Below are 72,089 nucleotides of genomic sequence, written 5' to 3'. Positions count from 1 at the left end.
GCACTAAACCTGATACTGGTGTAATAAAAATGTCTTAACCAGGTCTGCCTTCAGCCACTCGTTTTCGCTTGTTCATAAGTATTAGGCATTGCCAGGCACTGCTATTCGATGCCCCGGTACTCTGTACCATTTTGCAATTGTTATCTTCAGTGGCCAGTTGAAAAAACTACGGCAGTGCCTGGCAAGTTCCTTTATCATGCCTACACAAAAGCCCAAACTGTTGGCATTGCTAATGCTTGTTTTAGAATGGCCTTGGTTACTTCCTGATTGCTTGCCCACAGAAGCTTGGCATTGGGTGCTGTTTGTGGCCATAGATTGATTAGTAGGTATTTACTCTACTTTCTCATTGCCATGCCAGAGCGCAGTAGTTCACTTTTCCCACACCTGAGCTGGTGTGAGTTGTATGTGAAAATTCATTGAGGTTAGAAGCGGCCCAGCATTGTCTCAAACTACTTGGAATGGTACACCAGGGCCTGCCTTGGCAGCCGGGGCACCCTGGGCGGCAAAACAAAAATTGTTCAATAGGCGCTGATCATCTCCCTATTCTTATTAAATACGCTCAGCTCCTGAGAGTGGAGCACATTTGATTTCAATTTTGCGCCTGCCAATCCTTCTACCACCATGTCAGCTCGGGAGAGACCTTGAAAAACTCCCCGAATTGGCATGATGGGGGCTAATAGCAAGATACCCCGGGCGGTTGCCCGGGCGGCCCATCCCTAAGGCCGGCGCTGTGGCATACTTCCTATATATCTACCTGCCCTGAGCTATTGCAGGAACAGTGAACACAGCTTTGCCCCATAGCAGAGCATGCAGAAACAAGCCCACTCTCCGCCCTTCTGCTGAGGGTCTGTGCCACACCAATCAGAACACACTCCACGGGTCATTTTCTTCAAAATCTGGACATAAAACTGCGAGTTTAATTGACAATGGGCCTCATTACACGGATGGCAGTAAGGATTTACCGGTACCGGTAAAATATCGGTACCGGTAAATCCTTACCACCTTACTACGAGGTCCCTTTGCGGGTTGGGGGAATTAACGCCTGCTTTTTGCAGGCGTTAAAAACCAACTCGCAAAGGGACCCAGGGAGCTAATTACGGTACCGCAATTTGCGGTACCGCAATTAGCGCCTTCCCCATTCCCATTATGCCCTATGGGGCAAAAATGGGAATGGGGAAGGGCAATGGTGGATGGGGGAATTACCGCCCCGCCAACCTTGGAATGGGGCGGTAATTCCCCTTTCTGCCAAGGCGGTGCCGGTATTTTACCGGCATGAACCATGGCGCTAATAGCGCCATGGTTCTCCGCCATCCGTGTAATGAGGCCCAATGTCTCAAATTACCACCTCGACTACATCAACAAAGATGACAAGCGCTCTAATGTGGCAACTAGTTGACATGTCATACATATTGTTGAGTGTACATTGACGTCCCCCTGTTCATAACTATTCCATGTTTCAAGCATTGTGCGAAAAAAACATATTTTGAATCTGAATGCCTCATGCTTTGGGGAAATCTCCCTCTTTTAATAAGAATACCAGGGGCCAGATTATAGAAACTTTGCACTGGTGCAAGTGCAAAGTGTGCCCTATATTGGCACTAGGGCAGCGCGTTGCCCTATTGTTAAAAACACTGGGACACATTAAAAAATCATTGCACTTCGAAAATTGCAGTTTGGCATATTGAAAGCACCAGGGCTAAAATTGCCCTTGAGCTAAAAAGATACATTTTTGATACATTATTGCATCCGGGCAAAGTGCGCCCTAGTGCTAATACCATTGCGTGTTAGCACTAGGGCAAACTGTGACCTGGTGCAAAAATGTAGTGAAAATGCATCTTTTTTGCACTAGGGCAATGTTTGGCCTGGTGCTTTTCATATGCCAAACTGCACCTGTCGAGGTGCAATGGTTTTTTAATGGTGTACCAGTGTTTTTAAAAATAGGGCAAACTTTGCCCTAGTGCTAATACCGTGCAAACTTTGCACTTGCACCAGTGCAAAATGTCTGTAATCTGGCCCCAAATGTTTCCATAGCACTGGAGAAAACGTGCCGCAGTCCTAGGCTTTCTTTTATCCGTCATTTGAAATCGGGGAAATGGAGCCTTAGGTCATTTTTTATCAAATAAAAATAGACAAATGTAAAAGAAAAGTAAAATACACGGAGATCCCAGGCAATCTTGCTTTTTAATTTAGCACCTGTCACATTTTAGTGCTGGCTTGATGTGAACACAGGCGCATAACACATTATTGTGCAAAAGTGATTTCGCTAACTGCACGTTCACATTTTTGCATTTGATCTTGGGCAGAAAAATCCTCTTTCTTTGTTCATTTTATTGACTACAAACACAGCCATTTAGCATTTAAACACCTCAGAGTTCGCCTCCTTCACATCACACACCCACGTCTGTTCTCTGCTGACAATGCATTCCACCGCCCAAAGGCAAACCTCTTGGACACGTCTTGTATTACAGGAGACACAATGCCGAGCCATGTTCATTCATACACTACATTTCGTCTTTGTAAGGTTTTGCGGCAGCTGACGTGTCTCACACTCCGATTAACTAGTGCTTTAGAGAATCACTTCCGTCCTGGGGGACTAATGGGCATTGCAGAGCTGGACCCTAGTTAGGCATTGCCTCCACTAATTGTCCTCTTTAGGCTTCCACTCGAAGAAGAACACGGACGCGGAAGCGTTTGCTTAGCAGCGCTTGTCTGTTGGACGGCTAGGCCACATGATGTAGCACCGGGCTCTGACAGCCCTGGGTCCCTCTGAATGTGCGTGGCGGACATCCATCAGAAAGGAAGGAGCTGGGAGACTTACAACTTTCCGCCATTGTCTGCCTCCGCAGGTCCCTGCGGTGGACACATCCTGCTGACGGTTAACCGTTAACAAGTTCGAGTTAAATTTCCAACCCCTCTCTGAAAGCTGGCTGTGTTGGCTTGCTTGGTGGCGGAGGCCAGTCCACCCCATGAGAGCCACCTAGGCAGAGGGCGATTCCTCTTCCCCCTGTCTCTGGAGGCAGTGGTGCCCTGATGAATAGCCCCCACGCCCTGAATTGAAAGCCATGCCAACAGTTGTGGTTTGTTGGCGTCCTCCGTAGTTGAGATGAATTGGACAAGCTAATGAGACTGATTGGGTTCGAGCTGCGACCCCTAACCCCTCGATTGTGCCACCAGTTACTAGAGAATGAGGACTGCGAGGTGTGATAATGTGCGTGTGTCAGGCTTTTAAAGGAAACATGTTTATGACTTATTCGAGGGAAATTAAGCTAATTGTTTCGTCATTATTTATACGGATGTCACATGCAATTTTGTTCATATTGGGTGTGCCTAGTTCCACCTGTTTAAAGTGAGAGAGCGATTTTGGAGGAGTCTCACCTTAATTTGAAACCCCAATGGACTCCACTAAAAGCAACTTTGGAAGATTTTACAATTTATGAGATTTGAGAGAAGGGATACACTGCTCCTGTTACGTTTTTGAGGGTGGCAAGGAGAGGGAAACACACATAGATGGTGATGAAATGATCTTTTGACAGATGACACCCTCATTCCATAGGGTGGAGAATCAGAACATACCCCTGCAAAACAGCTCTGCTCGGATATGTTCCGTACCTCATAGTCTCGTGAGTGCCACATTACAGCAAACAGAATTACCACACATGCGTACACAAAAACATGACGTTCTGAGTGGATCTGAATTTGTAAAATTATTCAGATTGTGATTGGACGATTTGCCCCATCTCAGATCACACAGAATTCTATAATTTACATTTGGGAGTGGAAGGATGCAGTGCGTGTAACCGAGGCTTGGCTCCTGCAGTGCAACTATGGGAAATTGCAGCTCATGTGCAGTAAACCATGAGAGTAGGCCGCAAACCTGGGTGTAATGAATGCACGCAGTACATCTCTAATATGTCACAGTGATGCTGGGGATGTTCGAAAATGCCTCAGCAAAAGCACAACCATCATATTCTGCAACTGTTAGGCGTATTGTGTGGTGAGAAAATACACATTTGTTAACAAGATGAACTATGGGCCTGATTTACAAAAGGACTTTTGAATGGGAAATCAACATTGAAAAAGACGTTTGTAAATCCTGCCCTATGTCTTAACTAAGCCTTCCACTATTGTACACATTAAAGACGCATAAAACAAGCCGACTATTTCGTCGAGAATGACTGCTCCTCATAACAGCTCAAGCCATCTCAAAGATTAGCAAATGTTGACGTCTCCTTGCTGATATTTCTAACGTCAGCTGCTCTGCTGAGCTCTGCCTTAGGTTTTAATGTTTTGTGGTATTTTCCCAACATGCAGATTCATTTCGCCATTTTCCAATATCTCATTGTCCCTTTCTGAGCTTGGATTATGGAGCAGAGTTGGAGAAGATAGGCGCTAGCCGTCCACCTATTATGATTCTGGGAAGGTGGGATGAGCAAAAGTATCAACAAGTTGGAGTGATATCAAAGAATATCAGGACAAACATCAGTAATAATTTAAAATTGAGCACGCTCCTTTGCCACACCATTTCAGTGTGGACAAACCTGTGACTGAGGGTTCAAACCTCATGGGGCACACAAGTATGCCGGATACATTTTGGTGCAGTCCCTGCAGTTGGTTGGCAAGTTGTTTGCTGAGCCTCAGGAAGACGACATTTGAATGTGATATGAGCATGACACAAACTACTTTACCTTTTGCCTGAATGAGATTGAATTTTCCCACCTGTGAATGAAAAAAGCGTGCTCAGCACAGGAATTGATTGAGTTCGAGGGTCACAGTGGTCTGACAAAACACACACATATTTTACATGACGACATGGATGCCATCTTGCCCCATGTCATTACTTAGTCAACTGCGCATTGCATGCTGGGGTTTGTATGCTCATTTTCATAATGAAAAAGACAGACATCACACTGCTGTTGGATGAAAATTCAGGGCTTCATGTTGGTGACCCCTGAAGGCAAGTCCCTGTTTGTGCACACTCCAGAATGAATGCAACCCTCTAGGGTAATAGGCCAAGAGATAGCATGCAAGGAAAACAAGGTTTAATCGTACAGAATACAACAAATCAGCAAAGGAGTCTGCTGCTGGAGAACATTCTGCCTTCAGAATGAATATCGGTAACTTTTAAGAGACCACAGCATCATAGATGATGTCACACATAGGGTCTAAACCCGCACAGCTGATTGGTAAAAAACGAATACCTGGTACTGCTCCATAGGGGATGCCAAGCTACAATTAGTTGGTCTCGTCGCCATCTGTCAGGTTCCACGTGGTTCAGCTGGCTCCTCTCTCTTTCGGAGTGAAGGTCAGATCTTCATATTTACATTGTTAGACCTATGCTAGCCTGCTAAGCCTGCTACTACATCACTTTGGCATGCACCTGGGAGGCTTCGGGATTGGTGCCCGGTGGAAGGGAGGAAGAAATACAATCATACTGACCCACACATTCTAGGCTTTGTGAATACCGCTCCTCTCACACCCGAGGCCCGCACCATTGCTTGATCTATAATGTATTCCTCCCTGTACCTCATGTTACAAAGGATGTGTTTATGCTGAGGGGTGAAACAGTCCTGCATGCTTAGATCTTTTATGGTTACTTTGGTTTATGCTAGGGGTTGGGGGGCCGCTCGCTATTATGGAATGCAGAGGTGTGGGGGTCAGGTCGGTGCTGTGGGCTCTGGGGTGGCTGGGTGGGGGTTAGAGGCCTGCTAGTAGCTTGATTGTGATGAATGGGCCCTGTAAGTTATCGCATGGCCTTGCAGGGTGCATTCCTCCTACTGATATTAAATGTTTGCAACAGTGAAGGGACAAGGGGGAAGTGAGCTTCCATGAGAACTGGTAGTGCGGTCTCATCCTGCCTTAATGATCTGGCCCTAGTAAAATACTTCCATGATGCTCAACCGATGCACACGGCCATGCAAGCCTGTGCCTCTGCCATTATTACAAAATGGCATTCTTTTCTATGTGTCTTCAAATGTTATGCATCTGCTGTTCGCGCTATATTATATCTGCAGCTGGTTTCATAGTGCGGTTCTCTCCCCCTTGTACACCACACTATTTCATAGGGGATTCGCCTCACCTGAAAGCGCCTAGGGGGGTGGGATATACTAATTTCCATCCCAACATTCCGCCCTTTCGTTACTTCTACAGTAACAAATTCTCTTCCCCCATATTTACGCTCATGTTCTAGCCTTAACGCTTCCTCATATGCGGAGGTCCCCTTTATTGGCATCCAGGCCCTGTGCATATGCCTCCGGTTTTCTCCTGATCACGCATACTCCTCAGCTGTACATGTTATGTAAAAGCAACCCCCATCCCCAGCCAGATCAACCCATACTTTGTTGTAATTTTTCGGGGTCAGGGGTCGGAACAATGGTTGTGTGGTATAGGCGGTCAACTGTATCTCCAACAGGCATTGGGACCATGTGGTGAACATGACGGTCAGTTTGAATTTCTATTTCTTTTCTATCACAAGGTACTTGAGGGCTGCCAAAAGAAACCATTATCATTGCGCTATTAGGCACAGCTTTGGCACAACATTGGAGACCCAATTGGCACATGCAAAAGATCACCAAGAGGAACACGATGATGGGCACCAGCATTTTCACCAATGTTCTGAGCCGCGATGGGGCCCAGCTTAAAACCAGGGAAAACCAATCTTCTTCTTGAACGCCCACTTCTATTTTCTACTCCACCCCCAGTTCATGCACTGCCGCAATAACATGTGATGATGTCCCGTTTTCAGCATCTTCGGAAGGTACAATGTGGATCATGAACTCTCGATCTTTTTTGCAAACACCTCCTTCCATGGCTGTCAGTAGATCCAGCACATACCTCTTCTGCATTGTCATTACTCTAAGGGCTCTCAGCTCTACTTTTAGAATGCTGAACCCTTGTTTGGTGTCGGTAACCAACTGGATCAGCTCCCACCTCACATTTTGGAGCCATTTTGCACTGGCTCGTGACTGGATGCTGGGTATTAGTGAGGCAAAACATTTCTCTGCGGAATTATAGAGCTTGTATTCATTAGGTATTTGCATAAGCAGTTGAGATGAGTCTGGTGATATGTAATTTGATGATCTTCTTCGTAGTTGATCATACAGTTCTTTTTCAGGAAGGATGCAAGCGTTTGGTGGCAGCATCGTGGGCTCTGCTTCAATTTCTGGCGGCACTGTGGGTGCCTCGTCATGCTGGGGCCCCCCTTTCAGGTGTTCTTCTGGGACAACTAAAAGGGTAGAGTGCAGTGTAGCTAGTGAATAAGAGCCCCTCCAAGAAGGCGGGAGGTGCAAGTACGCTTGTTGGCCGCACACCCAGTAGTAGTCCATCAGTGCTCCGGTACCTTTCTTGAGCTCTGGAATTATCACAGTTCTGTTACACTGTTCGTTTGACCTGACAGGAACAGTTCCTTCACTGTAAAAACATAGTTCATGAGTCTTTTCTTGATGCACTTCTACTGGCTTTTCTATGGCTGCAATCCAGATCAATTTGGTGATGTGCTCTCTCCATGCTTGTCCGCAAGTCTGTTCTACAAGTGCTGCAAATTTTTCAGGCAATCCTAAAAGTCCTTCAGCTTTACATGTGAGGGTCATTTATTTGTTGGTGTATTTCGCCACTTCGATCATCAGGTAGCATTCTTTCAGACAGTTGGCGTTTGTTGGACCCCTTTTTCATTTCTGGACGTCTGGATTAATCAGTTCTAAGTGGGCGCTGCGTGCCTGCAACATGCCTTTGATCCTACATAGCACAAGATTAATTAGGCATTGCGCATCTATCATTGGTACTTCCTGCAATACTAAAACCTTGGGTGTCCCAGATGCGTGTGGTATTAAGCAGCAGACATAGCAATGCCCATTTGTGGTTCGTCTTCCCACTGTACTCATGTCAGAATACCAACTGTTGGAGTATTCGGGATGACAAATATCTTCAACTGCATCCAGGTCCAAGCCATGGTATGCATCATATTTGAATTTACGTGCTTGTCTTTTTATTCTTTCATGGCGCTGTACGTGCCTTTCTCCTACCCTGCTTCTGCTGTTTGTAATATTTACACTACTGCTGGTATTACACAAACCATTTTTGACATTAGGAAGTAAGATTTCAAACATTTAACTTGTACATACAGTTCTATGGGAGTTGCTAATATTTGTAGGGGTCACGTTATACGTGGTTCTGGTTATGTTGTTTGATTCTGTTAAATTGAATTGTAAACTCTCATTCATTCAGCCAGACTGAGATATTCCTCATCTGCACATCTTCACCCTCCTTTCCTGTCTCCCTGTGGCCAGCCTCCCATGGCCCTCCGCCTACTCCCACCTGCGAGGCTAAGAACCTCGGGATCATCTTTGACTCCATGCTTTTCTTTTCTGCCCAAATCTCTGATATCTCAAAAAAGTCACATTTCCAACTGCACCTCCTCAGAGGTATTCTGCCTTTCCTCTCCTTCTCCCAGAAGCTCACTGTCTCTCGAGCACTGGTTCTCTCTAGGTTGGATTACTGCAACAGCCTTTTTCTAAATCTTCCTGCTTCTACTCTCCGCCCTTTGCAACTCATCCAGAACAAGACGGCAAGACTTGTCCTTGGCTTCAAGCCCTGGGTTCGTATCTCTCCAGCCCTGAAATCTCTTCATTGGCTCCCAGTAGCTGCAAGGATTACATTCAAGACTCTTTGCATTGTCCACAAGGCTTTCTGGGGTCTGGGTCCAAAATACCTTAAACTTTCCCTCTGTAAACATCTTCCCTCTAGAGCTCTTCGCTCCTCCACATCCAACTCCCTCAGGGTCAGTCGCTTTTCAAACAAACAAGCTCTGGGTAGATCTCTGTCTTTGGCTGGGGTCTTCCTCTTTCAGAGCCTCCCTGCCACTCTCAAACTTGAGGAGAACCATCTCCGGTTCCAGAAGCACATCAAGACCTTTCTCTTTGCTTCTGCCTTCGCTTCTCTTCTCCCCTGTTGATCTGCTCTGCTTTGTGATTGTACACCTGGCTACCCTTTGATTTCGGGCCCAGGTACTTCCTCGGTGAGAAGAATTCTCCCCCAAGTGTAATCAGAAAGGAACTTTTTTGTTTATAATTTTGAACATACCAGGCCCTCAAAAGCAAGAGATCTAACCACTGAAGCTCCTGATATTGCCAAGAACTGTTTGTGGATCTGAATCCAGAAGAGGGGGATCCAAGGGTGAAAAGTCAACACCAAATGTACATATTGAAAGGAATTTTTAATTTGTTATTTTGAACAAATCAAGTCCTCGGAGGCAAGAGACTTTTTGTAGAAAAGAGACTTAACCACTGAAGGTCCTGATAGCTGACACCAGAATTGTCATCTCGTGTTGGGAAAGCTTGAGCGTGTGCGGTGCTCGATAGTCCTGCCTTGTCCCTGTGCTCAAAACGTGGGCAAGGGAGACCCCCGGCTACCACATCCTGACTTCTCATTTGTGAACACTTCTTTCTTTCTTTCTTTCTTGGGAACACTATCCCACACTCTTTTTGTATTAGTTGTAAGGATTGGCAGTAGGGTTTTCTTAGTATAGGCCCTTTTATTTGACAAGACGCCACTAGGACTGCCTTATTATTATTTGATGGTCGTAGCTTGCTCCATCTTAGATTTAGGTTTAGAGTGGCATTTTTTGAAGCTACTTATACAGTTTAATAAACACCCTTGAACTGTGATCACTTGCGTCTGTCTTAACTGTTGCCACCATGAGTTCCTTAGACATGACAGCACTCAGAGTTGAGTGTTGTAAATGTGAAATCTAATGTCCTAAAGACAGATTTTGACTCAGTTCCTAGGAATCAGCTGGGGCAGACTTTGAAAGGACTTAACATACCTGCTTGTCGGTTGTCCATTATACAAGCAACATATTCTAACAACTGGGCCTCGCTGCGACCATGGCTGAGTAGAGAAAATACAGAGAGTTTTGAGGTACAGCGTGGAGTAAGGCCGGGATGCGTTTTGGCACTGCTCTTATTTTGTATTTAAATTAACAGCTTTATTGTACAGCTGGAGGCCAACAATATGGACCCTCCTCCCCCGAAGGGTGAATAATCTGCGCTTCCCCGCCTTATTCTTCGCAGGTGACGCGGTGCTGTTATCTAACACTCTCATAGGTATTAAGCACACCACAGCTGTTATTATGGAGAAGTGTGGCAACCTTTGCCTGGCAATAAATAACATCAAAACTAAAACGTTTGCTTTCAGATGTAGGTCAGCTAAATATACAAAGGTTAACATAGAAATAGAGGTGTTATACTGGAGCAGGTTGACCCATATAATTACCTGGGGTTGTGTTTTGCCGAAAACTGCATCTGGGGTGAGCAAGTTACAAAAGCAACCAAAACTTTAAACAAGCATAGTGAGGGCATTAGGAAGGTCCTCCAAACACACTGCAGAAGAAGATATTTGACCCCAGCTTTACAAGTGTATAGATTACAAGCTACCCCAGCCACATTATACAGCGCAGAGATCTGGGGCCATGCCGAAATTGGGGCCTTGAGCATGGTTAAAATTACATTTTTTTAAATTTCTGTTGATGCCCTAGTAGTGCGCCCAATGCAATACTGCATATTGAATGCGATTTATGTCTCATCGAGAATTCAATTTCTATCAAACCACTAATTTTCTGGGATGGTGTTTGGGCGGTAACAGGGCTATATATGTTTAGAGAACTGTTGACCAGTTTCGTAGCACTGGAAGGCAGTCGGTCAACTCCGTGGCTGAGTATAACATTTTGGTGCATGAGACTGGGTTTAGGATCACTCTGGGAAAGACCATCTAGCATGCCAGTCAACTCCAAGACTCTGGTAAAATCAGCACGTAGACTGGACTGCAGACGAACAATGGAGGTAGCTTGTGCAAGGCTTTCATGTGGCCAATCATTTTTATATGGTCTCATTTTATATAATTCTGATTTTATATGAAATTTTGTATGGAATGTATTTTGCTTTGATGGCACTAATGCTGAATAAAGCTATATTATATAATATATGTAAATGGAGTTGTGGGCTAGAGGAAAGGTTTGCTCCCACAAAACAAAATACCAAATGCAACACAAATGTCTGTGCAGAAACTGCACAGAACCTAGCCACACACTAAGAAATGGGAGACCCACAGGTTCAATATTATAACATGCGTAGTACAATAAATCACAGAGTGTGAACACATTTTGATGCAAAAAACATGAATGTACAGAATTAGAAGTAAACAGTGTCTCATAGAATCAAAATGTGTCATAAAAATCCTTCTAATTCACTATAAGTAGCATAAAGAAATCCCTTAAACCGACCAATCATAAATCCTCATGTGAATGAATACCCCATCATCGAGGACAAACCACCACTTTTCCGGCAAATAATATAAACAAAAAGTTACCATTGACATTTAGTCAGCACTGAAAGTCGTGTCGTGCATTTGAAAGCCAATAAAGAGATTCATAGTAGTAGGAACTCAAGAAAACGGGTAAAAATTAATCCTAAGCACACCCTTTTACAAAAAACACTATAGGTGATTGAGTAAACAGTGTATCTTTATATGAATTATCTTGTGAAAATGGAGCAAAAGATTACGCAATAAAGGCTCGCTGGAAATTGAAATGAAGCAGATTACAATGAAAACAAAGTATCCCCCCTAAACAGATCAGCGGCCTGTGTGAGCGTGTAGAGCAATTCTTGCCAGAAGCTCTAGCGAAAAAACCAAAATGTAAAGCTGTCACAACCAGCCATTGCGCGTGCCCCATGAAACAAGTACTCAGGGCGACCGGAAATTGCATAACCATTTAGTATGTACAACCGGAAATAAAGTATAGATCCACTCCAGAGCCATATTAGAGTGTGCAAAATGTAAAGAAAAGAATATAAAGTGATCATAAAAAACAACACAAATATAACTCAGAAGCAAAAAAATAGTGCTTGTGAATAGCGTGCGTAGAATATTGCAGCAAGCAGTTACACTGAGTGCCCAGTTCTCAAACAAGGGCCAGGAAAGTAGACGTCAATTTTCTGCATTGGATAGTGTGTAAATCATATGAAGCTTCAAAGAACAAGTGAGTATACATTCCACCACCCAATAAAACTACATAAAAGAAAAAAGTGGAAAATGATTTGCTACAGGTATAGCACAGAACCAAAAAGTAATACTAGCAAGTAACCCGTGTCAAGTGTCGCCGCAGGCGATGATGCTGGGTTCTGGTCTGAAGTCAGGTCCAGTCAAGCAGACATTAATCACCTGCACAGTGAAGTGCTTAATACAAAGAATAAAAAGAAGCACCATTTAAGTGTGGCACCCAGTAGCTAGATCCTTCAAGGAAACAGATATAAGACCTCATTCCAAGTCTGGTGGTCCAGAATTAATGGTGCCGGTAGTAACGTACCAGCACCCTTTCCAGACTACCAGACTATGAGATTGCCTGCAGGCGCTGGATCTGCCGGCAGGTCAGATGTGCTGGGAGTACCGCCCCCTGCTGGCATGGTTTTCACAGATGCACTGGCACTGATAGCAACGGTGCTTTTGCTTCCGTGTCACCATTCCCGTGGATTTCTATGGGACTCCACGGGAATGGGGACTTACAGTTTCTGCCGCCTGACATCCCGGTCCATCAACACCTGTAACATCTCGGTGGCGCCGGCATAGCAGGCGACGGAAACAGTGTTACGGGTTTGGCGGCAACTCACAGGTAGCCCCAACGGGTTACCGCCGACCTCGTAAGGAGGCCCATAATCCAAAATACAAATAACAAAGGATGGAGGGAGGTGTGTCTCAATCCACCAGATTTCTCATTGATTTAACAGTTTTACCATGTTGCCACCTCTCTAAGGGCATTGGGCCTGCACCAAGATGATTAACTACAAAATGTCTTTTATCTCTAAAATGCATAGCCACTGAAGATCTCGCGTTCTAGATCCGAATCTGTGACTTGTGTTCAGTCCATCTTTGTTTGGCTTTTTGTGTTGTAAGGCCTACGTAAAATAGGTATTACCCAAATTGACCTCTTACAATTGACCTTTTGCACAATTGACCTAATTATAGTGGTCCTAATTGACCTCTGCACAATTGACCTTTATATTATTTTATATATATATTGGGTTGGTTTTGGATTATAAATAATATAAGGGGATTGGGTGGGGGTTGCAGGGGTTTTTGGATTGGTTGGGGGGCTGCAGGGGGTTTCCCCCTGCATCTATGTCCTAATTTAACTTCTAAATTAGGTCAATTCTCCAGAGGTCAATTCTCCCGAAGTCAATTGTGAAAAGGTCAATTAGTATACAACCTTAAAATAGGCTGCAGGGACACTTCAGGGCGTAAATCTCATTGGACGAGAAACACTTCAAACTTCAATTTTATCTTTGTGCCTGAGTAAGGATGATTGATTGTAGGATCTTTTATAACATTGGGGCAATGTTGACAGGCATAGCAGAGAAAGGTGCCAATTTTAGACAATCTTGGCCATTTCAAAGCCTCACACACTGCGTGAACCAAAGATTTTCTCAAGAATTATCGATTTCTATATAGAAAGATTGGTAATGTCGTAAATAGATCAGATGTAACACTATCATATTGCAGACTGTTCCAATGCTTTTAAATAATAATATTTACTTTATTAATTTTCCAATAATTATTTTATACATACACTAAACCAATCTGTTCTGTTTTGGGATGTTCTTGTTGCAGTGTATTTCGTCCCAGTATAGAGACTTTATCTTCAGATGCTGACAGGACCGCTGGATTATATTCTCTAGCTCTGAACTGTTCTAGCATTACATTGCACTGTCTCTCCTATTGCATAGGATCAAAAATTATCTGACGAAGCCTGACAAGTTGACTATAGGGCAAACTCTTAATGGTGGTAGGTGGATGAAAGCTCCTAGCATGCAGGAGACTGTTTCTATTGTGGGTTTCGTAAATAGTGATATTATAAACTTCCCATTGATAAAACATACATTTGTGTCCAAATAATGTATTGCATTTCTGACCAGTACAAATGGTTATTTAATTCGATCATGTAAGACGTTCAAGTTCTCCAAAAAACTCAATAGTTCTGTGTATGTACACTGACATTCACCAAAAATATAGTCAATATAGTGTTTATAGAACACTAACTGTATCACAGCTACAGTTGAAAGTATTTTATGATGTTCAAAATAATACATAATGTGGGATGTTTTCACCCACGCATCTGAGCCCTACAACATCACTGTGCGTTGCTGATAGCATAAAAAGCAATGCTGGCCACCAGAAAAAGCGCAGTGAAAACCTGACAGATAAGCCACCATCCACTTTTGACAATTCCCAGACCCATCCTTTGGTTGCACCCAGAGCTGTTCAAAAATGTGTTTCATTGGTGTCAAAAGTTGCTAAAATCATGGCCCACAAGACCACTATAATGATTCAACCTTCTTGTGGGGTGTTCCACATCACTCTATTGCAAGGATCCCCATCAAAACGATGTCAGCTAAAATCATATGCTGTCAAGCTAAATCCCCTTTTTGAAAGACATTAATTCAAGACAGCTGTCAAAAATGGGTGCAGTACCGGCATTTGACACTAAACGGCGCTGGCGCTCTAAAAATCCTGACAGGAGAGCCGTCTTGCAGAACTGTGCATTGATCAGAAGGTGGTCTTATGTAATTAAAAGTTCAAAATACTTGCCTGTCCATGGGAAACATTCACACCTGCCCTTCCCAGCAACAGCCCAGGATATCACATGACCCTGTTGATTGGGAGGGAGGGGACTTCCCTGCAGCCTGCAGGACACAACACAATAGACTCTTTCAATTGAATATGATATGCTGATTTGGATGTTAACTGTAAACAGTGCTCTGGCAGGATACAGGCCATGTGACCATCTGACTCACCAAGCTTCTGGAGGCGGACCCAGACACTTTTGTGAATTGAATTGAAGGCAAATATTTGTTTTATAAAAATACTGATAACTAATTGTAACCAGATGACAGAAATATACAACTTTGAGATTCTTAAAATGACAATTTTACTCACGGTTCAAGACTCAGCTGGTCGCTCTGTGATGTTCTGAGGCAAAACGCCGGGAATTATGCATATTGTAGACACTGTGTTTATGCTAGAGACATAGTAATTTACTGTAATATGCCCAGAGAGGGGGTGTACCTCTGTGTAAATTTGGGTAAAGTCCAATATGGCAAAACCCACTAAAAATGAAAATAAGTTGTCATTTCTGAACCCAAGCTCTTAGGAAGATCAGAGTTGGGCAAGAATGTACCTTAATTCATCTGCAATGAGTACATGTAATTTCAACAACTTGTGTATCTGGGAAGCATGTGTGGTTATGAAAAAACGTTTTTCTAAGTAAATGCAAAGGGGAGGGACTTCAGCCAGCCATAAAAAATAGCATCACTCTGACTCATCCCGACTCACTACTTAGCTCCCCAGTGATAACACAGAGAATTCTCTAGCCTATCAGGATCATGAGAGGGTGGAGCATAGAAAGTCAGCCTCCCCACCCACTTTCAAAAGACATAAAAAGAGCCACTAAGACCCAGGAAGGGACGTTCACTTTCCACTTCAAACTGATTTCTTGCAAAGCATTTTGCCGGACCAGACAATATCCAGAAGACTCCAGAACCAGAACTTAGAATCCAGACTCCAGAACTTGTAGCAGAGGGGCCTGAACCACCAGCTGAAACCTTTTTCAGCAGGCCTCAAAATCCTTTGCAACCTGACTCTTCAACAGCCGGGCTGTGCTGTTTGATTCTGGCTAGAACCCTATGCCAGTACCCAGAAAGCAGTTCTGTATCCAGAATCCACTTGATCCAGACCAGCAGATCCAGAGATCCAGACCGCTGTGCAGTGCCGAGTGCCAGACCAGACCAGCAGAGCAGAGCTGACCCAGACCGCTGTATTCAGAACCGGTACCAGAAACCGTCCGTGGCAAGTGAAGCCCAAACCGACCAGACCCTGACAGCCTATTTCAAATTTATAGTGTGAGTACTCAGCCAGAACTGTGCAAAACCAATCTCTTAATTTAAAATAATCTAATTCAAACTATTTTAACCTATTTAGAACTGCATCATAGAATTGTGTGTCCATCCTGTTGATCCAAAACCTTCCACAGCGCATCTGTCATTCTGAAACTTTAATTTTACTTCTGAAAATCTACCTCCACTAAATCGTCCCTATCGTTGGAACCTTATAGTTTTTCCGTAATCGTGCCCGACACACTCGGAAAAAGTGCAGCAAATTGTAATTTGACTCATTTCTACACCTATAAAAATATAGCTGCTCTTGCTTGCATTGCTGAAATTCGTTTTCAACCTGATAATCCCTCATGAATCATTGTTCGTGTTGACCTGAACTAATTCAAGTAGCTGTCACCTACCCTGAATCTCCTATAGGGAATTAAAATCATTTTAGCATAGTTTTCAGTTCTTTGCAAATCCCATTCAAAATATTTCTGCATGTTTTCAAAGCATACCGGTTGCTCTAAGCTTGCTAGGGGAGAACTGAAATTTGTATTGCATTGTGTTTGTATTCCTGAAAATTGTGTGCTCCCCTTCCATCTCCTTATATTGCATAGGGGGGGGGGTGAATTGTCAAAAGAAAAAGTGATCATATTATCTCTTGTTGAAACTATCTCAGTTATTTCTGTGCTGCATTCTTTTCCACCATTGCATTTCCTTGAATCCATAAAAGCATTCTCAGCTACCTTATCCTCTCTATACCAACTCCTAAGTAATTAAATAAGCGTACAATTGTAATATTATCCATTGTTGATCACTGTCATATTCTTAAGTGTGATATCAAATATTAATTTATTATAAAAGTGTGATATATATATGTATATATATATATATATATATATATATATATATATATATATATATATCTTGTTTAATTTTTCAATAAATCTGTTAATTTGCAAAACAAACCTACTTCTTGGCTCAGTGAGGTCAGGGGGATTCAAAGAGAGGGGTGTTATATAAGGGTTTATCATCCAGATATACTTCTCATAAAAATATATAAATAAGGGCTTCCCTTGGGCATCCCAGACCAGGCATTGACTTAGTTGGAGTGCTGAATTGAAGTCCCTTAACAATAAACACTTTGAGGAATTCGACCATGTGCATGGTGGGTGTGCACTCACCTGGGCTTTTTGACATTTTTAATTAAGTAGAATGATGGTAGACCAACCTAAGGAAGATGTGTGGGGCTAAACCACCCACATTTTCATATGCTCACACCATTATAAACGCATTAAGTCCCCTTTTCTCTGGGTGGATACAGCCTACAGGCACAGTCACCATGTCATAATTAGTTGGAATGTGACAGCAGGAGTGCACCATGTCATCTGCAGGAAGGGGGAGCGCCAACCTTCCCCTGCCTTGGCCAGCCTGATTAACTAACAAAAGCTCCATAGATCCACCCTGCTCTTTTGTTAGGCTATTCAATTGTATAGTGTTAGATACTGCAGCACTGCTATTTTAGAGCATTTTAGGAATGATTTTTAGAACTTGCATAATTTGAGATTTTTAAACTCCGTTCTTAATTGATTGTACAGTTTGCCCTGTTGCAACAGTGTTTACATATATATTGGGCTGCTATCACGCTCCAAGACTCCAATAACTGTTTTTACCCATTTCACACAATCAAACTACAGTTCCCAGACTTTCTGGAGTTTGTGCACTCTTTTTCTCCGGTGTCGGTTCGTGTATAGGAAGTGTCATTACACGACCTACTGCTACTGTGTGTTTGCTTTTGGTTTGTTATAAGGTTTCACAGCACGTTACTTTTACTTTTTTAACAAACAGACTTGGATTGCTATTTAAAGGTTGGCATCGCTCTGTGAACTCCTTACTGCCATTCAGTGGAATCACTTTGCAAGTTTAGCAAACATATCACGCAACTTATCTCTGGGTGCAATGATACATTTGATTGCTGTCTCTGACACTGACCCTATATTTATAAGCTCAGAACAGCATGTTGGCTGTCCATTAGTCTGTACAATGAGAGGTCAGGGTGTTAGAAGTAAACCACCTGTTAAGAATGAGCCTCCCTCCATATCGCCCAGTGGTCAGTGTTCTACGCTGACTGCACCATAAACATTGAAAATGGTATTGTTAAATACACGCTCTCTAGTGCACCATGCTGCCCAATTGGAAGATGTTATACTTAAGTCAAAAACGGATCGTGTTGCCATTACAAAAACATGGCTCCAGGAAATAGCATTACATGCTACCCAGATTGCCACCCCAATGGTTACAATATGCGACATACTGATCGCATTGGATCAAGAGGAGGAGTGGAACTGATTTTTAAAGAACAACTGAATATTTTTAAATCTGACATTTTAGAATTAGGACATTGCAAATCTATACTATTGAGTTACCTTTTAACCATACTAACACTCTTAGTATGTTATTACTCTACAGATCTCCTATTAAGATACCACACTTTGAGCAACAATTGCTAGCCTCTCTTGGGGGCATTTCTAAACCTTTGTCATCTCTTCTCATAGCTGGAGACTTTAATTTGCAGGCAAATGATCCCTCAGATCAAGCTGCATTTTTTTCGCTATTGAACATCCTTGAGGCTCACGGGGTATCAACAGCATGTTAAAACGGCTACACGTTGTGGGGGTAATACCCTGGAAAGGAATCTTAATCCTAATAACCCTGACAATAATAGGCCCATAATGAATGTGCCTTTTTTGGTGGAAATCCTCAATAAAGTGGCCTGCTGCCAATACCAGGTTTTTGTGGAAAAACAAGGAAATCTTGCTCTTGGACAATCTGGGTTTTGGAAAAAACATGACACATAGGCTGCCCTTTTAGATTTTAAATCCAAAATAGTAAGGATCATCGATAAAGGTGGAACAGCATTACTCCTATTTCTCTACCTCTCTGCCACCTTTGATTTAGTTGATCATGATCTCCTGGTAAACAGATTGGGATTGGGATATGAAAATGCTCCAGTGGTGCAACAAACTGGTTTAAACCCTTTCTTGGTCCACGATTGGCAAAAGTTGTCAAAGATGATGCACAGTCTCAAGCAACCTTTATTACATGTGGTATGCCGCAGAGCTTGTGCCTTTCGCCACTATTGTTCAATGTGTATTCTACGCCTTTATCTGATCTCTTAGATGGTCTGGGTGTGCAATTAGCTATTTGTGCGGATGACACCCAGATCATCCTGTTGTTATCTGGGTCTTAGATTATAGACGTGTAAAGGGTAAATTAAGTCTTTGTAACTATACAATCTTGGATGGCAATAAATGCAATTGCTCTGAATGACAAAAAACAGAGCTGCTCATTCTCGGTACTGGCGGCAAGCTAAAAGATTGGATTCTCCATACAGCAATTTCCTGATTGCAGGTAACACTATCTGAACATGTAAAAACACTGGGAGTCTATTTAGATTCCCAATTAACTTTGAGGAAACATGTATCTCATTTAAGTTCTTCTTACTCCTACATGACACTTTTGCTGTGGCAAATTCGCCCCTATTTTTTGGAAACAAACTGACTTTGATTTCGGCAGCCGCTATGAACACAAAATGCATCAATTGTAATAGCCTCTTTGTGGGCACTATCCAGGCTAACATCAAAAGGCTGCAAGTTACTCGAAATGCAGCAGTCTGCACGGTCTGTGGAGTGGGGCATCGGTCCCATGTGTCTAAGGCCCGTCAGAAGCTGCATTGTCTTCCGGTGAATCAAAGATTACAATTTCAGACATTCCCTTTGGTGTATACATGTTTGGCTGGTGATGCCCCCACATAACTCTGTTCTTGAATTAAGAACCTGCCTATTAGATGTACTTTGCATTCAAACAAAGATGCTTTGTTGTTTTGACCTTGTGTTTCATCAAAGAAAATTAGAGGTTCCGGTGTTAATGAATAGGACCCTGTCTACTGGAATTCCCTCCCTCTCTCGCTTAGAACAATTCCATCAATAGCGCAATTAAATAAGTGCCCAGAAACACTTATTTCCGACAAAGGTGTAGACTGATTCTTCTGATTTTTAGTTGATTGTACCTCTTTTTATGTTTTGTTGTCTTGTCTTTTGAGCGCCCTGAAGCCTTCGAGTGTGTGACACAATATAAAAAAAGAAAATCTATATAATAGAATAGAACATACTAATAGAGGGCACATGGAGCCTGGCTGCAGAGGTTAACAAAGGAGACAGGAAACCCCAATGAACTGTCATGTCTCTGGCTGGTGTTTCCAATAGGCCACCAACGTAGGGGGACCCCATTAATAAGGTACAAGAATGTGGCTTGCAGGAGCCAGGGAGTCTGGTTACTCCACAGCTTCAAGGGAAACCTAACGCTTTAACTGGGACCATATATATATGGCCATTAACCAGGGAGACTCTTTGATTAACAACAGACAGGGCGATTGATGGGACTTAGTATTACAAGGGAGTGTGGCCAGAGATCTTTCTGCTGAGAGAAGGCTTCTGCCATTTTGAATCTGGGACACCCCTGGTTCCCGTTTTCACCCCATTTCCTTTTCCTGTTGCAAAATACTCTGGTTATGACCTCGCACATATAGAAAATTGTTGGTAGGGACCCCATGATTGGTTCACTAAGGTAGGCTTAGCCTACACCAATCACTGCTGCCACTTGGCTTTAAAAGAGGGCTGGAGCCTGTCTTTTGGCAGATCATCAGAAGACTTCCCTTGAAATACAAAGAAGAGCTCAGCCTTGGACCCTGACTGAAGGTACTGCCTTCCACCAGTGAAGGAAGGCCAGGAAATCCAAAGAGGGAAGCAAGATCCCTCCCCTAAACTTCGCCCAGGGAACAGATGGAGAAACAGAACTCAGAGTAGCCTCCAACCACTCTAGAACCAATACTCAGCCAGAACACAGCTTACACTGCTATGCTCTACAGAAAGCTACCTGGATAGGGAGTGCCAGAAGGTCTCTGTACCGACAACCAAGGACAAGGCAGCTGCCGGCAAAACACTCTTCAGCATTGGGCCGTCCACATTAAAGAACAACACATGCCCATTGAAGTAGCTTGGAGAAGTGCCCCGATGAGCTTCTACCGATATGTCCGCCTTAAAGGAAAATCTTTGAGCCAGTTGAGTACCTAGATCTGCAACCAACTGCAATGCTGACCGTTGTCAAGATGCAGTTGCTGAAAGAAACCCAAGATGGATCGACCAATGTTTCAGAGTCACTGATTAACACTGAGACAATGATTCCAGACCTCAAGCCTTTGTGTAGGCCAGTTTGCAGCCTTTCACCCAGCTTCGCTAGCTGAACCACTTTGATGCCTGATACCCGCAGAGACTCCCATTTCAAACTCTGTCACAGAAGCCTGCAAAGCGCTCTGATGCCAACTCAACCCTGTGGCACCAAGAACATCTACAGCACAAAGCAAATCGTGGTTCTGTCCCCTTGGTCCTTCCCTGAAGGCCCCTAGAGACATTGTAAGACCCATTGCTCCCTTTGTGCTAAGTGAAGAAACCATAACAAACGGTTGTGGTTATTAACCATATCGACTACCCTCCTGTCAGTATCCCTTGTCCTTCTTTGAAACTGTCTATCATCTGCATTCCTTTACAGGAGGGGTTGTATTTCGTAGCACTGTTAGATTGTCTGTTTTCATTAATAAAGTAGATATTTTCAATACAACCTTGACTGGCTACTCCTTTTATCATTGGGTAATAATTGCATTTTCACTGTGTTGCAACTAACCAATGACCCACGACCTTTCGGAGATAAGCCTGCTGTTCCATCCACCTTACCAAAATTGGACAAAGAGGTTTATAATTTGTTTGTTTTTAGTGTATTAGAGATGTGGGACTGATTGATGGTTTGGAACCAATATTCATCCGTGGACCAGAAATACCCCGGAAGTTGATTCATGACACTGGTGGCAGACGGTGGGATCTAGTTGGAGCTTTGTACACAGCTTAGTCACCTAATGATTAAATTACTGTTGCAGTCACTGTTCAGACACTGTTAGGTATTTGTTGATAATCATGGATCTTGACATAGAGACTGCGAAAGGCATTAGCAAAGATCTCCTGCACGTCCTATGTCATGAGTGGGGACTTTCCCACCACACCAGGATTAATAAACCTGAGTTGCTGACCAGCTTCCAAGCTTGGTTAGAAGCATGGGTGGCTGGGGAGGAGACCCCAGGGGATGGGCTAGGCCCTGTGTCCCGAATGAAGAAGACCTTCCAAGAGGGGTAGTGGAAGATGACAAGGATGACAGCATGAGTAGTGTTTCTCACCAACCATCCTTCTGGGGGGCAAGTGTGGTTTCTCAATACTCCAGAGAGTTAGGGAGGTCAGGGGCTAGTGCAGCATCCCACAGGTCCCATACCTCGGCACAGCCTCTACGTGGCCCAGTAATTGTTTCGGCTGTTAATGATGTAGTGGCTAGAATGCTCCTGTTGGAGGAGCGAAGACTAGCGCTGAAAGAACGAATACAACGGGAAAAGGTCACCATAGAGTGGGACAAGGCTGCCATTGAGCAGGAGAGCTTCACGGGCTGACACTCGAGAAGAATGAGGCAAACAGATTCACCTCTATCGAGAGCAGCAGCAGTGGCTCATACCAAGAGGCTCGGTATAAACCCTGACGCCACATCCCTAAAGATTTAGTGCAGGCTTATGAAGTGCGGAAGGATTTTTTTGATTGGTTTAAAGTGCTCAAGCTGGCTCTTCAGCTGCAGGAGGCGGAGGAGGTACTGTGTGGTGAAGCCCTGATGAGTGGCTTACCAATCCAGGTGACTGATGCAATCCTTCAGTTAACTCCTGAGGAAAGGCCTGTTTATGAGAGCATGAAGGCAGACTTTCTTAGGAAGTTTTGTAAGACCCTGTAACAGTATCTCAAGAGCTTCAGAGAGCTTGGAAAGAAAGAAGGGCAGACATTTGAAGCGTTCACACATTTGTAATTGAAATATCTGAGTGGGTGGGTGTCTGGTAACCAAGTTAACACAGGGATGTATATTCTGATTTCCTGTGAGCGTGTCCTGAAGAATTATGAGGTTGATCTACACCACTGACTTGTGTAAAAGACTATTACAGACCCTAAAGAGCTTGCAAAGGCTGCCGACAGATTTGTCAGTACTCAAGTCCAGAAAAAGGCTCAGGCGAACACACCCAAACAGAAGAAAAGTCTTTGTACAAGAAAGGAAAAATTGATGGGAAGGACAAAGGTCCAACCTACACCTCTTCACCTCTTCAAAAGTATGACGGGAAATCCCACAATTCTAGTTCAAACGTGCACTCCGAGAAGCAGAGCGCAGGTACCCCTAACACTGGGACACCTACCCTGTCACAAATTAAGGGATGTTTTGTGTGTAAAAAGCTGGGCCATAGGAAAGGGGATCCTGTTTTTAAGGGCTTATCCAAGCAAGCCATAGTGAATGTTGGACTCATTGAGGAGGCCATCATTAGTGTGGGCCACCTAGAGGAGGACTTCCCACCAGGCCAAGGAGTGGCTGAATGTGGATTGGTTACACTGAGTGGTAACAGTTCCGGATCGCCAGAAGAGATCCCAGTTCCCAGTTCCCAACTGTTCTTAGAACATGTGTATATCAATGGACACAAAACTCTTGCGGTCAGAGCCACTGCGGCTAGCCTCACTGTGGTCAAACGGCAGTGGGTGCAGCCAGTAAAGTACATTACTGGTCCTGATTGTACCGTCTGTGGGTTTGGCGGAGCAAGTGCCTCTTGGCGATAATAGAGTTCAGTTGGCAAAGTGAAATGACCCAGCGCCATGTAGCATTTAAGGACTCAATCCCTGACCCATGTCTGTTGGGTAATGATCGTCCTGACCCCGAGATAGTCACAGCGGCTACCAGATCGAAGGCCAAAGAGGATACCAGATTGAAGCCTCTCAGCACCTTGTAGCCTGGAGTGCTTCCAGAGAGCTTGTTGGAGGGACCAGCATGCCTAGTACCCCCTGGTCCAGTTCCACAGACTGCCAAATTGCCAACTCTTGTGGGAGAGGGGCCAGTACCCACTTACAACCCTACTATGATAGCAGGGGACTCCGTGACTTTAGAGATGCCTGGTGCAGGGCAGGTACCTGACGTGTTGGACCAGGTGTGTTCAGATCTGAAAGGCCTGCCCAAGCTGGAGGAGTTTGCATCAGCTGGTGGCCCAGATCAGACTGATTTCATGAAAGCCCAGAAAGAGTGGCCCACTCTGGCGGGCCTGCAGAAGCAGGTGGAGGAGCATGCTAAGGGTGAGGCTCCTGGACTGAAGACTGGGAGGATGGACTCCTGTACAGTGAGCCAAAAGACTCTGAGGGCACCAGAAGGTTGGTGATTCCCCAATGTCACAGAATGTTCCTTTTGAATTTGGCTCACCTAATTTGTTTAGCGGGTCACTTTGGAGTGACTACGACATCAGACCGGTTGTCTGCACACTTTTACTGGCCCCAGTTTGGCATAAAAGATGAAGCACTGGCACAACCAGAAGACCACAATGACAGTTTACTCTCCAGGCCAGTACGTGTGAATTATGGAACCTATCAAACCCAGTGCTCTGCAGAACAAGAGGATGGTGCCTTACTGTGTGCTGGTAAAGACAGTGAGGTAAATTAAACTAATTGACATGAAAGGCCCTAAACAGATGTGCAGAGCCTTTCACGTCAACCGGCTAAAACCCCATTATACCCGGGATGACTTGATCAGGAAATTATTGACAGATGGAGAGACTGAAGAAGAGACCAATCCCCTCCCAGGCCTCCTACACATTGAAGCCACAGATGTGTCAGTTGAAGGTGTTAAATTACCAAGAAAAGCAACTGACAGACTGTCCTGTTTACTGGGACAGTTTGATAGTTTGTTTTCGCTGCCTCTAGGTCGCGCAGATTGTTGCACCCAGGTTGTGGACAGTGGAGACAGTAAGCCAGTAAAGAGCAGGATTCACTGGATGCCTGATAAGGTCAGGGACACCATCAAGGAGGATTTTTCCAAGATGTTGTCCCCAGGTGTGATAGAGCAATCCCACAGCCCCTGGGCTAGCCCAGTGGTTGTGCTTCCTAAAAAGACCATGGGTGGGAAAACTGAATTCTTCTTTTGTGTGTACTACAGGGGGCTCAATTCTGTCAATAAGACAGATGCTCACTCCATCCTCAGACAGATGAGCTCATTGACAAGCTTGGCGCTGCCAAGTTCATGAGTACCTTTTACATCACAGCAGGGTACTGGCAAGTTGGCTTGACAGATAGAGAGAGATCAGCATTCTCCACCCCAAAGGATATTATCAGTTCACTGTGATGCCGTTTGGAGTGAAGGATGCCCCTGCCTCTTTTTAGAGGATGGTTAACCAGTTTTTGTCTGGACTGAAAAATGTCAGTGTCGCCTATTTAGATGACATTGCTGTGTTCAGCCACACCTGGGAGGATCACCTATCCTATCTGAAACAATTGCTTCAGCACTGCAGAACGCAGGCCTGTCAAGGCCATGAAGTGCCAGATAGCGCAGGGCACAGTGCCTTACCTATTCCACCTGGTCGGTGGAAGCTAAAGTACAGGCTGTGAAGGATTGCGACATCCCCACCACACATACAAACGGGAGAGCCTTCCTAAGACTCACTGGTGTGAGACAAGCATGGTATCAAGAGAGATGACACATACAACAGATGTACAGTTCTAAACAAAACTTTATTAATGATCAGGATGGTGTAACGCCTAACTTGACCTATGCTAAGGTGGGATTTTCCCTACCTAAAGATACAAAGGAACGTCTGTGTCTACAAGTCCAAAATAACCATCTGTATGTGTCAAAACCTATCCTTGCCCTCACAAATATAACTAAACATGGTGGGGGAATCTCAGAGGAAATTTTGTGGAACACTCCCCTCCCCTGCACACCTAATTCATTTGTAATCCAATCAATATTTGAAGATAAATAAATAATTACTTATGATTGCACATTAATATATGTTTTCTTTGGAAAGAATTACACTTCAGTGTTGATAAAATGATGATCATCCTGAACCTTTATACATTAAATTTGTTTTTACACACAATACATTTCATGCAACTATTTTCAAACTTTATTATGAACACATGCAGTCACTTTTATGGAAACATTCTTTCACTTGAGGCCGCATTCGGTCGGCTTTCCACGATTCTTAAAACAGCATCACAAACGGTATAAGGCACATCGAATTGTGACATCATCACGTCAGTACGTGATGACACCACACAGTAAATAGCAGCAATTGTCTTATTCAGATCGTAGTACGGTCTGTAGAAGGAGCACAAATATGGAACAGGTGAGATACAAATAATAACAGATCCAGATACTCTGAGACTACACGAGGCAGAGCCATTAGTACAAGGATGGCTCATGCATTACTGCCAGACCATACATCTATTCCAATAAGGTTAGATCAGGCCTCTTTAAATATTGGTAGAATCTGTTAATTTGGTTCCCTTTACAAATAGTATACACACTTCTTATTTTTACTTATTCTATTATCATGTACAACTGGGACATTGGAAGATGATCTAAGATTTCGAATAACTCGGAGAACCGTATACAGCTTGGATTGTGGTAGACAACTTTACACTAGGTGAATATTAGGAAACAGATTATGATAGATAATTACCCTTGATGTGTTCACATTATAAACGCTTTGTATAGATCACCATACTAAACAGGTATACCCTTTTCTCTATAATTTGTTGAACGTAGTGCACTGGAGGCACAAAAAAACATTGAGAATAGCTACTGATGAAGGGAAAGGAATTCCCGAAATGCGTTGAGCAATTGTAAATGACACATTGGCCCTCATTACGACCCTGGCGGAAAGTGACTGACCGGACCGCCACAGCGTAAATAGCGTTTCCGCCATTGCACGACGGAGCAAAGTGCGGCTAATTCCGACCCATCGGGCACAAGCACTACTCCATGGCGGAAGTGCAATGTCCGCGATGGTGGAAATATCCCCAAAACGCCCCCCACCGCCGTCGTACGGCGCCCTAGGTGCAATTCCGCCACCCATCTTAGCGGTCACCGTAATGAGCGGCAATCGGAAAGTACGGTGACCGTAAATATACGGAAATGGAAGTAAAAACATGGTCCCGGAACGGGAAACAGCACGCCGTACACCTATAAAATCAGAATTCCCACACAACCATCAAAAATACTACCCTGAGACACATCACAACCCGTCATCCACCCTAGTGAAAACAATAACAATGGGAAAAGTAGCGAAAAAAGCGTGCGACCGCAAGCGGCAGGTCCACTTCTCCCGTGAGGAACTCACCGTGCTCACAGAGACCCTCCAGGAGAATGCTGCCGTCGTCTTCTCGACGCAAATGACCAGGACGGCACTTGCGAACAAGAAGGCCATATGGGCCCTGGTGGCACAGCGGGTAAGTGCGGTGGGGACCGCACCCCGCAACCCACAGCAATGCAGAAAGCGATGGGACGACCTGCGGATACGCGTCCGGAGCATACTTTCTGCCAACCGAAACATTGCCACAGCCACCGGGGGAGGATCGGAATCACCCATCAAGTTGACCCCCTGGGAAGAAATCTGTGCCTCCACCATTGGAATGGAGAGTATAGAGGGAGTCGGAGGGATGGAGAAAGGAGTGCAGACATCCGAAGAATCAGGTAGGTGGGCCAAATAAAACAATGCTAAAACCACAATGTCCAATCATGTGAAGTACCATGTGTCCACATAGTGCAACAGTAACACATGTCCATGAGAACGTCCACATACATTGGCCTGATAGCGCACTTTAGAACTCACAATAAATACATAAATAATTAAAAACCCTAAAAACACCCTCTACACGTGCAGCATGCACACCCTAACTGCAGGCTGCAAAACAACTGCATCCTCAATCCACACAAAAATGAAACCACCTCCAAGGCCCCGACCCAAATCACCCTCAGGTACCACCCCAATGCATGTGATACATTGCCATTCCAATTTCAACAGACCCATTAATAACGCTCGCCCTCCTTTACTCCACCACAGGGTCCGATTCAAACGACGAGCTCCAGGACACCCCTACCAGCACACCTGCAAAGAGGGCCAAGACCAACGGCCAAAGACCCTCCACCTCAGCTGCACGCATCAAGACACGGCAGCAGCACAAATCAAGTGACAGCACACAGGAGGGAACTTCAACAGGCACCCCAGCAGCCAGCATGCCCACAACAGCACCACCACAGGTCCCCCCAATGGATGCCACAGAAGGCACTGCTTCTGGTGGCAGCAGCACCATAGGTGACACTGCATTAATGGCAGCATGCTCCGACACAGAAAACGGGGATGTTGAAGTAAGATCCATCCATGACCTGTCTCAATCCCCCTGTTTGTTCCATCCCGTACACCATGAGGATACCACGCAGGGGCACCCACAAGACGACGACTGGCCATCCCCCACAAGCCCTGTGGCAAGGCAACATGAGGTGACCAGCCCCTCTGTGACACCACCGCAAATGGCCATGGCCCAGCAGAGGCAACAGTCCCTCGACCAGGTGATCGTGCAACAGCAGCAACTGGCCACGCTCCTCAAGGACCATGCTGATGAATGTGGGGGTACTAAGTCAGCCATAGAAACATCTACTGAGACACTTAGGGCAGAAATGGAGAGAAGTACAGAGACACTAAGGGCACAAATGGAGAGAAGCACCGAGAGCCTGAGAGTACAAATGGAGAGAAGCACCGAGAGCCTGAGGGGGGAACTGCATGCGACGTCCAAAGACGTATGTGCTGAACTTGCCGTTGTGCGCCGTATGCTCACTGAGCTCTCACAAACCCTCAGGGACATGCATGGACGTGAGCAGGCAGAGACATCATCCGTTGCAAGTTCCGTCCAGGGCAGCCCCCAACGTAGATCTGGGAGGAACCTGCGCTCCACAGGCAGGGGTGCCCCTGATACCCGGAGAGGGGGCTTGCAATAGCGTCTGCCCACTGACAATGAGCACCTTTGGACACTGGTGTTCAGGGGGGGGTAGGAGGGTGGAGGGGGTGTGTTGGGCTCACTTGGGTGGCGGGTAGATGGGGTGTGTAACATAATTTCACATATGCGATAAACATTTCACTATCATCCAATGAGATGTGTGGACATTGATCTTTGTGTACTAGGCCATTATAGGCGTACAGTCCATATTGTGCATGTTCCAGACACACACAGTGCCACAAGTCCCGTGTCCATGTATCAGCCACCAGGCGTGAGTGCTAGAAGCATGAATCTATGAGAATCTGACGAATGTCTCGGCCCTCCTGTGCCTCGTGGACTCCTTGAGGTGCTGCCACATCCCCACCCTCATCATGACCATCTACAGGTGCTTGCAGTTCTGCGTCAGGGGGCATGGGCACATTTCTACGTACGCACATGTTGTGTAGCATGACACATGCCATGACCATCTTTGCCACCTTCACATGGCGGTACAGGAGTGCCCCGCCAGACATGCTGAGGCAGCGGAAACGAGTCTTCAGTAGGCCGAATGCCTGCTCTATGACTACACGGGTACGTGAGTGGGCATGGTTGTAGTCCTCCTCAGGCTGGTTCTGTGGGTTCCGGAGTGGTGTAAGGAGCCATCTCTTCAGTGGATACCCGGCATCACCTGTATGTGGACAATAAAGGATGTTTGTGGAATGACATTGCTACGTACGGCCCCCCCCCTTCCTGCCAGGTCATTGCCGCATCACATACCCCACATTATCATGCATGAAATGAGACTCACCGAGTAGCCAGGATCTGTTCCCTGCGTGTCGCTCCATGTAGCGTGGTATTGTAGAGTTCCTCAAAACCATAGAATCATGGGTTGATCCAGGAAATCGGGCACAACAATGGGTAATGATCCTGTTGGAGTCACACACCATTTGTACATTCAGAGAATGAAATTGTTTTCGGTTGCGGTACTGGGCCTCCATGGCATGCGGGACGACCAATTCCACATGGGTGCAGTCGATGGCACCAATGCAACCCGGTATGCCGCCAAGTGCATGGAATCCCACTTTTGTGTTCGTAATTTCCTGCTCCGAGCGTGGTAGAGAGATGTAGTCGTCTGCGTGCTTCAGGAGGGCATCGAGCACTTGCAATAGTGTCAGTGAGAACACTGGCTGTGAAATGCCATGCAACTGTCCGACTGTGTGCTGGTAGGTGCCTGTGGCCAGGAAGTGGAGTACAGACACCACCTTCAGTAGGGGTGGAATGGCGGTTGGGCTATCTATCATGCTGACAAGGTCAGCCTGTGTCATATCCACAATGGCGGTTATGGTGTCCCGGTCCAAACGGTAGAGGGTGTGGATCTGCTCATCCGTGAGGTCGAACGGATGTGCTCGGAGGCGTGGGATTGCGGGCTGCCTGCGTGGTGGTAGTGGCTGTGCTGGCGGGCCTTGCTGGCCCTGCCTTGCCCTCCTCCTCCTCCTGCGTCTCCTCTGTGCGGCCGGTTGTTGTAGTAGTTGCTGTTCGTCTTCTTCTTGAAGTTGGAGTACTTGCAGTGCAATCAGGTCCCCCAGGGCCAACATCGCTAGTCCTGCCGGTAGCATTTTGGTGTGGGTGTGGGAGGGGGTGGGTGTGCAATTTATGTGTTTTCAAGCTCTATTGCCTCCACCTGTGGTGATTCATTCCACCTGTGCAAGCTGCAATCCCCTTTGGGCGAGCACGTCCCGCACACAACGCTGCAATTCGACGCATGGCATCTTGCTATTACAATCATGTATATGATCCCGATGGCAGTGAAATATTGGTTCATATGTTCATTCTGCTATGGTTCCATTGTTTCACATACTATCTTTGCAGTCGCGAACAAACTTGTGAAGGGTCAGTGGAATGTAGTGCTCGATTAACGGTGGACCCTCATGCAGCACTGTACCGCGGTTCACCGACGGGCGGGGCGTCCCATTTGTGAGTGAAGCCAGTTTGCATTTACACACAATGCCGCACTACATGGATGAATTTGTGATTTCAAGCGGTCACAGATGCCTTTCCGACGTGATGTTGCAAATGAGGTATTCGAAGGACGGCGCTTTCGGTCTTCAGCTAGCGGCGAGGAGACGCCCACAGGTCTGACTGCAAATATAACGTTCTATTGTTTAGTGTCCTTGGGACAGGGGCCATGGCGAGAATGCAATGATTGATATGAATAGTATGGGATGCGCAATAGCGTAGTGGACGATGAGGCAGGACGTTCCCAAATACATCTTACTTCACAACACTGGAATCCCGGCCTGGAGCACAGTGGATTTTGCAGACTGCATTACGCACAGACTCAATGGAAATTTCACATGTGATGTGAGTAAATAATCAGGCGTTTTCATACCGGGATGAGGAAATGATGTATGGATGCATGGACAGATGATTTAATGGAGAGTTTGCCATGTACAGGGCTTTTTGGAATCTATCCACCTCCCCTGCGCTATGTGATGCAGAGCTGCCATAGTGGGACCATCGTCTATCTGCCCTTGTTGTACCCTCCCTGTCTCGACGCGCCTTCATACACTTGTGTCTATGCACGTTACTAATCCCATCGAATGGATTCTGTTTTGACAGACGCATGCACACAAGCACTCGTGTGTAATAGTGTTTCCAGCTCGATTTTCATCGTTATGATTCGCAAGTGATTTTTGGGTGGGAATAATCCTTTGGAGTGGGCTAGCATGCATATGGCTGTAGATTTAGTGTGATCATTGAAGTGAGTAATACGAATCAAGTTCTGATGGCCTACTATTCTTTTTCATTTCATTTGGGTGACAGGTATCTCCTCCCCTTTTGCCGCTGCCATCTGTATGCCACTCCTGCAGATGGCTTTTACTCCCGGCACCTGCTGCTTCGAGTTAATCAGTGGAGCACCATTACGATCTTATGGGACGATCGCCAATGGGCCACATGCCCTTACGCAGTACTAGTGGCTAGGAGCAACATTTCGAGCTTTCAGCTGGACTAGTGCCTACCTAATGGGACGGCCCTGCCGTTCTAGGCGCTTCCATGTTGCCTTTTTGAACGTGAATGTAGCCCCTGTGTACCATGAAGGAACAGGGCGTCACACAAGAAGAAGCTGGTCATTTATTGCGGATGCAGCCCACAATGATGAAATGTATTTTGGGGTTCATGTCCTAATGGCTGTATGGGCTTGGTGATTTTGTGGTGCATTAAATGTCTATTCTGATTTTAACCGTGTAGCGTTCTTCTTTGCAAGTAATGTAGCATATTCCTATTTGTGGTGCGATGTTTTGTGAGAAGATCTGCATTGGGTTCCGGCTTCTGAGTATAGTTGCGTGGTACTGTACTGGCCGCGTTTGCCTACGAAGCCCAGTGTGGTCAGGGATAGGGGCTACCATTGTGACTGTTTTAATGATGTCCTGCTCATGGGCGGGGGATTTGCTTTTGTGTAACAGATGCCGGTCAGCCAGGTGGATTGGTGGAATGATGTGATTATCAGAATATGGCTGGTCACAGGTGCCTGTGTTTGCGTGCGTTTCTTGGAGGGAGACTGAGGTCATGTCCATTGGAATGGCTTCTGTATTCGTGCCATCTGTGCCCTGCAGCTCCCATTGGCCCCTCTTGAGATGTGCCTGGCTGCTCAGTCACTCTGCCAACTTGTGTGGTCCATGCTTATGCTGATGGTTGGTTGGTTTACTGGCAGGAGTACAGGGCTGGTGCAGTCTCCCTCAGGATACTGCTTTGTATGTTGCCTTACACTGGTGTCAGTCGATGGGGGGGCCTGTTTTTGTTTGTCTCATTTTTCTGCTCATGTTGCTGTACTTGAACCTTCACATGCCTGTGCTGCATCAGTGCGGCAATGGTGCCATGGCATGATTGGATGGCCACTCACAAGGCACTTGGAGCCCCTAGATTCATTTGTTCGTTGGCATGCATGGGTGGCTTGTACATTTCACTGGTTGCATTTGTGTCTTCATTGCACCTACGAGGAGTTGTGCAATGTGGCCAGGGAGTGGTGTACAGGCACTCAGTAGGGCCGTTTACGGTTGATTCGCGAAGCCGTACTTCTCACCATGGCGGAATGGTACTTTCCGCCATGCTTGATAGCGTTAGGTACATGTCCGCTTGGATCAGAATTCGCGTACCATTACGCCATGGTGGTAATTACGGTTTGGCATGGCGCGCGTGCGCGTACTTGGTGCAGTTAGCGTTGGCGTTCACTACGGTGTCGCTAATGGCATCGTACTTTACGGTGACGGGTCATAATCGCACCGAGCGCTATTCGATGGCGGTATTGCATTTCCGCCATCGTTTTTCGATTTCCGCAAGGGTCGTAATGAGGGCCATTGACTATTGTTAATAAACATTTTTTTGATTGTAGTAAAAATCACGGTGGGCTCCAAAATAGTTGCATGAAATCTATTGTGTATAAAAATAAATGTAATATGTATAGGAGCGCAATGATCATCAATTAATCAAGACTAAAGTGTCATATTTTCCAAAGAAACCATATATTAATGTGCAATCATAAGTAATTATTTAGTTGGATTTAAATATTGATTGGGTTACAATTTAATTAGGTGTGCATGGGATGGGAGTGTTCCACACAATTTGTGGACACCTGTTTGTTTTTCGAATTATTAACACAATCTAATGTCAGGGTTGTCATTCTTCCCTACACCCTATTTATTTTAAATGGATCTTTCCCTCTAATTTACACAAAAGGGAGTGCACCTTGACTATTACAAATTGCTACGTGGTAATATTCTCAGCAAAATATAAGTGTTCAAAAGTAAAGGTTAAGCTACTTTCCGCTTGAGTTCTTCTTGAGTTCCCTCCCTATTTCAAGTTCAATACAGTTCCAATAGAGATTCACTTCAATAGTGTTTGGTCAAGTTCTGAAAATACCTTCTCCAAGTTCAAATGCATCACAGTTCATATAAAGAGGAGGTCTTGGGATTCCCTTGCCCAAATTCATATGTATCATAGTTCACATAAAACTGAGATCCTCAAACTCCCTTTCCTAAGACTTTAACGTAGCAGTGGTTTCATCTGTTCAAAGTGCAGAAGAAAACACAGGGTCTACTTGACCCACCTTTAGGTTTGCTTCACCAATTGTTTCACACTTCTTTGCAGCTTGTTCACCATTAAGGGTTTCCTGGTCTATGCGCAGTTGTCAGACCACACAGTCCACTGTCATGCAACCAGCAACCTTATACTTTCTGTCTGGCTTCATTCTTGTTGGTAACTTTCACATTAGGAGACTTTCTGGTCTAGGTGCAGTTGTCACACCACACGGTCCACGCATCAAAGGTCGCACAACCATAAACCTCCCCAAAGCTGCTTGGCCTCTTTTTTGCTCCTCTGCCTTGGACTTTCACTTTCAACAATTGTATTCCTTGTAACACTCTGTTATACCAGTTCTTGGTTTGTCATATACCTATGACTCTTTCTCACATTTGTAGTTATAACTGATATTCTTGATTCCTCTTCTTTGCACTTGTAATGCTCAAAACAACTCTTTAGTTTCCTCATGTCTTTAATTCTGTTCATATCGTGTTTTACTGGCAGTGTGCAACTTTATATGTCTATTTGACTTAAAGTGTTCATTCACTACTCTGGATTAAATGATTTAGAGCAGACAGAACCGAAACCGTATGGATACAACCCTTCAAATCTACCCAACGAGTGGAGTACCGCAAAGGTCCTCACTATCACCAGTGTACTTCAACATATACCAGACTCCAGTAAACATAATCTTCAAAAAATACAACATTACATGCTACAACTATGCAGGTGACACTCAAATCATCTACAAAATCGAAGACACTCAAGCCGATCACTCAACCCTAATCGAGTGTCTAAAAGAAGTCTTTAACTGGATGAACTCCAACAACTTGAAAATCAACACAGGAAAGACAAAATAATGATTATATCCAATAACCAAGAGAACAACACCTAGATTCCATGGCCAACGGAAATGGGAACCGCACTAACACCATCTAAGGTAGTAAAAAATCTGGGAGTGCTGATGGACTACACCCTAACCTTAGAACCACAAATAAATGCAATCATCAAGAAGAGCTTCTTCCTCCTCCACACGGCAAGAAGAATCCTACCTTTCCTCTCCTTCACACACAAAACACTCACAATCGTCGCCCTCATCATGTCAAGAAACGACTATGCAAACAGCCTCTATCTCGGGATACTAGAATACCTCCTGAAGAAACTACAACAGATCCAAAATACAGCAGCCAGACTGCTCCTCAAACTATCCAGAAGAGACCATATAACTCCAGCCCTAAAACACTGCACTGGCTTCCAGTCAAACATCACATCACTTTCAACCTTCAAAAGAATGTGCATAACACACAGGGCAATCAGCGGACAAGAAGCTGAATTCCTACAGAAGAAAATAACAATCTACAAGCCAAGAGAGACTCTTCAGATCAAGCAACGAAATCCGCCTGGAACAAAAACCATACTGTAAGAAAAAACTTGGGGGCTCATCCATCTCCCACTTAGTCTCAAAAACCTAGAACATCATCCGAAAGAAATAAGAAACAGCAAAGAACACCTACAATTCAGAAAATTACTAAAAACCTGGCTCTTCAACACCACAGATTCAAACTGAAAAACTAAAACAACTGAACGGGAAACACAAAGAAAGGGATGACTAGGATGACACTGACAACAACCAGAACTGACAAGAGATAATCTTACCACAACAAGAGAGACAATGGTTAGCCAAATAGGACACACGCGACACCCATGAGGACAGAATCAGCATCCCTAGCCATCTCCCGCCAACAACCTCCCCCGCCCCATAATTGCTACCAGGTATCATACTTGTATAGAGTTGTGTGAATGTTAACACTGGCCACACTTGAACTAAGTTGTGGACATTGGCATGGGCATTGACCGTATGGAGTTGTGAATGAAGACAGGTGCCGCCACTGGACGTAATTGCAAGTGTTGGCATGTGCCACGTTTCGAAGGGGCTGGGAGCGTAAACAACTGAATAAGATGATAAATGCCAACCACCCACCACATATGGATGGCGCAACCTTGGCTAGTCAATGCCGCACACAAACTGGATTGGGAATGCTCTCTGGGCCACATTTGAAGGGACACATAAATGCCTGCCTGCCCCACATACAGAGAGGTGTCACGTAGGTGGCCGTGGCTGAACTTGGGAAAGGTTATGAATGTGAGTGGATGCCATGTGTGAAAGCTGACTGTGACTATCGGACGGCCCAGATCAGATCAGAGACGCAGAGATGCTCCCGCACCCCACTAGGAGAGAATACGGAAATTGAACGCCTCACTTCCAGACAGCAAGAACAATTAACCAATCCACTAACAATTTCAACCCTCTGCATACACCTCTCAAACTCTAACCAAACACAAGCACAAACCTACAACACAACAATCCACACAAACTTCACTACACTGCAACAACAAAACAAACCAGACTCGCTCAACAGCACACAATGACTACCGACCGTAAAACAACCCAAGCCCAACCAATGGACCCACCGGGTTGAGGCCACCAACAGCACATCACTACTCTCTTGCACTTCTCCAGCTTACTCCCACTAACTCACCCTCCTTCCCCTTTTTTTCTGAGCCACCAGTGCGTCATGGATCCACTCGGTGGTGATAGTGCACTGTACAAATATCCTTTAACATTAACATTAACATTCAGCACATCATAGTTTAGTCAAATAGCATATTTTTACAGTTTGCTATTCAATTTATGCAGCATTGACTTGTGTTCACTCAAACAGCACCTTTCTGTCAGTTCAGTATTCAATATATGCAGCATTGACTTGTGTTCACTCAGTTCGGTATTAAAAAAATGCAGCGTTTACATGTGTTCATGGACCTTTGCTATTTCTGGTCCCTTAGGAGCGCTCCAGTCTCCACAGTGTCTTCTGACACTTACCGGCTCTTCGCAGCTCCTTCCGGTGGCTCGCCTGAATGGGAAACAAACCGTCAGTTAGCTGCTACAACGCCACACTCACACTGGCCTCTGTGCTCAGTTCCACCGCTGCTGTACGGCATCGCCTGCTGCAGCCTTCCCATGCGTGGGCTCCTGTTTCTCCCCAGTCCTTCTGGCAGGTCCCCCTGGATTGTTGCCAGCGTCTCAGCTTCCTTGTCCGCTAACACGGCAGATTCTCTCTTCTCTCTTGTTTCTAGTGCTCTCTCCTCCTCTTGCCGTACGATCTTGGGCTCCACCTTTTATACTCTTTATCATCCTTAACAGGCTACAGGTGAAGTGGGTTAGGCTCAAATACCTGATCTTGTATAAGCCCATTAGTGTGACGTGCATGATTTTCATTACTGAATGCCTCCTGGCCACCCGTCTTCGTCCTAGTACTAGAGTGGTATTTGCAATGGAAGTGTGCACTACTCTTAGCTGCCTCTTGTACATCTCAGTACTTGGTGGGAAACTACAGGGAAAATTGGCATAAGATTGACAATATCCCATGAAAACTAAGGGGGGGGCGGGCAGTGTTAGTGAAGGGGGATACCATGTCTTGCCTTCAGGTACCCTCTCTCCAATCCCCAAGGACCCTCCATCCAGGTGAATCTCCTTTGCTTGTCCACTCCCAGGGTCGCGATTCAAAAGCGATGGCCCTTCCCTGGCCACCTGAACTGAAGATCCCTGTGGAGTAAATGTGAGAGTACCTTTGGGTTTCTCACACAGGGTACTACTGGTCGTTGATCAAGGGGTATGGGACCACTGACATGCCCCTGAATGATGTAACTTCAAAGAAAATTCCTAAGAAGGAAACTTGAAGCCCCACCTGTGAAACCTCCTTTCAGGATTCCAAGAATGGACTGTGCAGGGCCCAGTTCTCAAAGTTCCAGATGATGGCCAGGAGTTCATTATCCAGACAGACCCATGTGATGTTTTGATTGGAGCAGTGTTAGCATAGCTGAACTCTCAATGGTTAGAGCAACCTGTCACCTACATTAGCAGGCGATTGACAAAAAGGGAAAGGAACTTGGCCATTGTTAAAAAAAGAATCTTATGCAGTCATGTGGGCAGTGAAGAAGCTGAAGCCCTATATATTTTGGTCATACTTCATTATCCGAACAGACCACCTGACTCTTAGGTGGTTAATGGCCATGCAATGGGAGAACCCTAAAGTTTTTTGTTCAGCCATATCCCTACAGTGATGAGATATGGACATCCAACAAAAGCCAGGCTACCAGCATGGAAATGCAGATGGCCTAAACTGGTACGTTCACATAGATGATGAACCAGACCCTCAATAGAGTGGTGATTTACATGTTCAGGCTGGGGGGCATGTGAGGAATTTGACCATCCGCATGGTAGAAGTGTGCTCGTCTGGCCTTTTTTATATTTTTAATTAAGTGGAATGATGGTAGACCACCCTCAGGAAAATGTGTGGGGCTAATCCACACACATTTTCCTATACTCACACCATGGCAAATGCATAGACCCAGGTACTCTGGTTGGACCCAGCCTACAGGAACAGTCCACCCTGTCATATTTAGTTGGAATGTGATGGCAGGAGTGCACCATGTCATCTCCAGGAAGGGGGTGGGCCAACCTTCCCCCTGCCACAGCCAGCATGATTAACTAACAAAGGCCCCATGGATGCAGCCAGCTTTTTTGTTAGGAGCTTCAGCGGGTGGCAGCGATTAACATATGAATAGACTGGACTTCAAACAGGCGCACATGGGGCCTGGCAGCAGAGGTTAACAAAGGAGACGGGAAACCCAACAACCTTTCATATGTGTCAACCTGAAGCCAGCTCCAGCCCTCAGTATCAATGTCAGTGAACTGTCATGTCTGGTGCTTACAGTAGGTCACACCGGTAGGGGGACCCCATTCATAAGGTATGAGAATGTGGATTCTAGGAGCCAGATAGTCTGGTCTCACTGCAGCTTCAAGGGAGAGCTGACACTTTAACACGGACCACATAGAGAGGGCCATTAACCGGAGAGACTCTTTGGTCAACAACAGACAGGAAGATGGGTGGGACTTAGTATCTCAAGGGAGTGGGGCCAGAGATCATTCTGCTGAGTGATTGTTGCCATCATTTTGATTCTGGGAGACCACTGGTTCCTGTTTTCAGCCCTGTACCTTTTCCTTTCGAAAAGGTCTCTGGCTATGGCCGCACGCATATATACAATTGTTGGTACGGACCCCAGGATGGGTAGGCTTGGCCTATACCAATCTCTGTGGCCCACTCGGCTTTAACTGAGGGCTGTATCCCCTCTTTTGGCAGGTCATCTGAAGAGTTCACTTGAAGTAACAAAGAATTACTTTGTTGAGTTCCAACCTTGGTTGAGGGTACAGTCTGCCTTACATCTTCCACCATTGAAGGAAGGCCAGGATATCCAAAGAGGGAAGCAAGATCCCTCCCTAAACTTCTCCCAGGCAACAGAGGGAGAAACAGAACTCAGAGGACCTTCCAGCCACTCCAGAAGCAGTACCCATCCAGCACACAGTATGCCTTGCTATGCTCTGCAGCAAGCTCCCTGTACAGGGAGTGCCCGAAGGTCTCTGACCCTACAACCAAGCACAAAGCAGCTGCCTGCAATACACTCCTCAGCATTTGGTCATCTGCCTTGAAGGATGACACAAGCCTATTCAAGAACCTGGGAGAATTACCTCAACGAGTATCTGCCGACGTATGCCGTAAAGGACATTTTCGAGCCAGTCGATTTCCTTGATCCGCACTTAATTGTAACGCTGACCATTGTCAAGCCACAGTCACTGAAAGAAACCCACCACATCTCCAATGGTGCTTCAGGACCGTTGATCAGCACTGAGACAATGATTCCTGACAGAGGGCAGCCTTGGAGGCCAGCCTGCAGCCTTTCGTCCAACTTTGCTCGGGCTGGAAAAAAATGAAAAGCCTACAACATCAGGATTCTTCAATCTTCATCTATTCACAATCGCCTGGTACTAAAGATCTCCTGTAAACCCCAACTGTGTGATGTGAAGGCCACTTCCCTTGTCATCAAAGAGAGCCTAGCTCTCAATGGGTCAGCTCAAATATTAAGGTCCCATTACCAGTATCAGAAGTCCGGCTGCTGCCTAAAATATGAGATCCAATGCTGCTTGACAAAAAGCGGTCTGCCCCTGATTGGGACGATCTATAGCCGCTAGAGTAACCTTGGCGTCCCCCTACCAACCCCTGTACCAATACAATCTGGCCTTCAATGGCCCTGATAACCTTCCCCACACTCCACACACCTGCTTTCTTGGCCATTCCAGAAGACCAGAATGTTTGACCCACACAGGCACCCAAGAGTTTATGTACCTCGCCCACTTTCAACCTAGTTTCTTGAAAAAGCTGTATGTTCAACCCCTTATTTCTAAATTCCCTGGCCACTAAAGACCTTTTCCTAGGGGAATTCAAACCCCTTAGCTTTTAGGGTACCCACCCTAACGCATCTTTTCCATGTATCACTCCTTGTATCTGCCATCATGGTACTCCGTGCTTCCCCTGTCTCAACCACCCATCACCTCCCACAAGAGACTCACCAACTGCATGAACATCTTGACCGCCGTCCAGCTCCTCTATTCTTGCCTCCCCCACACGCACCCTCCCTCACCCCAAAATAAACCATAACAAGTAAGAAACATGTGAAACTTGAAACACCCATTCAAAAATGGGCCACTTGGATCAGCCTTCATTGCCCCGCCCATAACACCAGATCACCTATCGAAAAGGGACAGCCACCAATTGTAGCATATAGTGCAATCAGAGCACTGAGGACAGTGAATCCTCCTCCAATAGGGACACCACTCCAGTGACCGACTCCCCCGTAACTGTACCTTTGCTGTTGAGCCATCAGACCCTCACTTCTTTGGGATGTAACCTCTGCACCCAATGAGACCCTAAAGTCCTTGTTTCCAACTTCAAAGATCAGCACAAACGGAACTATCCAGCTATATCTAATCATTTTAGTCATTAGCATTTTTGTGAGAGGATGACAGTTTCTCCTTGTGGCGAGCGTGAGGCCTGACAAATTCTGGTAAATCTTCAAGGTGACCCCTTTATGCTGGAATTCCTTCTGTAGTTTGGCCTTAGTCAACACTTCAGACTTTTCCCCATAATAATGGAATCTTACGTTGATCGATCTTGGCCCGCCACCTCATCCTGCTCCACTCCTATGAACTCTATCAATCAAGACTCTATCAATCTATTTCCTCTAACCATCTCATGGTCTCCCCAGAATATTCCTTCAGCCCCAGTATCGGCAGGCTGTTCCTCCTTTCTGGGTTCTCCAAGTCGTCCACCTTCAGCAACACTTCAGCCTCTTGTGTTTCAAGGTCCAGCAATCTCACATCATACCTCATTTCCAGCATATCCCCTTGTAGCTGGTTGTTTTCCAGACCCTCAAACTTATTGTCTAAGGTGTCCACCCTACATCTCAAGTCAGAAATCATCGTCTGAATATCACCTCTAAGAGCTTTTATTTACTGGAGGATGCCAGAGCAAGATTGGTTTGACCATTGTTACTCATGTCCGCCAAGATAGAAATGCTGACTCCAGATGCCAATGGGGTAACCCTTCTGTATTTCTGTAGAGACTGATGCCTTTACAAGTGCTCTCTGTGAAATGACGTCCCTGCCTACTCTGTGCCATTGGCATTTGAATAGGGTGAAGTAGCTTGGATTCCTAAATTACTTGTTCAATGTCCGGTACGAGCAGCTCAACCAGTACTATTCTTCCTTTGAATTATGGTGCATACTGTTTTGTAAATAATAGAGAACGTGTACCAGAATTCACAACTGAAAAACATACTAAAGGATCTACGCATAAAAGATACAGAGAAACCAGAGAATTGTTTGTGTCACAGTATCTTTGTCATGTGTGACGGCCACCACAAATTAGATACCAAAGAGCCACTAGACAATGGTCTGAATAGACCTTTGAACCTATACTGCTACAGTCTGGGGTGGAAATTCCTGCGCGCCAGCCTCCTGCCAGGCACCCCATTCCACTGAGTCTTTTGAAGTGAAACCGCTGTGCTGGACCTCTGCCCCAGTGCCCAGAGCCGGGGTTCCCTGCTCCTGCCCCGGAAACACTGCTAACACTACTGAAAGACAATGTGTTCCAATTTGGGGGCACCCAGCCGACATGCTGGGGGCACCCAGCAGACATCGCAGGACCGGGGGCACCCGGTCAGACTGTGAGCACACAGGCCCTTCCACGGCCTGGGGGCACCCAGGCCAACATCAAAGAAGGTGCCAGCGTTGACCGCAGTGGCACTGGCGCCTATATACAGGGTTGCCCGGCAGGGGCTCTGCGGCACGATACATGTAGAGTTGCCCTGCAGAGGCGCTACTCACATGGGGGGCAAGACATCAGGGACAGCGTTGCTCAGCAGGGGCACTGTCCAGGGGGAGGGTCCTGCAGCAGCAGGCCCTCCACCTGCTACGCAGCATCACACTGCTGTATGGACACACACAACAGGCAGGGTTCCATAGTATCCACTGATGCGCCAGAACTGGCTCGTCCCTTTTATTGTATCAGCAACATGGTCACCACCATGTGACCATAGCACGAGCCCTGGGAGATACCATGCTCCCAGGAAGGGATGACACACTACAGTGGGGATACAATGGTGACACGTTTGGTTTAGTGGTCTTTAATAAACATTCTAATTTCTTCGTGTGTTGGTATGTTAGGTTCTCTTCTGAGTGTAGCAGTTGATCAGCAAACCTTCAGGGGGGAGTGCAGTACTGTGCTTGATGAACAAAAAGCATATCTCAGGTGTGAGATGTCCAGCCAACTATTATATTTTTGGCTCACATCAGTTTTGACTTGTGCGCATATATTGTCAATTTTCTAATAAGTGCAGGGCTACAAGGAATTGATCAAGCGATACAAAATTACCTCGGAAAATGCTTCAGTTTTGCAAGCATCCACAATGCAACATGCTGTAAAATATTTTGCCACTTACCCCTGGGGAGTGTTGTGAGTCCCAAGGCCAAACAAACGCAGTCGATGTCAGAGACTTCATGAATATCTTGCTCTCCTTCTGCCCTCTAAGTTCTACTTCAGCAAATGATGCCAAAGCAATCTAGCGGCCCTGAACTCAATAGGAATCATCGAACGGCTCCACCAGACTGTGGAAATCCCTGCTTCCTCACTCTAGGGAAATGTGCTTATCTCTGCAGCCTTCATGGCCTCCCGTGCTGGACCGAATTCATGAAAATGGCGGACGGCAGGAGGGAGGGGTGACGCGGATGCTGTAACTACACAGGATCTGCGACACAGAGCAGTTGGGAGATTCCAAGTCTAGACGCTCAACTCATGGCGTCACAAGTGTAGAGCAGAAGGGACAGTTGCCCCAGGTCTCGGTCTTTGAAGGGCCTTGCCAGGGTCGGTTTGGCCCCTCGGCTTTCGGCCTGTGGTCGGACCGAAATCGTCCCTGGGGGGGAGTGGGGCGGGTTTCTGGCCACTCCTGGGCCGGTTTTGAAAAAAAAATGTGATTTTTTCTTTTTGAAAAAAATAAAAAACTGCAACGTCCAATGTGGATCTATACACACATATATTAATAATAAATATGGTGTTCCATTCTTGTATGAAATGTAAATCACATTAGTGAAATCATAACCATATTTTTCATAGCGTACTTAGGGACAATGCTATTTGATGCCACTGTTTTGTCAAGGGTTGAAAGGTCCTGTTTCATTGCTTCCCGGGATGTCACTTTGTGGTGGGGTCAAATGACATCACTTCCGGTGAGGTCATCTGAGGTCAAGGGTCGTGAGGCGAGGGGTGGGCCACTTTTTTTTGGGTGTCCAGACCTATTTCTTGTCCCAGTCCGACCCTGGGCCTTGCTGGTAGCTGGGCGTGGAATTTGATACAGCGTCTGGGCGTGGATTTTGTAGGGCGTCTCTAGCTGCTGTACTCTATCGATGAACCTCGCATTCATTTGTTAATTTCTTTTAATACTTGCTGCCCCATAAGCTTGGCCCGCCTGCAGGGCAATTCTCACCTCGTCAACATCAGAGTAAATGGGCATAAAATAGTGGAGTGAAGTTGCAAATGGCAACGGCTGTCTGCAGCCCCGTGATGTGGGAGCATTCTTACACATAAGTGGCCAATTTCTCTTTAAAAGGAATCTCGATTGAAAACTGGAAGCGTGTACTGTTTACTTATGTTTGTCAACTTCTCAAATCCTAATTCACACCATGTGCCCGTTTGCACTGCGATGGATACAAAGGGTTGGCTCTAATTCCATGTAGGAACGGGTTATTGGAGTTTAATGCTGTTTATTGATTGATATGTCGAAGCACTAGATAGTCTGTCCCTTGTGTATTGGCTTCAGCATAGCCCTGCTTTCTTTTTATTGCAGTCAAAATAGCAAAACAAATGCAGGATCCTCCATCCATGAACTCTCTGCAAGAAACTGTAAAAGGCCTTCACTACATTTTTGGCCCTGGGTCTAACCAAACCCTCTGATAGCTCTGACTTCTCTCCTTCTGAAAAGCCAGAGATTGCGCAGAGGGGTAAATGCAGTGGTAATAGCATTACTACCGCATTTTCCCGCTCTGCCCAACTCCTGATAAGGCTATGTAGTCTGTCACATTTCAGGCAGGGGTCAGGCTATGCCTATCATGTTAGTCACTTCCCCAGCCCCGAAGACCTTTCAGTGCTCGCAGACTGGCTGTAAAAACCTGGTTCCCTGCGCCACTGCCACTGGTGACGCTGTCTGCATAGCTTAGCGATGGTTTCTTGATTTTTATTTTCCTGTCTGCTATATTCTTCTCAAGCTGGAAATGAAGACACAAAATGAGCCCCAACGACAACCTCTGTGTGAAGCCCTTAGGCAGAACCCTGGCTTAGTCATCGACCGACTTTATTGCGCCCAACTCTGTGGGCAAAAAAATACTGCGGTTGGACGAAAAAATATAACAATTAGAAGCACAAGCAATTAAAAATAGACAATAAAATACATGATTCGGAAAACATTAGGGCAAATTAATGAACTACATGGAAAGCGATTCCTTCAGGATATTTTGCAAGTTTTATTAAATGCCCGAGAGCTGACGGAGGGCTCTGAATGCAGAGAGAAGAGCGCTGTCCCAGAAGCGGGACCAGAGAGGACTCACGGTGCAGGCCGTGAGGGCATGCGTAGGTGGAACCAGCTCACTTGGGCCAAGCACATGAATACTAATGTCGGTGAGAGATAACAAATGAACCCCACCCTCTGTACCAGCACTCCTTAGAATTTGAATGCCCAGCACGACTAAGACATGTCAAAAAAACAATATTAAGATCATTCAAACACATAGTTGATTCATAATCATGAAAGGGTGAAAAAGGGCCAATGCATGCCACTTTAGTAATGCCATTCTTTTAAAATACAGCTGGCACTCATACCAATATATTAGGGAACACGAGGGCAGACCCCAATCGCATAAGATTCACTTTGCACAATGCTTCAGCCCGTCAATCCTTCTACATGTGCAATAATCATAATCGTGGCTCATGTGGTCTGTCTAAGAATCTGAATCTACAGCGAACACAGATTCTGTATTTTTTCATATCGTTCTATATTACTCACAGCTCAAAATGATCTTATAGGTTTTTATCTTCACGGCGTAAACCCATTGCACAAATTAGTAAATAATGAATAGTTTAGGAAATGCATACATACCTTCTGTGAGTCTTTATTCCAGTGTTCTTCAAACATTTTAGGTCTGTGCCCCTCCGCCCCCAGCAGAATGTGGACAGTAAGTCCAAATGGCTGTCAACTATTTTATTTTTATTGTATTGTTCATGTGTACCACACTTAACACCAGCGAGTGGTTTCTATGTGCGGGCTCGGGATACAAACTTGTGTTGTGCCGTGTTATCTTGGTTCCAAGATAAATGCCTTGCCCCTGAGCTATCCTTCCTCACGCTGTCACCGCACCCTACTCCCAGTATAGTACCTGGGCTCCCCCACCTGCTCCCATCACAGTGCCTGGGCTCTTCCCATCCCACCATAGACGCAGTGCTCCCCCACCCTGCTTCCAGCACAGTCCCAGGGCCAGTGGCGACTGGTGAATTTTTTAAGTGGAGGGGTATACATGTTTCCCCCATAGCGATCGAACGTAGCGAGGTAGCCCAAGCCAATCAAGAGGGTTTGGGGGATTTCCCCCAGTAACATTTTTAAAATAATGTGTTAAAATGTTACATTTTAGAGCATACTTTTAAAGAAAATTGGGTAAAAAGCCAAACAGTTTGCAATTGGTGCTGGGGGGGCCAGGGCGCAGGCATGGTCTTTTTTTACTGGACATCTAAGATAGATGTCCGGTAAAAAGATACCATCCCTGTCCCTTGGGCTCCAAAGCGTCTGAGAAGGAGAGCAGATTTTTACAGCTGGGTAGGTTGGTTTGTGCAACAAAGGCATTTTTAAAATAAATGCCTTTGTAGTAGAACCCTCCTTCCCCCGTTTGCCAAAATCAGCTCCACGGACCAACACAAACACACACACATTCACACAGCAAACACTTTATCATTCACATAAGCATCCACCATCATACACTCTCTCATAACACAAGCATACACACATCCATATACATCTTTTATTAAAAAATAAATGAACATAAACATACCTTCTGCCCCGGTCCAGAAGTTTCCTCCCCAGTACTCCAGCTCCTGCATCATGAACAGGAACTGGGAAGCACGAGCTTCTTGGTTCCTGCACATGCGTGCAGGAGCCTGCATGTGTCTGCTGAAATGCCTCCCTCCAAGCTGCTCTGTCCGTATGTGTGAGGAGGCACAGTACCCCCCTCACACATACAGACATGCAGTGCCCCAGCCAGCATTTCCAATGAGCTATGCAAGGCTTGTGAAGCAAAACTCCCCCAGCCTTGCATGGCTCAGTGAGCATGTGCGGCTGGGGAACTGAACTGTGAAAGGGAACCTGTTTTCCCTTTGACAGTTCAGCCAGCCAAAGAGCACCCCCTAAGATGGAAAAAGCAGCTGAGGGAGTGGTCAGTGTTTCACTGGGCTGGCTCCTTGGCTCCTCCATAATGGGTGATGGGGTCACTGGGTCTACGCCCCCTCAGCTATTATGGATGAGCCGCGAGGCTCAGGCCGGCGACGTATAGGGCAATAAGGAACTGCCCAAACCAAAAATGCAAAATGCTAGTATGTGCTAGTTTTTTGGGTCAAAATTGACCACTTTTTTGGCCAATGTGGGCCAGTTTAATTAACTACTTCACTATGCAGCTAGCAGTTTTGACCATTGTTGCTGAATAAATATTCTTTAAACATCACAATTTGCTTACAGTTTAACAAAAAACACCCCCTCTATTAAAACAGTCGGTTACTAAAGGAATGCATTGCCATTTGCAACTGTGGGCCACTTTTTAATTGGTGCCTGAGACAATTTTATGCTCCAGTCAGACCCTGATGAGCCGCCCCTGCCCATTTCCTCCATTAAAAAAGAATGACATGGTTTTTAAAAAAAAATTCAGGCGGTGGTCTCGTGCTTGTCTGGGAATGTGGGGCATGACCCCCATGGGGGTCATGCCCCACAGTTTGAAGACCTCTGCTTTATTCTTTATTTCCATGCTGTGATTCGGTGACTCTGGCATGTCAGATGGAGGCAGTAAATGCAATTGCTCAGTCATGGTAGACTTTATAGTCACCGGTAGGGGTGGGGTACAAGCCATGCTCACACAGCTGGATAGATATTGTGCTCTAGGCACTAACACAGATCTGGTCATATCTGCTAATTCAGGAGTCTGTAACCTTTGGCTCTCCCGATGTATACACCTATCATCAGCCCTAGCAAACATAATGAATGGCGAGGGATCATGGAAGACATAGTCCAAAACATCTGGATAGCAGATGCAGGTACTAAGTGAATTTTGGCATGGACATTAATGATGGCCTGATATGTATATTCCTGGACAGTGGCGGGGGACGAAGAGATGATCCAATATTGAGCCGCATGCCCAAGCCCACTAAGAGATGCAGTACATGGCCATCGTAATCTAAGTCCTTAGAGCTTCTCTGCTTTGCATATGTATGTTCTTGCACAGTGGACGAACGGAGAGCTGATCCACTATTGAGCTGCATATCCATCTCTCATCTCTATAAGTTTCTTCTGTCGAGTATCCCCAGTGTATGCATATACGGTGAATGCCAGCTTTATAAGTTTGTTCTGGAGTGTACTTGGTGCATTTGCTAATGTTTGCAAAGGATTCCCTAGTGCAAGTTTGCATTACTGCATCCTGCACAGCCTTCAGTTACGTTCCATTTGTCCAGTGCTAATCCATCACTATTATGGACTCATAGAGCTGTGGGTCGTCTTCACGTCATATGCAAAACTTTGAGGTTCTAGGCAGATCGTGATATGACAGTGCAGTCCCGGTACAGATTTCACATTGACATCTGTTGAAAATCAGTCACATAGAGGCAACATAGTGTATTAAGAGTGAGGGACTCAAGAGTGAGTGAGACGTTATAGGGCACTTTCGAAGTTAAAGGGCATTCAACGTTTCACTGCATCAATAAATTTCCCTCTATCTATACAAGTAAACCTGCCAAGACTAACTTCTCCTCCCTTCATACTGTTTCATCAAAGAGCAGATCAGTCTACTAGAAGTCCCCCAAACAAAACTCTGCAACGCCTCCCCCAAAGTGGAATTGCCACCAACCCTCGAAAACAGTCATTCACACCACTCCTCAATAGGCCAGAGGCACATCCCAACGAAATAGCCAACCTCCAACTTCACTTCCCATGACAAGATACATGAAGCATCTACGACCTTCCAACTACAGGACTACAGCGAATCAACGGACCGGTTTTGCGACTAGAGAGAGCTCAGAGATGGCACTCTTTGACATCAAAGATTACATTCTAAACCCATCGATCAAAATAAACATGGTTAACTTATCCTGCTTAACCTAGTAGGAGCCTATGGACACAGTAAACACTGGCACTATAATGAATGGATTATACTTCCTCATGGATTATGCTTCCTCAGATGGATATAGTTCTCTCTTATCGATCCATCAGCACGTATGAGACAGGATCAGATCTTCCCAATCTCTACTAATATCACATGTGGAGTTTCACAATGCTCATCATTTGTAGGCTAGCACCTAACTGCAACCCCTAGCATTCATCCTACATAATGCCACTGAATGGCTCCAGCTCTATACTGATGGCACTCAACTGATCTTCAAAGTTAGGAAAGAGCAGAGATCCATCATAAAGATTTTTGATTGCTTTACTGCAGTACAAGAAGACTGGATGCAAGCCAAGAACCTTAGTTTCAATTCGAGTAAGACAGAAATACCATCATTGACTTTCCAGCCAGCCATCACACTTACCCATCCACTGGCCATTACTATTCTGCGCATCATATCTGGCTCGCACATTTCATTCTCTCAACAAGTCAATACACTTATGAAATTTTAAACTACAAATTCAGAAAGAAATCACCCAATCCAAAACCCTTTATAAAGCAACTGCATTAAATTCTGAACAGAAGAGCTCAACTCTCCCCAGCCGTGCCTTCACTGTGTTGGCTTCCAATTAAAAAGAGAACACACCTCAAAATGTTCTTGAGTACCCACAAATGTTTCTTGAACAAAAGGCCTTCATTCCCATATTTTTTCATTTCCAACAACCAACTGGCAAGACAACTGAGGTCAATAACATCAAAGATACTGCAACAAACCTACACTAAAAAAGCGAGGACCAGGATGCAACTGATATCCTCAGCGTCCACGTTCCATGGAACACATTGCCAATAGAAGTTAAAAGCAACCAACCCTCTGAGATTTCAGAAGGTAGTGACAGCAGAACTCCTCAAACAATTCCTCAGCAATGCCTCTACCAGTGGTAGGAGCAGTGTCTAAGGACACTGGGGTGCTAGTGCCTAATATTGTGAAAACCCACCCCCAATCTTTTAGATCGTCTACTTTGAATTGTAAGGCAGAGGAGTGCGAGCCGTGCACGATGGTTGATTCTCAACTACCTTCCATAATCACTTTAAGCCCATTATACCCATGCCCTGGCGAGGCCAGCAACGGGGATGTAAACCTGATGGTGGGTAAGGTCGAAACGTCCTCGTTAATATTATCTAACCGTTTTGAACCCCTAGCATCCTCTAGCGCTCCCTTGTTATCTCCAATAGGGATAGTTGTGCAGAACACCCATAGAAGACTGTGACCCATGTTAAACGGGGTACATTTCGTGGGATGCCTGTTTTGGGTATTAGGAAACTGGGTGTGTGCAAATGGAGTTTGGTCACTCAATCGTGTGACATGGGCATGCAGACTGATTATATTAACTTGGCCATTAATAGTTCTGACCCTGAGGGTAGCAAGGCATTTCATTCTTTAGAGAATAGTTTTTTTGTTCTTTAGGAGACAATTACTTATGCTCTTGACACTTGCTTAAATGGCTTTCTGGGGCAATTGAGAAATCTCAGGGGTCTGATTGGTGCATTGACAAAACACAATAGCAATCTCAATGGGATGTCTCCTAGCTTGCCCCCAACTAAGATCGATGGGGTTTTGTGAAATCCTCCTCTGACCACTGGTATTCAAGCTGGGCAACGTAATGCCCTGCATGGTCAGGGGATGCAACACTGTTTATCAAGCGATAAATTGCCATCTTCTCCATCTCTTCCATCAATGGGAGAGAGGCCTAAGCCAATTTGTGTGCATAGAATATCTCATAGACACCCACTTTCAGTCCCAAACCTGATTAAAATAGGCAGACCAGTTTGGCGCCCCCAGTTGTCTAGTTCTATTAAACCAAATGAGGGGAGAAGTGGAAAAGAGACGGGTTCTTTTGCAATTGTTAATGGGCCCAAATTAGCTCCCAATGTGTTTGAGAACCAGGAAACCTTGAAGAATAAATGTATTTTCTGCATAAGGCACACTAAGGGCAGTCTTTTGATCATTAGGAATTCAATTGGCCACTGTTCCAGGGGTGCTATTCCTCATTCAGGCCTTGATAACATCAGAGTAACTCTGGTGGCCCAGGAATTGGTAGATGGCTTTTTGGCCATTGGCTTCAGAGCTTATCCCCCGGGGGGGAGTTCAATTGGTTTAAGATATGAAGAATTTCTCAGTTCCCTGTTTGCTATCCCATATCTACCATATCATGAAGACGGCAGGTCAATGATTTCCCCTCCTAAATCTGGTGTTCCCTGTACAGCCAGTTACTTCGGATTTGCCCGTAAAAGTGGGAATCTGGTCGAGGTGGATTGACTGATGGGGGCTGGGGAGGGTGGGTTAGTGAAATACAAAGGAAAGAAAGGGCTTTTTAGCTGCTCTCATGGAATGTGACTGAGGTGAATCGATTGCTGGAGGACCCAGATTGGTGTGCCTTCATTAGAAAACGCCATATTGTAGCCCTGTAGGAAACCCAGGCCTCTGATTCTTTCAGCTTCCAGGCTTATCAGTTGAACCCAAAGGTCCTTTAAGACGAGGTAACAGTATCTGGGAAATCTGGGAATGGGGATGCAGATCTTACTCATACATCAATAATCAGACTGACTCAGGCGTTTGGCAAAATCACTACTGTTTTATTTAACAATCATCTAAAACAGGGAGTACAACAGACATCAACATACGTTCGTGCAAATCTCTCTCAAGAGTTCTCAAACATTTAATTAAAAAGCACAACTTTATACGAAAAATGTTTCATATGTGATGTCATTCTACATGGCAAAATAAGAAAACCTACTGAGGGATGTAATAGGCTTAAAAGGAACATTTAAGTACACTTTAAGTAGGGACGAGGAACGTGATTGGGTCTCTAATGTCAGGCGGACAACTAAGCCCACCCAAGTGCAAGTCATCTTCTGTGTCAGACTAATAAACAATGTTCTATCGGCTTCTCAAACTAAAGGACTCCTTGCTATGTGGTGCTCACAATTGGTTGGCATGATTGTACCATTCTGGTAGATTCCACTCTCTAGCAGCACATAAGCTGGTAACCCAGGTGCTGGGGGGATGGCCTAGTCATGCCTCCCCGCCCAATTAGCCCAACAACCATCATCACTCCTGTGGTCTGACATTCAATTACTCCGTTTTAACTCATCCTTGTGAAGGCTCACTGTGCCTGAAATAAAAGGGAGTGAAGGCATGACCTTATCTTCTGGTGTCGGTGTAACTTGGCCAAAGTCTATTTTCATCTGACCAGGTGACTAGAAACCACGTTTTGAGCTCCTTTGTTGTATTTGATACTATTAAATGAAGAAACCATGGTACTTCTCGTGTTTTTCCATTAAACCTTAAACAGGAGCTCAGATCGCTTCTCATGTTTATTGTATCTTCTCAAGTAGATAACCAGGCTCTTGGCAGCCCGACTCTTGAAACTGGGCCAAGCAAGCCTTCTCGAATTTTCCTTCACCTCCAACATGTTTCATTCTGCTGCACCACACTTACAACCGTTTCATTCACGGGTCCAAATTTGCTAAAAATGCGTCATGGAACATCTAGATTATATACGTTCCTATATATATATTGGTGGCACTTCCTGCAGTCTATTCACTACGTAGCCAGCCTCATGATTACTTCCTCTACCTGCATTACTGCGTCTGTACATTTGTAAAATGGCTTTGCATTTTCTTCAGTGCTTCTCCTCATGTGCAATCTTCATTTTGCTCCCGAAATGTTGCTTGATTCTCTACTTCGCCATCAGATTTTATAAGGTCTATATTCTTTCTTTATTGGCATCTCTTCTGGGTGTGTCATATCTACTTCTTGTGATGTCACCAGTCTCCTCTTTCATTCATCTTCACACTTCTTCTGGAACTTCCTTTAGAAGACTGTCATTTCTCCACGGATACATTTAGGTCCTAATTCACAGCGTGTTTCCCAATTGGGTTTTGCCATTATAAAACACTTCAGTGAATTAGGATATGGTTTTCTCAATGGATACCTTGTTTCAAGGACTCTTGGCGGTATAGGTACCATTACTAGCTTTGCGCATGTCGCAATTTCCGCCTGCCAACATATAGGCAGAATGGGGGCGGGACTTCCGGTAGAGGTACTTGGCTCATCCTCTAAACAGTCTTTTCACATCCTGGCCATCAAAGGGATGACTCAGTCGGGGGGCTGCTGGTATGGGTTGATGTCATGTTTGGATGGAAGGAGGAGGAAGTGGACTCTGGTTTGCTGGATCTGCAACTGTTAAAGATATTGTTGGCTAAGGATGAAGTGATGTGTTTTATCAATTTATATAACAGACCCTCACAAGGCCTGTTCACACTGTTGCACCTACAGATGTTAGTTGATGGGTTGCCCCTCTCTCTGTGGTGCCCCCCCTTTACCATTGTGTTGGTGATATTAATATTGAACTGGAAACCCAGAACAAGGTTATGGGAATTTGGGAGGACCAGGACGAGGCTTGGGATATTCCACCCCCCAATGTTATTCCCTCTTGTAATGCGCACTGCCTTCTTCTGGAGTCTGTGTGTATTTTGTTTAAAATTAACTTACTGCGTGTAATGGTTGTTTTATTAGGGACCAACTGGCCCAAAAAAACGTTTTAGGAGCCAATGGGAGCTCCATGATTGATTATATATTAATCTCAGGGAAAGATCGGGCTAGAATCAGTGAATTAGCGGTTCATGAGAGAACAGAGAGTGACCATCATTCCTTAGTAGATACCATTGGGGTAATTGATAAAGAGGCGACTGGTAATGAGGATCATTGTTCTGCCCAACAGCTGACACATATTGGCCATGACCGCAAGGGGGATAAGTGGATCAACCTATTGAAACAGGAATTGACATCACCCGTTTATGTGGCCACCTTAAGTAACATTGTTGCTATTTGTAGTACAGACTACTCTGATTACACTGTATTACAAGAATTTGAATATCTCAAAGAAAATCTGATCCCCCCTTATATCAATCCCAGGCGGTGTTATAAAGAAGCACTCCTTGAGTAAGATTGGCTGGTACAATGTGGCTTGTTATAGTGCAAAAAGGGAGATTGTGTTTTGTGTAACAGCTCAGCAGGGACTGACAAATTGTTCCTACGATCATTACGATTGAAATATAAGGAGTTAATAGAGAGTAAAATACTGGAGTTTGTCATTGCACAATGGGCCACATTGTATTGTGCCTTGCAATCAGGGATGCTGGTTCTTTTTGGAAGTTGGCCACTGACAGGAACTCGAATGGGGAGAGTGTTTCTCACTGTAATATTGGCGAGACTGAATTGCGCACCTATTTCTCGAATCTATATCGAGATGAAGTATCACAATCACGTTGTGAGCCAGTCTATAGACCACCAACTCCTGCCTCATTTCGATTTTCTGTTGGTGACGTGGTGATAACTCTTAAATCTATGAAAAATAATAAGGCGTCAGGTCCTGATTTGATCCCTGTTGATTTGCTTAGAAATTAGGTAGTGGTATGGTCTGTGGTGTTGTTGAGGCTATTAAATGCTATTTTGTCTAGTGGAGAGATGCGAGTCTCTTGGCGTAGGGTAACAATCGTACCTATATATAAGAAAAGAGGAATAGAATCCCCAGCAAATTACCGGCCTATTTCCCTCCTTGATGGAGTGGGTACACTTTTTGGGAAACTAATCCTCAACCGGCTCCAGGAGTGGGCTGAACGTGAAGAAGTCATTAGTTACTTCGAGGTGGGATTCAGGTCCTATAGGGGAAAAATTGATCATTGTTTTATTTTAATTTTGATAATTGCTAAATATACTATCCTAAAGAGAATGCATCTATACGTGGTCTTTTTGGACCTAAAAACAGCTTTCGATACTGTTTTGAGAGAAGAATTATGGCGGATATGCTGAAAAGTGGCGTCCCCCCGATCTGGTGGCCATTATTCGCTCATTATACTCTGCTAATGAGGCCAGAGTTAGACATGAGCAGACCCAGGAGTTTGGGGTCAATGTTGGTGTAAGGCAGGGCTCTGTCCTGGCTACCCCTTTATTTAATGTACATATTCAATAAATCATGGATGCACTAATGGGAGGGTGTCAGGACTGCCCAAGGATGGATGCTGATAAATATCCTGTGCTTTTTTAGGTGGATGATGCCATCCTTCTGGCTACCACTCCCCAGGGTTTGAGACATGCCCTGTTTATATTTGATTTTAAATGCTCTGAATTACACTTATCATTAAACATTGCCAAATGCAAAGTGATGATTTTTAAACCCTTTGCGTACAAAAGGGAGATTACTAACATTGAATGTCTGAGGCTCCATTATTGAGCAAGTGCCTTATTTCTATTATCTCAGAGTTCATTTTGAGGATGCGGGTGGCCAAATCAGCCTTATCCTTAACCAAATATTTTGGAGGCAGGTTGTCATTTTTTGTTAAACATGACAGTGGTGCAATCTCGTCTGACTTGGAATTGTACCACAATCAAGCTATACCTGCATCCACATATGGTTCAGAATTGTGGGGTCACGTCCATACTGCTAAACTGTCCATTTGTGAAAACAACCTTTTCAAGAAATGTCTGCTTCTGCCTGTGTCTGTGCCGACTGCCCTTGTCCAGTTGGAACTTGATAATAACCGAGTATCAGCCGAGATTGCGTTTAAACCGATATTGTTCTGGGAGAGAGTCTGGATTGGTGAGGGCTTGGAGAAATACAGAAATGGCTTGTCTCAAGTTATGAGTTTAAATGGGGGCAGAAGCTTAAATTGGTTTTCACATGTTAAGTCAGGTCTTCTCCAGTTGGACATGCCTGATTTGTGGAACAAGCCCCAAAACACTAGGGCAGGGGATGTAAGTACCTTGAAAACTAAAGCAAAGATGATTACATTCGAGAATTCTACAGCTATTGCATTAAAGTTAAAAATTGGTGCTGAATATCTCGAAAGTACGATGTATCTAGGGTTTAAGGGTTATCTGGATGATATTGCTTTAACATTTGAGAAATATTTGTATGTACGATTCAGGCTTGGTTCATTGCCAGTTGTTTGCAGTACCATGAAAGGGCAGGGTATACAGTCAGACCTTTGCCCAATGTGTGGACTCTTTGAGGAAACTATGCTGCATTTTCTGTTAAGGTGTTGTGAAACCCATCAACTGAGATGCATGTATTTGAGACCCATTTTGAATAATGAAGGTTATGGGACAGCTTGTTTTATTTACAGGGCATGGTTACAGAGAAATAAGGTTTTAAAGTCTGGACCCAGTAGTTTGGTAACCTATGGATGACATGTCCAAGGTTGTGAGAATAATCTCTCCTTGGCTATACATTGACATTTTTAATAGTCTCCAAATTTCTTCAACTGTATATGTCATTTTTACTGTACCTCATGTTTTGTTTTTAAATCCGGCACTATTTTAATATGTTATTTTGTGAACTTTTTAAAGAATTTATAATGTTTTGTTGTGCACAAAATATTCTGTCATTTTATAATAACTGATGTTTGGAACTTGAAGGTCAAACCCGAATAAAAGTTTGTTTAACTGACTGGCTTTCCACTACAGCACTGCTGTTCTCGCTCTGTTTATCACTAGTATGGCCTTTGGTACTACAAAGCTGTCTTTTCCTGACTACATGATTTTTCCCTTCACTACTTCTACTAACCAAGAAAATCAAGGGGAGGGGCTCCACTGTCTAGCATATACAAAAGAATATGTTCAGAAACATATTGACGGTTGGACTTACCCTAAAATACCACCCCACCTTCAGATGAGAGCTCCAGCCAACTAGATAAGCAAACTAAAGGGTATCAGGACAAGCTTCACACTGGGCGTGCAGGGTAAGATACCCCTAAACACCTCTAAAATAACAAACTAGGTAAAAAATATATACAAAGGATTTACAACACAGAACAATTCAACCACTCTATAAAGAATAATCCACTTTTCCAAACCCGTAACCTCAAATCATTTCACACCCACACTCCAAATTCTACTCTTACCCTGCCCCAAAAAAGAAGAAACCAAACCAAACCCCTTAAATCAAAGAGACAATCCCCTTTCCCTCTAATTCCCCCTTGCTTTACACTACCAAAGGTGTACTCACGTGAACCTGAGGTGCTCTGATGTGGTGCTTCATCAAATCATTCCGCACAGCTAAGCCACAGCACCATGTCTCTGGGGAGCAGATGGACCTTTCACCAATATGGCGTCGACAGACCTCTTTTTCGTCGTCATTGGAAGACTGGTCCCCACCGTGAGGTGCTGTAACTGAGAGGTGTGGACAGAAGACCACCAATATCTCAGAATGCCTGGGCGCCTACCTTGGCTCATCAAATGTGGGGATGTGCCTTTAATCACCTTAAGTCAAAACAGGCCCACCAGAAGCAAGTGCATAATTGTACATAAAGCAAGTTTATTGTACAAAATCTCAGGAGAGAGGTTAGATAGTGATGCAGGGCCAAACTAATCCAAGTCTTAACAATTCAAAATCAGTTGGCAGTTCATATACATATTGCAACAATTTCAAAACACTCCCAGGTACTTTATTACCATCCACCTCCCAAATATGATTGGCCAAAACTTCTTCAAAGAAATCCCATATTTCCCCAATTCTTCAATTTTCATTGGTCAGGCTTATCTTCATTGTCATCTTCAGATCATATTCAAAACGCACCTCTTCTTGGGGTTTGTTGTGGTAGGTCCTGACATCAGTACATGGTTAAACATTGGTATTGAAAACATAATTCATTGCTAGCAATAACTGGCCTAGGACCTTTAACTTTAAGTATGATTGCACATGGTCTTGCTGACGTATTTTAGGAAATAGACAAAGGTCTGTCTAAAAAGAATTTCCCTTGAACCATAGATTGTGATCTCCATTCCACAGACTGCTGACGCCTCTAGAAGACCGTCTAAGTTATGCGGCTACATACAACCTCTGATGACCTGGAAAAACACTTAATCGTCGGACCCTGGCTTCGAGCTTCATGTTTATTATCACTAAACATATGACTAACCCCCTCTAAAGATTTTATTACAAGGAGCAAGATAACATCTGTTCCCTTGCAAAGACTGTAAACTTTCCCCTGTGTCCAACCTTCTTACTAGGTAACTAAGTCTTCTTTCTGTCAAGAATGTCCCTGCCATTTAGAATGCATGTGCAACAGATAACCGTGGAAAAGAGAACCCCATTGTGTAGCTTTGTGTTTGTGTTTCATTTGCAGTTTTAATATTGTATCTTTCTACATGTGTGAACATCTAATATGTATAAACTCTACATGATTGTAACACTAAAAGTGACATATCCCATCCATAATTGACTCCATGTGATACAAATGGATTTGCAACATTGCCCTAGTTTTGCTGCCATCCCCATTATCAAAATGGTGTCCACAACATGAATTCCTCATAATAAAAGGGACCCTTCTTAACCACCCCAACAAATGTTCCCATACCTGGACTTCGGTCTCCGGGGTAGTTCTTACCACAAAGCACATTGAGGACATACAAATGGCAAAAGGCACTATGTAAATGACAACTATAATACAATACAATAAAATATTGTGCTTTGCAAATAATGTAAATCCATCACAACTGTCACCGTAGCCTGAATAATCAAATTAGTCTCTCCCATTAAAAACATGTTTTTATTGTCCTGTCTTCTGGTTTTTAAGGCTCGTTGTGTTCTGACTTAAGGTGGGTGCCAAATGTAGCGAGTGCTTCAAAGTAAAAAGTGAGCAAACGGAAGAGGAATCTGAAGATGGCACTGAGTGTTCAGTGACTCACTCCAGTTGCCAGCTACCCGAGCCTGTGGTCAGATGAGTCGAATCGAATCTTTAACACTGCCATTGTGCATTTCACAGTGAGGGCTTCGGGGTAACACCTTCACAATACACGGTATCGGCGTCATTGCCTTCCATCACTGCATCCGGGGCGCAGTGTCTTCTGAGCTCAGGCAGCAAATGAGTTGCGCATCACTGCTTGGTGGGAAAAGTTAATCCGTCAGAGTGAATTGCTGATTCACATCACAAAACTCAGAGCTGCGCACTAGAAGCAGCGCTTCTAGACAGGTTACAGTGAGATGAGCCACGCCAGAGCCTCGGCATTTGGAACTCGGGAAGAAATCTAGCAGTGCCCAACCAGGCTTTTAGGCAAACTCTGCATGTGCCCAGAGGCCCCCAAGTTTTGGCGTGTGCCTTAAGAACACAGCATGAACGTGATTCTAAAGAGGGCCCGATTCATGGAACTTTTAACGCAGTGCAAAGTGGCTTTGTATGGCATAAATACACTCCACTCTGTGAATCGGTGTGTTTTGTTGGCAGTGCAAAGTGACTTGCACCACGCTAAAAGTTAAATGAAAGCCCGATTCATGGAATTATGTGCACAGTGCAAAGTGCCTTTTCACTGGTGAAAAGTGACTGCACTGCCAACAAAAACCTTGATTCATGGAATGGTGCAAAGTGTTTTTGGGCATGCAAAGTCACTTTTCACTGTACAAATACACTTTGCACTGCTCCACGAATCAGGGTGTTTGTTGGCAGTGATAAGTAACTTTGCACCGTTTAAAAGATTCCATGAATCAGGCGCACAGTATTATTGGATTACTGTGGTAGACACATCAATGAGAGGAAAATGCGAATTGGCATGATCATTGTCTGTAACAGGTTATCCTAATTAGAGTTATTGTTTGGATGATTAGAACTGCATTGACCATATTTGCGTCTAAAAGCCCTCATAATGCCACCTTTAGTCATCCAATCAGTGCATTCTCCCAAGATGGCAATCAAAATGGGCACACAAAATCACCCATTTCAAAGGCCGCTCTTCCACCTGTAAGCAGTACCAGACAGGTGGATTTTTGTCACAGTACATGATGTTGATACATTTTAATGGAGAAAAGTGTTAAAAAAACAAAAACAAATTATTTTAGCTCTTGAAAGCCACACTTTCACAAACATTTGCACGTTTCTATGTAACACGAACTGGATTAAAGATTGCTCTCTAATACCGGTTTTAATACTCAGGCAAAGTGTCTGATCCATGGCAATACATTTAATCTCACTGTGCCATGCCCGGCAAAACTGAGAGTCCCTAGAAATGCACCAGTGTACAGTGCATGGCATTCACCAAAAGCCTCACTCATGTTTGAATTACGGTCAGCTGCCTCTTGGCTCACTCATGCCAACACCACTTCAGCGAAAACTCTCGTTTGACCAGGAAGTAAAATAAATGATATATTATGTCCAATTATACCGTTATTTAGGATGGCATAAATGTGCTCATAAAGCCAAATTCGGCTAATTTTCGGAATCTATAGAGCACTTATTGGTCAGTGACCCCTTGTTTTGGTGCTTCCGGACAAAGCTCATGGATAGCATTTACTCTCGATGGCCCCAGAATGGGGTACCATGTTTCAACAGGAGCCCCAGAGCCTAAAATCTATAAGGGAGTCCTTATGAGTTTGCTGGTGTCCCGGCAAACTAACCCTACTGCTTCGGCCACCTGATATCACGTTATGACTGGGATATTCCAGGTGGGGGAAACGCCAGTAAATCCCCATTCCACGGAGTACCAGTGGATTCCATGGAGGTAATTTTTTGCCAGTGAGGGCCTGATTTACCGGCAGCTGAGGGCTGGGGATAAGTGAATGCCCCCACCAGCAAATGTGTTTCCCTGGTGCAGGGAATTGCTGGTGCCGAATTGATGGTACTTTTACTAGCATTTCTACTGCCCCAGGGAAATTGTAATGACCCCTAAGGCTGATCTAATCGGACTGCGATCTGAGCAGTTACAGTTCTAATGCTAATTTGCCTCAATAGACAGGTGGGGGGCCACAAGCATCTCACTTTTCATATATAGTAGATAATGGAGGAGTGTGCACATTTAGCGGTTAAGCATCTGTTGCCATTGCTATGATATTTAATTTTGAAATGTGTCTGCCTTGTTATGCATTTTTACCCATTTTAAGGATGTTCCTTCTTGTGTTTCCAGTTCTTGAGATCTTAGCTTCCATGATTCCCAAAAAGTACCGAAGACCAATTCCACTTCCCATGACTCCATTTTTGATGATATCACTGCATATGTGAATTAATGACTCCACACATCCGTTGTTGCACAGGGCTTCAGAGATGCTACAGCGTGTCCTGCACCTAGTCCCATCACTGCTTATGGATTCTTCAGGGGTTCTTCAGAGGGCTATTGTCCACCTAAAACTGCCACCAACAATTGTGTACACCACAGTCACCATGTGACTTTTGTATCTTGCTTGTGATAGAAACAGACGCCTTTCATGGACACATAGAAGTGGTTGTTTTTTGTTCAACCCCATTCCGTGTAAGCCTGTCAATACTGGAATCTACATGGGTATACATCCGAGAACTAGGTATATGGGAGAGCAGGAGAGTGGAATAAATGAGGGAGGCTCTTGAGGGGGCTACATCTAAGAGACTTAGAATCCGCAGGAAAGGAATCAAAGTGAGAGGGGAATATGAGAGATTAGGATGAAGGAATGAGGAATCTGGCAGAGTCTAATCAATCAGATTGGAATTCAGGAAAGTGGAATCTGAAATAGTGAAATCTATGTGGCTGGAGTCCAGGAGAAGGGAACTTAATTGAGGAAGGCGAGGTTCCTGAATCAAGAAGCAGCATGCTAATGAGTTCATCTAACTATGAGGATATTGACAATAACTCCTTACTGGAGCTGTGCTTAAGCATACAAAAGGAGATGTCCTCACAAACTCGACTGACAGCAGAAAATGGAGGCCTACATCAGACAGCAAGTTCCACGTGCATGTCTCCGGGTCTACCTATACTCACAGAGAGTTCTAGGAGACTATCTGCTTCCCCGAATCTTGTGATGACCTCCATGGAGGACACGCCAGATAAAGAGACAGAAGATCTAAACTGTCATATAAATATGTCAAATGAAATTGCCGAGCTTCAGTCCTCAGTAGTGGCACTGCAATTTGCACTCAAGATTCTTTTACAAATGTCTGGACGCGTTTTGGCTAATACTAACACTCTGATTGCGACACAAGAGCTTAATGTAAAAGAAAGAGAAGAGATCGAAGCCAACCTTGCGGAAGCAATACAGATTGCCAAAGAACATGAGGAACAACCAGACAAAGAGATCAAGATAATAATTCCTGAAGAGCCGGAGGAACACCTAGATAAAGAGATGAGACACACCTTGATTACAGCCCCCATGTCTTTTTTTTCGCGGAAGCAGCAGAGATTGGCAAAGAAAGCCCAAAATCTCATTAAACTGAATAATCAACCTGTTTTGGTAGAAGATTCATCTATTTCCGAGATGCGCTCTAAAATGGCTAGGAAAAAAGCGGCTAAAACCAGGAATAAGAATTTACCAGCTAAGGGTCAACTAACTAGTTGGCTACTTAAAGAACAAGAAATGACGAAAGCGGTGGATGAAGAAGAGGAAGCCTTGGAGATTGCTGATCAGGAAGAAGAAATAGGGGAAATAGAGTCACTTGAACAATCCGTGAAATTTCCGCATGAGAATGGAAAAGTAATGAGAACACCGTCAAAGTCGGCTGAAGATCAGGAAGATCCTTCAGACAACAGGTGTGCCTGATAAAGAACTTATACCAAAGTGGTGAAAATAAATAGTGAACACGCTCAGAACTATTAACAAGGCTTAATTATGTCCCCCAACTTCGAGTGCTTACATCTGAAGACTTCCTGTTCGTCGAGCCGTTAAATGGCCCTAATCCCAATGTCTCTGCACTACACTTAATTGAGAGAAAGAATCCAAGATACTGGAATCCAGGAGAGAGGGCTGATCTATAGTGTCATCTAAAGACAGGCATCAAGGAGAAGCCAATTAAAGTCAGAGTTATCCAAGAGATTAAAATTCAGGAGACTGGACTTCGGGAGACTGGGATGCAGGACAGCGGAATCCAATATACTGAAATCAAACACAGAGGAATCCAGGAGAGAGTGTTTCAGGAGAGTTTAATAAAATAGTATGGGATCAAGGTGGATGGAATCAAGGATGGACATTGCAGGACACTTGAATCCATAAAAGTGGAATCTTGGAGAGTGGAACACAGGAGTGTTACTTATAGGAGGGTGGAATCTATGAGACTGGCATTCAGGAGAGAGGTTTCCGGGAAAGTGAAAGCCAAGAGAGAGGAATGGAAAATAGTGTAATCCTAGAGATTGGAAACCAGGAGATTCGAGAAAATTGAGAAGCCTGGAATCCAGATGAGAATTATCTAGGAGAGTTGAGTCAAAAAGAGACAACACTCTAGGAATCTAGGATATCTGAAACAGGGGTACTGAAATCTAGGGATGAGGAATCCTGGATTGTGGATTCAGGAAACTGGAATTGCGGAAAGCAAGAGTGGTCTAGGCGAGCGGCATCAGGAGATTGGCATGCACAATGGAGCAATCCAGGAGACTGAAACCCAAGTGAATGGAATGCAGGACACAGGAATCAGGCAAAACGGAATGCAGTGGAGTGGAACCTTGAAGAGTAGAATCCACAAGAGTGGCATCTTGTCGAGTGGAATCCATAAGGAACAATATCAGTACACATCAATCCATTTGGAAGTCAGGAGAGAAGGCTCCAAAAAGGAGGAATCAATGAGAGAAAAACCCATGAGTGAGGAATCCCAGAGAGAGAATTCCAAAGGGAGGAATTTGGGAATGTGAATTGCAGGAAAGAGGAATGATGGAAAGTCTTCTCTGGGACAATACATTTTGCGAGACTGGACCCCTGGAGAAGGGAATTCAAGTGACGGAAACAGAGTAGCCTTGGTATCAAAGAGACTGCATGAATATGCGATTAAAAAATGAATGACATGTTTAATACTAGGCCATTTGCAAGAACCATGGATATGTCTGGTTCAGTTGCAATAAGTGTGTTCTAGTGCATTTATTCTGTTTTTCTTTTGTCTTTTTAAAGTGGCTTTGTGGAGAGCCTTGGTGAAGTGCTGTCACTCCTTTAGGTTTACACTGAGGGCTGTCACTGAAGAACCACTCGACGTTTGCACTCACTGAGTCCTACAGCTGGAGACTGGGCATAGCCCCCAGCCATCAGTTAATCAAATGCAGTCACATCAGAGTTGATGTTGCTTGAAATGCTTGCATCACCGCTCAACGGGAAAGGGAGGCGAGTGAAGAAACCGAAGGCGAGGGAGGAAAGAGAAGGCAGGCTCGTAGCAAAGCAGAGCGTATTAAAAGCACAAAGCTAAAAGGACGAGGAGAGAATAACAGACGTGAAAGTGCAGAGGATAAGGAGCACATTAAGGGGGTGTTTATAGAAAAATAGAGGAAAAAGTGGAAGAGTTATAGGGCCAGGAAATGTTTGGGAGCATCAAAAGGGGCGTTGCGACAGAGGATGGCCATAAGAAAGAGAATGGTTTATGGTGACGAGCTAGTAAAAAGGCATACGAACGGTTACAGAAAGACAGGACTGATTATAGGGGCTGACGGTTGAAGGGTTAATCGTTATAGGGACGGGGAAGGTTACAGGAACATTGAAAAGGTTCACAGGAACAGATGGATGGCTATGGACGCAGAGGGAGGTTACACTTTGGGGCGGTGATGAGGGACTGGTTTAGGAGGCAATGGAAGTGTTATATTGGCATAAGAAAGGTTAACGAACAAATAACTTATTGGGGCAGAGAAAAGGCTATGGCATGCTGGAAGGGAAAAAAAGTGCAGTTGGAAGAGTGATAGTGATAGAGGAAAGGCGATAGAGATACTGAAATAATTGTGGATCATAGGACCAGAAGAAGGGTGATACAGACAGTGGAAAGGTGATACGGATAGCAACGAATTATGGAGGTAGACGCAGGGATCATAGATACAGAAGAAGCATGATAGAGACAGAGGAAAGGTGTCAGGGATAGCGAAGGATGATGCAGATAGAAGCGGGACCCATAAGTGCAGAAGAATGGTGATAGGTACAGCGAAAGGTGATAGGTATAGCAACAGATTTTGGAGATTGAAGCGGGACCATACGTGCCAAGAAAGGGTGATGGAGACAGAGGAAAGGTGATAGGGATAGTGAAGGATTATGGAGACAAAAGCAGGAACCAGAGGTGCAGAAGAAGGGTAGTAGAGACTGAGGCTAGGTGATAGGGACAGCAAAGGATTACGGAGACAGATGCAGGGACCATTGTTGCAGAAGAAGGGTGATAGAGACACAGGTATAGTGATAGCAAAAGATTATGGAGATGGAAGCAGGGACCATAGGTGCAGAAGAAGGGTGATAGAGACAGAGGAAAGGTGATAGGTATAGCAACAGATTTTGGAGATTGAAGCGGGACCATACGTGCCAAGAAAGGGTGATGGAGACAGAGGAAAGGTGATAGGGATAGTGAAGGATTATGGAGACAAAAGCAGGAACCAGAGGTGCAGAAGAAGGGTAGTAGAGACTGAGGCTAGGTGATAGGGACAGCAAAGGATTACGGAGACAGATGCAGGGACCATTGTTGCAGAAGAAGGGTGATAGAGACAGAGGAAAGGTGATGGGAATAGATTAAGGAGATAGAAGCAGGAACAGAGGTGCAGAATGTGATGCTGGAAATGTGTTGGAGGGACACGGCCTCCTCGTCCTTGTCCCACTACTTTCTGGGTGTGTTTTCTGTGTGCTTTCTGCCATGGGAGTCCGGTCTGGAACTCTGATAGTGCACCTCTTTAATTTTTCCTTCTGGTGAACAGTGCCCATAGGATACCCTTATGGCGCCCATGGGTAGGTGTACACCCTTAGACCCCTAGTGTGTGTTTTTGAGCACCTGTGTGTTGCTCTTAGAGCAGGGTATGAGCTCGTGGCAGTTTCATGCTGACTCTGAAGTGGCTCTGAGTTTCCTCCATTTTTAGGATACCCAGTTCCTGCCATAGGAATCAATGGATTCCTACAAGAAGGCAAAATGGCCACTGTAGCCTCTTGGTTTCTTCTGCCTCTACCCCTTGTTTCTCAAAGTCCTGAGAAGCCTGGCTTTGCTCCCTTCCCCTGAGCGGTTGTTGGATGGAAGGACCATATATGGCTCTGGGGCTGCCCATGCCAGGATGGCTGGAGGCACCCCAGGGAATGATTGTTGTGGGTACACCCTGTGGGTGGGACCTGTAGGAATGGAGAGAGGAGTCAGTTCACATTCTGTGTTTTGTGGGTGTCTGGTGTTGGTTGTGTGACACAATTCCTGAGCTAGCCCTGACTGAAACTGGGATGTATGCAGTCTGTGACCTGAAAGGCTGGGAGTTGCCTACAATAAACATCCTGTGTTTTGGGTGTCTGGTTTTGGAAGAATGCCCTTAATGCCTGTTTGCCTCAGTGGGTGCTGCCTGATGAATTCACTGGTGTGTGACTGGCTGACCGAGCCTATCTCAGTCTGAGAGAATGGAGAGATGTGTGTGTAACAAGGAACCCCAGTCAGAAACCAGAAGAAGAAACCTGGATTATTTCTGAAGATTGTATCCTGAATCCAGCTGGAGGAAGGCGTTCTTCTGCTGAAACTCTTCAAGAAATCCAAAGGCTGCTGTGTTGATTCAAGGACTAAACCATAGAGGACCTAGAGAGGCAACATCTTCCTGTAGCAATCAGGGGATATTGGACAATTGCTGTTATTTACCCAAGTGTCCTGGAAGCCAGTCCTGTGTGCCTGCCGTCCTGCAGAGGTGCCTTTGTGGGTCCAGAAGAATAGTGCTTGGATATCTTGAGCCCAAGAAGTCCACCAGCATAGTCCATGGTCCAGAGGCTGTTTATTAGTGCTGGGAAGCCTGCATCCTGTGTATTGACCAGAAGAGGGGGTACGCTGGCATAGTGCTGCCCAAAGCCCAGATCTTGCCATCTTTCCACTTTTTCAGGGCTGAGGAAGTCCAGTGTTGCTGCATGCAGAGGAGCACCTGCCAGTGGCTTTCCCACCACAAAACCATACAGTACACATCCCAAGGGTCCAGACTTGGTGGAGGTCTGCAGTGTAGCCCAGTGCTCAAGTCCAAGTTGCCTGAAGCTATCCTGTCATCCATGTTGCGGCTACAGCACTGAAACAGAAACTTGTTTCCTTCAGGTGCTATGATGCTAGCCTCTATGCATTTTCTAACAGCGTCATCAGTCAGCTCCTTGGCTTTTGTTTCAGGTTTGCCATCGATCACGATCTTCATCCTTACTACCTTCTTTTCTGTTTTCTTGCATTGGGCAATCACCGTCCTGACTACACAGAATCCAAACAGTACTAGCACCAGTATTACTCCAAGAACTTTGAATATATTCACCGACCACTGTGGAATCCATGAAAACAAACAGGTAAACCAACCGTCATCTTGAATGTCATCTGTCTCGTTTTCCATCTTGGCATGTAGCTCTGTCAACAACGTTATGGCCTCTGTCAAGGTTCCTTTCTGGTCATCGTGAGAAGGTATAAATGTGCAGCGTGATGGCCCAATTTTGGTGCAAACTCCTCCTTCCATCACTGTGATCATATCAAGGACATTTCTATTCTGGAGGGTCATCAATCGTATGGCCCTCAACTCTTCTTTGATGTCATTGAATCCCTTTATGGTTGCATTGATTGTCTGCAAAAGCATGCATCTGGTAATTTGCAACCACTTGGCAATTGCCACTTTTTGGATTCCAGTCATCAATATACCTGGCATTATCATAGCAGTCTTGCTGAACAACTTGTGCTCCCTAGGAATGTTATCATATGCTGTTATCGACTTGGCTGAGAAATAATGTTCTCCTTTCATCCGTCAGAGGATTTCTTTTTCTCAAATGGTCATCCACTTTTGGAAATTCACCAATGTTTAGATCACTCTGAGGAATCACGTATGCTGGAATATGGAAGAGCACCAGGTAACACATTCCGCCCCAATCCTTGGGCAAATTCATATAGGCGTTGGATCCACAAGCCCAATTATGATCCATAAGGACGGCTGTGCCTTCTCTCATCCCAGGAACATCAATGGTGGCTTTGCATTCTTTGTTATATCCAAAATGTTTTTTTCCATGATTTCGGAATCACAGTTTTGAATTAACCAATGGAACTACAACTACTGGCCTGATTCATTTTCTATCCATGTCAGCAATTTGGAGTGCTTGGCCCATGACTTTAAGCATCCATCATTCACCTTCTGCACTTCTTGTACATAGTCCATCTTCAGCAGATGAGATGGACAGGACACCAATCCTTCTCCCATTCCTTTTTGGTATGCACTTGTCCATGGATCAGCACTTGAGTTTGGTCCCAACATTCAGGTGATTCTGCTATTTCTGTCATATCGGGACAATCCATTCTTTTCATTTCTTCAATGATCACCTCATCCTGTCCTGCTGTGGTATATACAAGCATTTTGCTTTTCCATCCAGGCTCCTTCTCCATTTGTGTGGTTTTGATATAGTCATCCTGGTATGGAGACAACCATTTGATCTCATCGCAAAGTCACCCAACTTCCTTGAAACTGTCCTCGAGTAGTACATGCTGCAAGATGGCTGAGGCACTTTGCATCGTGTGCTGATACCTCCTTCGAAATTAAGTCTTTACTATACTCATGGCATAGGGGATGAGAGAGCAGACAAAGCAACTCTCATGAGATGCTCTTTCCCCCACCTTATTCATGTGTTGATACCACATGTTATTCCCCAGTTGAGCTGAATTATCTAGATAAGTATTTATTTATCCCTTCATTATATTCCTCTGCATCTCTTTTTATGTCTTCCAATATACTTATAAAGATCAAGGAACTTTTCATTGTTTGTTTTCGTAGTGGGGAGAATCATAGGAACTCTTTCTTCAGCAGAAACATTAAGATGGTAGATAAAAAAGATAAGGAACAAAAGACAACAAGAACAATCATGCAACTATAAATTATGCATAGGAATCTGGGCATCCATTTCTCGTGCCATACTACTGCTTGCTGAACTCGTGTTCGTTCTATAATAATATTGTCTTCTTCATTAATAATTTCTAATACAATCATTGAACTTCTTTTATATCTGTAACTGTATAATTTGTTCAATTATAGCAATAAGGAGACTTCTTATCACTGGACCGTTTTTAGGATCCTTTAAAAAAAAAGTATGAATATTAACGTCTTGTCTGAAAAGAGCAGGGTAAGATTGAAGTATGAACACAAAGACAGCAACCACAAGCCTAGTGATGTCGCAGCCCAGGAATTCTACTTCGGTGGCATGGAAAATACACTTCTCCAGTTTGGCATAGAGATGGTTGTCATGTGACCTTAGAAATGTGTTGCACACGGCCATCATAGGATGGCGAGTAAATCAAGATATCGTCCAAGTAGACAACGATGAACTGGTCTATCATGTCTCTGAACACGTCATTTATGAAGTTCTGAAAAGTAGCAGGGGCGTTACATAGAGCAAATGGCATGACCAAATATTCGAACAGGCCGTATCTGGTCTTGAAGGCCGTTTTCCATTCATCACCTGGTCTGATCCTTACATGACTGTATGCTCCCCTGAGGTATAGCTTTGTGAAAATCACTCAGGACCCCATCTGGTCCAACAAGACTGATATCAGTGATATGGGTTATTGATTCTGTATTGTGACCGTGTTTAACTCCTGGTAGTCAATACATGGTCTTAAGTCACTGGCCCTCATTAGGACCCTGGCGGAGGTCCATGGTGCAATTTGCACCATGGACCATGGCGCAGAGCTGCCAACACCGCCATGGGGGTTGGCGGACTTACCGCCCCATTCCGAGGTTGGCGGGGCGGAAAGTCCCCAATCCCCATTTACCCTTCCCCATTCCCATTTTTGCCCCATAGGGTATAATGGGAGTGGGGAAGGCGTTAATTACGCCACCGTAAATTACGGTGGCGTAATTAACAACAAGTCCCGTAGCGCCATGGATTTTTCCGCCTGCAAAAAGCAGGCGTAGAAATCTCCATTGCGCTACGGAATGTCGTAGTCTGGCGGAGAGGTACGCCATGCATTACGCTGGCGTAAACCCCTCTCCGCCAGGGTCCTAATGAGGGCCACTGTCCTTTTTTGGCACAAAGAATAAAGGAGAAGCTGCAGGGGAGCAGGATGGTTGTGTAAACCCCAATTCCAAGTCCTTGTCAAGGTAGTCCTTTAATACTGCTTCTTCCTTCGGGTAAGAGAATACACCCTACCCAAATTTATCCTGGCACCTTCCATAAGGTCTCTTGGACAATCATAAGGGCGATGTGGTGGAAGCATTGTGGCTACTCCCTTATCAAAGATGTTGTCATGAACCACCGATTCCGGCCCTTCTGGACTTTGTGGTCCATGATGCACCACAACATCAGGTCAGCGATCCTCCCAACATGGCCGACAGCACGGAAACGCTGCTTTCTAGTGTCCACGCGCAACGTGCTGCTTCCTAGACAATAGGCACGCCCGCAGCTCTGCGCGTCTCAACGCGTCTCAATGCTACTGATCAGAGTTGTTCGTCGTGTGTATTGTTCCTGTCTGTCTTCCAGTTACCTACCGTTTCCTCCTTCCTGAAATACCTTCTTTTTCCGGCCTCGCTACGGTAAGGCCATTCTCCCTTTCATCCCGGAATACGTCTCGTGCTCGGTGCCACGGGCTCCCCGGCACCCGCTGAGCATTGAACATCAGTTTCCCTTCCTTCCTGGATTCCTCCGCTGTAACTTCCCTGGATACTGAACGCAACCTGCTTAAGGCAGTCGGCACTCCTCACACTGTAAGCCGAAGACTCATGTCCCTTCCTGTACATGTCCCGATCAGTGAGGAAGAAGGAAGGAGTTCCCAAGAAGACCGCAATCAAGGACAAACAGGTGAGAAAGAGGGAAGGGTGTGACAGATTGAGACGCCAAGAACCTGATATCAGAATTGACATGGAGACTGCAGTCCAAGACCTCATGAGAGGAATGCAAGAATTGACTACAGAGGTTCAAAATCTCAAGGCCGAAAATGCTGCATTAAAACAACTGGTCTTGTCCCGGGATTCCGCGTTCAATGAAAGCACCCTGGTCGGGGGTATTGTGGACAAATATGATGGCTCTTCCAAGTCCCTGCATTCCTTCCTTGACTCCTGCCTGGTGCATTTCATGGTCAAACCCTACTATTTTTCCATGCCCCGGGCTAAGGTATGGTTTATAATATCTCACCTCACAGGCAATGCCTTAACATGGGCGACTCCCTTGGTTAACTCGGGAGACCCACTCCTGGATAATTATGATGGATTTATAGAAGCCTTTAAGGCCATGTTTGATCGACCAGAACTTGTCTACAGCTCCTAGGAAAAACTTCTGGAATTCCAGCAAGGGAGTCAGGATATGCTTACTTACATGACCCGATTCAAACAACTAACTAAAGAAGCTGATTGGTCCCAAGAAGCTAGTTTCACCCTATTCTGGAGAGGCTTGAATGACGAAGTCAAGGGTGAGTTAGTCAGAGTGGCCCGCCCAAGTTCCTTTCAGGCCTTAATGGACTTATCCCTGCAGATCGATTTCAGAATCCAGGAGAGAAAGGCTGAGAAAAGGAAAACAAAGACAGCATCCCCAAAGACAACCATAGAATACCCTTGCCTTAAGGAAGCACCCATCCAACATTCATCAGACCCAGAACCAATGCAAGTGGGTGCCTACCATGGACCAATTTCTCCACAATAAAGGATCCCTAGGATCAATACCGAACTTTGCATGTATTGTGCTTCTGATAAACACCTTGTAAGAGAATGCCCTATAGCACCACCTAAGCGCTTGGGAAACACCAGCTCCTGATCCTAAACGGAGCACAGCTTCGGGAGAAAGATGCCAGCTCTGCATCCCTTCCTTCCTCAAATGGTCCTGGCCAAACACCTTAGTGGTTCTCCAAACGATCTTGTCACCCACTGAGAAAGACTCATTTCCCATCCTGGCTCTAGTGGACTGTGGTGCCATGGGAGTACTCATAGACCATAACTGTGCTGTCAGACACAATATTCCTTGAGAACCCAAAGAAATAATACAACCTGTCGAAGGAATTGACGGGAGACCATTATCTTCTGGGCCTATTACTCACCATACCAAGGAACTACTGTTTTTGATAAACAACCACCAGGAAAAGCTCTGTTTTGATATTATAAAGGCTGCTCACTACCCCATAGTTTTAGGCATGCCCTGGCTCCAGAAACACAACCGGTACATCAACTGGGCAGCCGGATCCCTCTTTCTAGATTCTGAATTCTGCTTGTCCCATTGTTTGTCTCAAGACTCACTGCATAACCCTCCTATGAACTCCAGGAATTCCGAACAATCACCTTTATGTGTGTCCAACATTACCCAAGTGCCTGAAATATATAAACTATACTCAGGCGTGTTTTCAACAGCCATTGTTCAATCTCTTCCACCCCACAGACCTGAGGATTGTGCCATCGAAACAGATGCTTCAGCCGTAATCCCA

This window comes from Ambystoma mexicanum, chromosome 3p, assembly GCF_040938575.1.
Source record: "Ambystoma mexicanum isolate Mex_15411 chromosome 3p, UKY_AmexF1_1, whole genome shotgun sequence".
NCBI classification, from domain to species: Eukaryota; Metazoa; Chordata; class Amphibia; order Caudata; family Ambystomatidae; genus Ambystoma; species Ambystoma mexicanum.
The sequence above is the reverse complement of the archived record's forward strand: the minus strand, read 5'-3'. Positions refer to the sequence as shown.